The 60,948-nt window shown below is 46.7% G+C and overlaps 1 protein-coding gene across 4 annotated transcripts; it reads left to right on the plus strand.

The window, feature by feature from the left end:
• Nucleotides 1–32,675: 32,675 nt before the first annotated feature.
• On the plus strand, nt 32,676–42,886 carry GORAB (golgin, RAB6 interacting). 4 transcript variants are annotated; one of them, XM_049809328.1, is made up of 5 exons: nt 32,676–32,787; nt 33,668–34,028; nt 36,458–36,559; nt 38,347–38,487; nt 41,115–42,886. In XM_049809328.1, the coding sequence occupies exons 1-5, from the start codon at nt 32,724–32,726 to the stop codon at nt 41,584–41,586; spliced, it is 1,140 nt and encodes a 379-aa protein (XP_049665285.1). In that variant the 5' UTR covers nt 32,676–32,723; the 3' UTR covers nt 41,587–42,886. The 4 variants fall into 4 exon arrangements, with proteins under 4 accessions (XP_049665285.1, XP_049665286.1, XP_049665287.1 ...); XM_049809329.1 differs by having other exon boundaries at nt 33,668–34,016; XM_049809330.1 differs by lacking the exon at nt 41,115–42,886 and having other exon boundaries at nt 33,668–34,016; nt 38,347–38,491.
• The last annotated feature ends 18,062 nt before the right edge of the window (nt 42,887–60,948 follow it).

Genomic DNA, 60,948 nt, shown 5'->3' on the forward strand with positions numbered 1-60,948 from the left:
TTGACAGAAAAGAGCAAAAACTGCATTTGGCATTGAGAGAAAACCTGAGCAGGGCCAGGCCAAGAGGCTACTTAGGGAATGGAAGGGGAGAGTTGTGTTCCCCTCTGAAGGCTGGTGACCAAGTGAGGTCTTGGTGCCTGGACAGTCCTGAGCTGCCTTGGTGCTGGTGTGAGAAAGGGCTTCCTCCTCCTCTTCCTCCCCACTGAGCTGCTGCCTTGGGCAGGTGGGTGCATGGGGACCTGCCCTATCCATGGGTCTGGCCCTTCCCCAGGCAGAGTGAGCTGATGTTTTGGAGCGAAATGGGATTTGGGGGAAGATTTTTCCAGCAACAGTGGTTATTTTATTCCTTTTGCCTGAAGCTCTTGGCTGTGCCCTGGGAAGCCCAGGTAACTCTGCAAGACACAATATGCCCTGAATAACCCAGCATAGAGCAATGGTGCCAGAAAGCGGGAACTGGTCTTGCTGGTGCCAGGGCTGATGCTGTGGAGGGGTGTGAGGTTCTGCATGGAGGTGGTTCGTGGCCAAGCAGCGAGCAAAGGTCTTCTGTGCTGGGGTTGCGTTGTGAATGGGATGAAGGGAGAAACCAGCTCCTGGGACTGGTGTTTGCCCTGGGAGAGCTGGTGGCCATCAGCACTGGGGTCCCTGGACAGGCTTTAAGGATGTGTTGGGAAGCCCATGGTCGAGGGTTGGTCCCAAAATATTCCTAATTATATCAAAAGGGTTTCAGATGGAGATTCCCAACTAGGTTGGAGAGGAGCACCATCAGCCTTGTCCCCAGCGTGGTACCCACTGCTTGGTGTGTTGGGGAACTTTGGTCCGTCTTGCTGGACCATGGCACAATCCTCTTCATCAGCCCGAGGAGACCCTCTCTGCCTACTACCCTGCAAACCCCCACCCAAGAGGGGTGTCATGTTGTCTGCAGCCCCCAGAGCATGGGATGGATCTGCTCATGCTTTGGCCTTCAGCATCTGTGATTTATGCTCTGGGCAGGAGGCCTGTCACTGAGAGCACAGCTTGGCCACGATCCCTCAGCTGGGAGCAGACCGAGTGTCTCAGCCATGCCGAGTCTGACCTCAGGCTGACGGATGCCAGCTCCAGCGCTGTGTTTGTGAGACTTCGGTGCCGTGTTCCCCTAAATCCTCCTGAGTGTGGGGAGGGGGTGTGGGATGTGATGGGACAGCTGCTGTGAATTAGTCCCCTCTGCTAAATTGCCTCTGAGCCCTCCCCCTCCCCGAAAGGCAAGCTGCAAACCTCTCTGAGTTTATGATCTGTGAGTTCATGCAGCCTCCATTAATTTTATGAGTAGATTTTCCTATATCTACTCTCATATATCAGCCACGGGAGCAGGAGGTGGTGGCGGCGGGGGAACATGACGTAAGCCTACTCTGACACACATCCCTGCTGGGAGGGAGGGCATGCGAGCACCCAGCCTTGATGTGAACATCAGTCCTGCCTCCACCCATCTTCCCACCTTCTCCCACTGATGCAGGGAAGCTTTGGGGCTCCCCCGTGCAGAAGGGGACACTTCTGAAATCCCTGTGGAGGAAGAGCAGCTTGTTGCCTGAGGAGCCCTGGGAAGGGGCACTTGATGTTATGGGGTGAGGGTTACCTGCTCTGGTGTCCCATCCTGCAGGATGGGGGACTATGGAAACCACCATCCCTGGTCAAATCGAGGTGAGATGTGGGAAAAGACATAAATCACTCAGGAAAGCAATAAAGTTGGGAACCCAAAAAGGGCCCAAGACCCATAGCACAGATCACTGAGTGAAGCCTTCTCTGAGCAGGGCCAGCTTCTGATCAGCTAAAGTGGTGTGGCTTGTCCATGCTGCGTTAGTGTGGCTTTAAAAAGACTGAGGTATAGTGGGAAGCTGGGATGATGTGTTGAGTCTGGGGTGTCTGCAGGAGGTGTGAGCTGGGGCCCTGCTGTGGGAGCCAGATGGGTGGCACAGGCTGGTTTACCTTCCTTGGAAAAACTCAGGATCCTTCCCCAGTGGATAATGAGAAGGGGCTGGAAAAATGCCCCTTTTCTGCTTTAATTTGCCCAGCCTAGGCAGTGTAGGTGCCTCTGGCATGCAGGGAGTGTTAACCATCCCCAGAGCCCCCAGGGGAAATGGGCTGCATGGGCAGAATGAAAGAGGGATGTAAACCCCCAGACCTCCCTATAAACTTGCGGGGTAATTGGCAGCATTGCACTTGCTATGAAACCCAAGAAGGAGCTAAGTCCTCAAACAGGGGAGAGCTCTGGGAGGAGGGTGCAAGGGAGCCTGTTGGAAACCCTGGCTGTATTTCAGGCTTAGGTTCTCTTTTGCTTTCCCCTGGGGACCAGCTGCTTGTGTGGCTCCAGCCCAGGTGGGACTTGTTCCCCCTCCTGGGGAGGAGCAGCTGGGGATGCAGGTTTGGGGACCCCAATGTGGGTCCTGTGCCCTAGGAACTGCCAAAAAGTCCTCGTCTGAAGCTTTGATTCCTCAAATCACTCCATGTCTGAGCAGGCTAATCCACCAGTAAATGCAGTTTTAAGGTTTTTGGCAGCATGTGGTGCTTGCTGAGTTGTTGCATGGGGACTGTCTCACCACGGGGCTGCCAGGAGCTTGAGGTGGGCTGGGGCTGGGCTATGCAATGGGGCAGGTTATGGGGCTGCATCCACAGAGCTGGGAGAAGGTGCTTGGCTTTGCTCTGAGGTGGTTGCCCATGTCAGCTTCAAGGTGGTGGAGAGCCTTCTCCATGCCCCTGGAGCAGAGGGTGCGCAGCTGAGATGAGGTTGGCTCTGTCCCGGGGCTGCCAGAGACTTTTTTCCAGCAGTGCTTTGTTTCCACTGATTACCAGGGTCACTTTCAGTGACATTTTTTGATGATCTGGTCATTCTTTTTGAACAAAACCTGACCGTTTTTGTTCATCTTGCCAGCACTTTGTATCTGTTTCCCAGTTGGCAATGCTTGGGAATTTTTCAGCAACTTTATGTTGAAAGACTTTTGGGATTTTTTTTTTCCCAGGATCAATTTTGCAGTGGAAAAATCCCATTTTTCAGCTACCTCTGTGCATTGACTCTGACAGAGCACCCTCTCCCAAACCAACAGTAACCAAACCACAAAAATTGTTCTCAAAGAAGCAATCAAAAAGGAAAGAAAAAGGCACCGACCAGGATTTCTTTTTCTTTCTATATTCTGAGAAAGCATGTGAATTATCCTGCTTCCAATTCTTCCCAGAACATCGTAGTAATGTTACAAATTTAGTCATAAAGCTGCGGTTGAATTATAGTTATCATTGTAAAACAATAATAACTATGCAGATACTTATTATGGTGCATTAAGTTACAATGATAGTAAATCTGTCATAATAACCATGGCAACTCTCTTAGCCACGCAGTAGGGATCCTGCGATGTTATTGATAAAATCTGCTGAACTCTGCTGTCTTACCCTCCGCAGAGCCGCTGTACCGTTTTATTGGAAATGGTGATTAAATGATGCAAACCATATCTCCCCTGGCAGTCATTTGTTCTCTTCGTTTGTGTGAAGCCCCGAAGATGAAGCATTAAATGCTCTGTCACTTAACACATGGGACCAGTGATAATTGCGGACTCCGGGTGAGACTCGCCTCTCCGGGACAGCAGTTTGTAGGATGGGCTCAGGCCAAAAGGAATGGGGCAGGGGGTAGGTTTGGCTTGCCGAGTGCTTTTTGGGGGATGGCTGGTGTTTGGCTGGGCTGCGTGGGATTTCACGTCTCTGCTGCTTTGGGTGCTGGGCTGAGCTCTGGGGTCAGCTGCTGGCCCAGGGGTGGCCCTGTACCTGAAACCAGGGAAGTGCCCCCCAAAACAGCACGAGTGCGAGCACTTGGTGTGGAAGATGCTGAGCCTGGCTTCAGGCTGGAGATGGTTAAAGGCACTGGGCTGCCCGGGGCCAGAGCTGGGAGCGTGCTGGAGGCAGGTCGGCAGCGATGGGCTGACTCAGGCTGTGGTTGGGCTTGAGTGCCCGGCGCAGAGACTCGCATCGTGCGGCTGCTCCTCTGACATGTTTTATGGCCCTGTGTCATCTTACTCCCGGTCCTGTCCAGCCCCACCACTGCCAGAATAAGCCACAAGAAAGGCTGTTCTCATGAATTTCCCCGACTTGTTTTGAGGTGAGGGAAGATCACACTTTGGATGCCTCTGGGAGCCAAACCGCAGCAGCTCCTTCTTAGTTTCCATCGACCTCATGCGTGTGCAATCTCATACAAATGTGTGGGGCGATGTCAGGGTGGGCACTCGTTTGCCCAGGCAGGGATGTGCATGAAGGCACCAACTGCTTCCAGCACATCCCGGTCCCGTCTGGCCAGGCAGTGACAGCTCGGAGAGACCTACCTGCAGTCTCTCCCCCCTCTGGCCCCTGACAAAGCAGGGCTGCTTTTATCCTGGAACAGACTTTGGGTTTGTTAACCTGGTTTCCTAAGGATTGCGTGGACTGCTGCTTTTTGAGGCTTATTTCAGTTGAGCGTGGCAGAGGGCTGCAGTTGGCAGAGATGCGGGAGCCAGCAAGTTTCGGGTGGCAGGAGGCTGCCTTCATGCAGGGCAGGGGGCTCCTGAGCCCAGCTCAGCCATATTAGCCAGCGGAGAAGCCACACGACTGTGCTGGCCTCTGCTTGAGCTGTGTCATGGCTGGTTATAGGCTCAGACACGCGCCGGCACGCGTTGGCTGCTGCACCCGTGGGTGATGTGGGCTGCCTGGGGCCAAGCACCCAGGGGTGAGGGTGCACTGGGGAAGAGCTGGGCTGAGGCAGGCTCCGTCCCGTCCGCCTGCCGTGACGAGCTGGCTCTTGCTCCCTCGCCCCTGTCATCCTCCCTGCCAGCGCTGCCAAAAATGGGCATGTTTCTCCTTTTGTCATTTTTCCATTGTAATGTTTCATGCTGGTTTAGGAAAAAAGGCTAATAATTTATCACTGTAATAAGGATTTTCTGGCTGAAGAAAAGCCCATTAAGGTCTTGCTGAGTATAGGAACCCAAGTTTTGATGTGAGTGTTTATATTTTCTAATTACTCACAGATGACTCCAATTGTGTCAGTGTGCAGCCGGGTATTGGATTGTAAGTGCTAGCTGGTTTCTGCCCCATTGGTTTACTGGCTACTCCATGCAAGTCTGCCATGGTTGGGAAGAAAATCAGAGTTTGCTTGGAAAGGAGAGAAGATGCTGGGATGTGCCAGCCTTACTGAGCTGTGGTGGTCCTGCAGGATGCTTTGGGTGGTTTTGCTCTTTTTTAACTACCCTCTTTGCCCCAGGAAGGGACTGTGCAGGATCTGCTGCTGTCTGAGCGCAGCTTGTGTAGGTCAGTGAAGCTGCAATGAAATGAGGCAACCTCAGCTTGTGCCATGGAGAGAGCTGGCCCTTCCGAGTAATGCTTACTCTTTAAAATACAGCAATTAAAAAAAAATCCTTAAGGAAAATATTTTGTTCTTTTTTGGGGCCCAAGTATTCAACCAAACTCACCCTAGGCTTGCAAATAGTGCTGGTGAGGCATTTTCAGTATTTTAGTGATTTTATTTAAATACTAAGTTGGGGGAAATGTGTCTCGGTGTAAGACAGCTTTCTCCATCCTTACACTCGGGACTTTCCCAGCCCTATGGGAAATCTGTCTGGATCCCTGTATGTATAGGCAGAGCAAGTGCTCTCAGAACAAAGGTACTTTCAGGTCACTGGCTGGGAGTGGGAATAGCTCCCATGGGGCGTTGGGATGTTCTCCCCACTCAAGCATCATGCCTGCCTTAGCTCACGTGGCTGAGCATGGATTCAAGAAGTCAGTGTAAGGCATGTTGAGTGGAGGGAAGGGCTGGCAAAGGATGGTCCAGCAGGATGGAGGTTGAGTCCTTATTGCTCCTGTTCTGCAGCCGGTGACCATCGTGTCTTCTGAGTCACGCTGTTCTCTGCTCCCAAAGACCCTCTGCAAATTTTGCTTTTGACTGCTGGGATCTTTTCAATTTCGTCTAAGGATGTGTGGACAGATTTTATCTTTGTTCATTGCTGATTGGAAACTTATCAGTATAATTACACAAACATATGTTTTAGAGGTTGCGTATTAACACTATTAAATGGCAATCTGGTATTTACTCTAAGTTATATTAACTGTTACTGATTACTGTTACAACAAATGCTGACGTAATTATTGAATGAGGCCATTTTAAATTGCAAACTCCCTATATATGCCACTGTGCAATACTTCTCTATTACTGAACTGAGCAAAGGGGCTTCAAGTATCCAGACTCCTTGATGTATTTATGTGGCTAACGGCATGATGGATTTCATATGTTGCAAAAACTGAGCTCTCATTTAAAAATAATAACTGGGCTCTCCAGGTTGCCAGCTCTGCTCAGTGCCCTCTTTCCTCCTTACCTTGAGCATCAGGAAACCCCCAATAGCCAACACACTTTTCACAGTGCCTGAACTCAACCAATATTGTGTGGTTTTGGGGTTTTTTGTTTTGTTTTGCCCATGTCTGCAGACACCGTCTCAAAGGCTTTCAAGCTCTCAAGGCAGCTTTCTGCTGCATGGCAAGGGCACGGATAGATGTGCCATGGACAGGGGATATTCCCACAGAGCATGATGGCCTCATCCTGCTATTGCCATGGGACTTATATGGTTGGGATCATCCTTGAGGTGAAATATGCGAAAGTGGGGATTGTTGTGGTCTGGCACTTCTCTGTAGTGGTACACTTGGAGGAGCCCTGATGAGATGCTTCTTTCCATGAGGGCCGATGGGGTGGGAGGTCAGGGAAGCTGGAAAGGTTTGGTACGTCAGGAGAGCAGACATTTGGGAGCTTGTTAAATTGGGGAAGGGGGGAAAAATATTGGTTTTATAAAAAGGAACTCTAAATGACTCAGGATGCAATAAAAGCTCTGTTTCCAGCTGAGTAGATTGGGTTACACTTTGGGTTGCGGAGCTGGGGTGAAAAATAATCCTGTGCCTCTTGTTTGGATGTGTATGCTGGGATGTCTGTGCAGAGATGGGGCATGACCTTCTCCTGGGCTCACAAGGGCTTAGAGGGAGATGAGATCCAGGGGCTGGAGCTGGTCTCGGGATCTCTCCCTCTCCATCCACGTGCAGGATGGCAGCAGTGCAGCCTCCGATGGCTGCTTATTAAGGAATGTGCCTTTGATGATATAGGGCGCCTGGGAGCACTAAATAATGACTTATAATGGGCCATATAAAAATAAAGACTCATTTTGTTCTGTCCATGGCTCACAAATAGAAGTTGTCATCTCTCCAGCTCTCTGAAGGGGCTGGGAAGCCTTTGCTGTCTTAGTAGTATGAAACCTTGGGTTGCGGGATGGGAAATGAGGGGGGCTCAGGTCTTGTATGCTGGGCCTGCGAAGCCTTGAATCTCTGTTTTGAAAAACTTTCTCCCTTGCTGGCTCTCTTGGGGGAAGATGGGTCTCAAGAAAGCCTTCTGAATGCTGTGCTGAAGTCACCTAACAGGGACCTGTGGTGGCACAGCCATTGTGGGTAACTCGGTCACAGCTGCAGCAGCTGTATGGGACTGCTCTGCTGAGAAGCTTGGGAAAGCTGCTTCTCCCCATGGTTTTCCTGGCTGTGGCATAGAGCAGATGACTGAGGCAAGCAGCATCCATCCAGGCATCCTGTCCATTAGGACACCTTGCCCAAAAGTGATGTGGAGGGTAAGAAGTTGAGCTTGTGTGCAGTTTAACCACCTGACCCTGGAGCACTAAGGCTTTGCTTCTCTCCTGGAGACCTTCCCTGTAGGGCTGGCTTCTTTAGGTGGCATTGCTAACCAGCTTTGGGTGTCCTTGGCCAGCTGCGGGGGAAAGGGCTGCGTGGAGAGGCAGCTCAAGGAGCAGCCCTTGCCACCGTGGGAAGGCATCTCCGCTTCACATGTGGGTTTGGGAAATCCTCTCGGACCAAATGAACCCTGAAGGGGAAAAGGTCCAGCACAGCAGCATCCTTAGGATGTCCTCATCCTGGCCCAGGGAAGGAGCATCCAGCTTCTGCTACCCCTAAGGTTTGCCCTACCCAAGATGCATTAAAACCACTGCTTGTTGTGTGCATGTAAGTGCTGTAAACTCACAGCTCCCTGTGCTTATTGTGTGTTTCGAGTCTGCTTTCCCAAGAAAATGAGTCTCTTGCAAACAGCTTTCTGCCTGTTTTTTCCATTTTCCACCCCATAATTTGCTTCCAGATTTGACCCACCTGGCACAGGTTTAAGGTTTTGTTGAGCTTTGTGAAGAACAGGAGGTGGTGAGCAGAGGGATGCTGAGGATGTCCCCACCAAGGACACGCTGGCATGAGAGCTCGGTGTTCACCAAACACCAAAGCCTGGGAGTTTTTGCCCTGTGGTTTCTATCCCTGGGTGCTGTTGGCTGTTGGGGCTGGGAAGTGATGTTGAGCTGCTCTGCCTCGAGCAAAACGCAGCCCAAGGCATCCACATAAGCACAGGCAGGTGCTGTTTGCTTTCAGGATGAGAATAAAGTTAGTAAATCAAGGAGACTTTTTTGCCTTTAAGAAAAAGCTGCTTCCCTGCCTGCACCTTCCTCTCTGGAGAAGCATTAACGTGTGCAGAGTGGACCTGCAGAAGAGGACCTGCTGGCTCAGCTGTGGGATGCTGCAGGGTTAGGGCATCACCTGCCAGCCCTGAGGGCCTGCTAATCGAATATTTTTTTACATCTAATAGGAGCAAAGAAAGGCAAATAGCCCATGAGGAGAGTCACACAGCATATACTATTGGAATAACAGATGGAAATATTATGTTTTTCGAAGCATTCTTGCTGCAGAGCTGCTTCTTTGAAGTGTGTTTGAGCAGAACACACCGTGCCAAGAACAGGGGGAGAAATTATTCGTGTCAGCAGAGCTGGGAGCTCACATGTCCCAGATGCTGCAGAGCCCCAGCACACTGGGCCACTCACCCCTGCCAGGGAGGGGCAGAAGGAATGAGGGTCCAGCAGGACCTGTCCTCTGCAGGCAAATCTACCGGCTGTGCCCAGGTGAGATGGTGAATATAGGGCTTTCCAGAGATGTTATTCCCTGAGCTAAAGGCCTGTGCTCACTAGCAGCACTGCCTGATTACATTTGCACTTACACTTTTTTTCTCCCCCAATGATAAATGTTTTTTTGGGGAGGGGAAGGGAAGAGGTTTAAAGGATTGTGGGAACTTTCTCCAAAAAGCTCAAGAGCACGGCTTTTCCTTCCACCCGATGGTCTTATTCTTCGAATTAAAAGTTTCATATTCAGTCAACTTTGGGGAAATTAAGGAGGGAGTGGGGCACCCCCAGGGCCCTGCCTGGGGATGTGGCATTAAATAAGATGCTGAGAGGAAGAGGTGAAGGAAAAGGTGATGGAGGCGGGTTGCAAGCAACCAGCACCACTAAGGAAATGGGCAGAGAGCTCTTCAACTGGGGAAGTGCCCCATTGCCTGGCTCCCACCAGGGTGGCTCTGCAGGGCTGGGGGACACCCAGCACCAAGCGCCTGGGCCCAGAGCTGGGGGAGCCCCATGACTGCTGGGCACCAAGGGCATGGCTGTCTGCCTGGTTAGCAGAGAGAGGTTTGGGTTGGAAGAAGCTTCCCTCAAAACATGCAAGTAAGGAATAAAACAAGATCAGGCAGAGTGACAAGGCTTTTGGCTCTGTTTAAGGGGTCCCTTCAGGTGAATAAATACTGCTTTGATCTGCAGAAGCTTTTTCCAAGCCCTGGCTGTGGAGGAAGGTGGCTCTGGGTGCTGGGCTGGTCGGCTTTCTCCCAAGATGCTGGCAGAGAGCTCCAGCCCTGGGTGGTCCTGACCTCGAAGCAGGTGTCCTGGGAGACCTATTCTGTGAACACACCATCCTCCTGCTCACAGGTGGGTGCTGCAGTGTGTGCTTGGTGCCTGCTGTCCTGGGCATAGCTGGTACAAGAGCAGCTGTGTCCCCTGCATGAAGTCGTGAGGGAAATGGGGTCTCTGAGTGGGAGAGGAACAGGGCAGTCCCTTTTCTTGGGCATGTTGAACAGGCAAGCACTCATCTCCAGGCTGGTGGGAAGCAAGGGAAGCTGAAGTCCTGGGTGGGCTGTAACAGTCCTGCCTGCTACAAAGCCAACCCATGCTTGAAATGGGTTGGTACCCAGGCTCACTGGAGCAAGAAGAGTTTTGAGGTAAAAAACTTATTCAGCAGTTCAGTCCCCTGGGGTTGCAGGGTAAATGCAAAGAATTTCAAGGCAGAAGCAGCCCTGACACTTTGCAGCTTCTGCTATTCTGCCCTCCAGCCTATCTCTCCCTGCTGGGGAGGACAGTTGTGTGCTGGGTGCGGAGAAGCTGCATCACTCCGGCTTGTCCCCACCTCAGCCTGGTCAAGCAGGACATTTGCACTCCCCAGAAAAGTTTCTCTCCCTCTGAGCAGACAGCTGTGACTGTCCTTAGAGCTAACATGTGTTACGGGTAAGTAGAAATGTGTAGGTCCTGAAGGATGCCGTGCCTCCCAGGGATTAGCAGGAGAGGTTGGCTTTGCATTGCTGGGTTCCCTGAGTTGGTCTGGCTGTACAACATCAGGACAAGCATACATGGGTCCTCTCTGTCATCCAGCTTCAACATGTTTTCTCTTCACAGCATGGAGCTGTGCTAGCTGCTGGGGGCTGTCTTGTGACAGCAGGCTGCAATGCCATGCCGTACCTGTTTGATCTCATGGTGCAAAGACGTGTGTGTTATGAGCTTGTGATAAAGTTCCTGTGATAAAGCAGTGAAGAAGTGACAGCTCCAGACAGGCCCCTGCCTCAGCCCATGCTCTGGGATACAGATGTTGGCCGTGCCACTCTGCACACTGCCGGGGGATGATCCTGCCAGAGCTGTGCCGAGAAGAGCGTTTAGGACTTGCAGAGGCATCTGGAAATTTGGTTCCTTTCTGATGGAAAGTGAAGTTTGTGATGCTTTAGGACTCTGCCTGAAGGGAAGGAAGCAGGGCATGAGAGCTGCTTGCTGAGTTGCCCTGGCACAGCAGTCATGGGTCCTGGGTCCCCCTTGTCCTTCCACGGGTTAGACAGAGGAGCCCAGGAAGAGTCGGCAGGTTTCCATTTCTGGCCTGGCCTATGGTGCTTTTCAGCAAAGGCTCTCTACTTCAGTAAGGAGACTTTATTTGGATGAGGCTGCAGAGCGCGTGTTTGCTCAGGGCCTTCCCTTCCACCTCTGACTCACGATCCCCCTAAGGGATGGGGAAACTGAGGCACGGGGACTCACCAACATCCCTGCGTTGCCAGTGGACATGGAGCAAGGCCACCCGTGTCCTGTCCTTGGTTCAGTGCAGAGAAGCAGCTGGAAATTGCTCTGCTCCGAAGGAGCCCTGGTCTTCGGGCAGCCAGAGCTGTCTTTGCTTCCACTGGCCTAATGGCAGTTCCGCTCCTAATAAGTTAATCTGATGGGTTTTGTCATGAGCAAAACAAGAAATCACGTTTTTAATAATAAAAAAGGGTCCTGCATCTTGTTAACATCTGGAGTTCAATCATTTCTGTGCTCAAAACTGTGGAATGCTTCAGCACAATATAAATCTTGCCACTTGCTGTACATGGGCTCCAGATGGGGAGGGAGAGTTCATGTTCACTTGTAACCCATCTGGGTGCTGGCGGCTCTAAGCGGAGCCACCGCGGCACGCGGCTCCCCTGGTCCCACACTGGGGGATAGCAGTGAACCTCCCAAATGGGCTCTGGCACCGCATTCAGCGCCGGGTGTTTGCATTTGGCGTGGCAGGGTTGTATCGGGGCACTCCCATACCCACGGTGCCCGTCTGGAGAGGGCTGAGGTCTCTGCACTGCCTAAAAGCTTGTGATGCTGAAGGTTTCCCAGGACCGTGGGGTAATGGAGTCACAGCCCAACGTTCTCGTGGGACCAAAGCAAAGACCAGGTTGGGCATCTCCACTGGGTGATACACAAACTGCTCCCGGGAGCCAGCGGCAGGGCTGGACCTGTGTCCCCCATGATGGGCACCCACAGCCATCGGATGGGACAGCCTGTAGTTGGGGTGATGGGACCCTGAGCCCGCAGAGGCTTGTCTCGTCTGCGAGCATTGCCACTTTGTTTTTCACTCAGATCACTGATAAGTATATCTACCCTGGAGCAGAGCTGTGGAATGCCCAACTGTTGACCTAATGTCAGACTGAGAATGAAGCATTTATCTTTGCTCTGCTCCTTCGCCAGGCTATAATCCGGACCAGTTCCTTCCCTTTTGCACAGTGACTATTTAATTTCCTTAATAGTCTCTTGAGGTGGGCTTTTTTGAAAAGTTGAGTGTAGCCATCACACCATGAACGCTTTTAATGAAAGCAAGAGAATTTATTCTCTCTGGAAGTTTTCTTTAAATTTCACTAAAATACTTGAAAATTGCATTTTTTGGTTAAAACCAAGATTTTTGCAGCTCGAGGCCAAAACTTGATGTTTTCTCTAGGTTTTTTGACATTTCAGACAAGTCAGGCAAATTTCCACAAAAAGAGGTTTTCTCTGTGTGTATTTTTTTTAAAAAAGTTGCCTTTCACTGAAAAATGACCTGCTAAAAACTGTTTAGATGGAAATTTTTCAAGCAGCTGTAGTCAGGGCATTGATGTGAGAAAGGCAGTAGTAGAGCTGCAGGCAGGAATGGGAAATGTATGCTCGGAGGGTTGGGGAAGCTCTGTGCTGCTTGTGGTTTTGTCGGTGTTATAGGTGAAGCGCGGTGGTTGGCCTTCTCTGTGTTTTTAGGCACGTCTGGTCAAATAGCTCTGGGCAGAGTTCAGATGAGAGGAAGGAGGTAAGGGAGGCTGGAGGTGATCAGCGTTGGTCCACGGCTGCCCTGAAATGGCAGAGCTTTGTGGTCAGGGGGAGGATCTGGCCTCCCTAGTTTTAGGGGTGTCTAGAGCAGAGACGTCCTGTTGCATTAATAAAATGATGCTGCAGGGCTTGCACCACAGCCGAATTGGAGGTTGGGTTTTTCCCTTGCAGGTGGTTTTCTATGATAACATGAAGGTTTACAAGCTCTGACGTACAACACATGTGCCTAAATCTCCTCTTTTCAGAAAAGCCACCAGAAGTGCTTTTTCAAGGCACGTGTGCGCTTCAAGACCCTGTCCACAAAAGTATGTAAGCTCTTAATTTCCATTAAAAACCTTGTGTGCCTAAATACCTTCTGAGGGTCTGGGTTTTACCAGCTAGTATCTAGGTATTATCTGTTCCTTTAGGCATTTAGATATCTTTAAACTGCCTGGCCCTCAGTTCCCAGTGGCTTCAAAGGAGACTAGAGATGTGCCTGCTGGCTTTCCTAAATAGAGATGCTTTCCTGGATGAGGGCTAGATCAATGTTCTTGGTGTGGCTTTGATGGATGACCTACCGCTCTGACAACCTCCTTCCCCCAATTTCCATCACTGCCTTATTTATGGGGAAATACAGAGTCCAGGCATATGAAAATCATTTTTCATTTTTATCAGTTTGGCTGGAAAACTCAGTCTGCTCCTACGCAAGGGCTGATGTGAATTCAGCGCTGCTCACAGGCAACTCTTGGTCAAGAGGACAGCAGTGAAGTGAGGGTCTCGGGGCTGGATGGGTGCATGTATTCCATCCTGCTGGATGGGACCTCTGCTTTGTTTTTCAGGTGGTCTGGAGAGTGTTTTGGAATCTGCATGGGCTGAGATCACCCGTGGTTTTTAAGCAACGTGTTTTCCTGTGTCAAGCTAAATCTGCAGAGGAAGCTTTTGAGATGTGCTTTGAGGGGTGGAGCTGTTCTCACCTGGTTTGCTTTAATTAGCACTGACTGATGCCAGGGAGCTGCAAAGGAGGGTATGTGTGTCCCTGCCATGAGTGGAGGGAGGATGCCAGCACCTTGGTGTGAGCCTGGCAGAGATGTGGAGAGGTGTGAGGTGGCAGATATTGGTCGCTGACACAGCCAGACTGATATGCTCATTAAAACTTGGCCTTTGAAACTCTTTTTTTCCACCCCAGAAGGCTTGACTTGTGGCAAAATTAATGTTTCCACGTAAAATGCCTGTCCTCTTCTTATGGACAGGCAAAAACTCTTTTTGAAGAGCTCTAGTTTTAACTGGAAAACCAAAAAGAACCAAACTGGAAATGAAAATATTTGGGCTGGAAAACATTAGATTCCCAGAAATTTTTTAAAAAAATATATCAGGCCAAACTGTTTTGGTTTCAGTTCCCAGCTTTTTTTCCCTGGGAAATGATCTACCCCTCATTCCACAGAGGAAGAAACAGGCAGGCAAAAAAACATCCATGGCGATCTCTGCCAAGCTGATCTGGGGGGAATATTCCTTCCTGACCCTAAAATCATGGATCTGGTAGTCCCAAATGCTAGCAGGATGTTCACCCAACCACTGGGGTGGTTTCCCAGCTCCCCAGGACTCCCACCGAACCCCCTTAGCATCTTAGCTAGGACCCCTGGGAGGGAACGAGGAGAAGACGGGTTGGAAATCATCTCACTTGGATCAAAGCACTCCGGTGTCCATCAGGCTTAGGAAGCAGGCATCAAAGTTTTATTTACAGCTCCCCAGGTATGGGTTTGCTGTTGCTGACCAGGCTGTGGCTCCTCCATGCACCAGTAACCCAGTGAGGAGGAAGGGTCCCGGGCTCTTCCTCAGCTCTTGTAGCAGAGAGGCAGGCGGAGACTCTCGGTTTGCTTTTCCCCTTGTCTCTGGTTGAATATCTGTTGATGTTGTTTGCTAAACAAGAGCGCCAGTGGCAGAGGAATTAGAAGAAATCCCTTCTTAATTGGAAACAGTGAGTCTGTGTATTTTTTCAGTTGTCTATTTTGGGCCTTGTAAAATTAAAGTTATTAACTGTAATGCAGCGGTTTCCAGATTCCCACAGCCCTTTACAATAGCGGGGAAATTCATCCCAGGTCACTGGGAGCCTTTAATGAATACATTAAGGCTTATTATTAAAATAAAGTACTTGCAGCTTTATGGGAGACATCTGGCAAGGATGCTTGTCTCTCTGAAGGCAGCAAGGCTCCCCGAGTGTCCTCTCCCGGCGTGCACCGCGTCCGCCCCGGCAGAGGTTTTCAGGAGTGGTTCCCCGCACAAAGATTTTCCTGCAGGCGGGTCTGGGAGACAGAGGACCTTTGCTGGCTGTGGTGGAGAGTGGTTGTACCAGACCTGCCCCTGTGATTGCTCCACTGACGTTTCTAGAGCCCACCAGCCCCTCGCTGGTGCTGCAGGTACCGGTGTGAGCCCTGCCGGGGTGCTTGTGCTCAGCAGAGCAGTTGCACCGGGGTAAAGCTGCTCCATTCACCCGATAATGTGATGTGCAGGCAGAGCTGAGCTTCAGCTAACCCCAGGTAGGAGGAGAGAGGACCAGGCAGAGACGGCTGACTTTGGGTGCAGGCAGGTCAGCTTGGAGCCAGCTGTTGGCCAGCTGTGCTCGCCCAAAGCGCTGAGCTAGCAGGGTGCTGAATCTGATAAGCGGCTTCATGTCGCATCGTGTGAGCTCGCTGGTGTGGCTGCACCCATGCAACATCTCCACGCTGCATGGATAAAACATAAAGCAACTCCTCGGTGCTGCACGGAAAGCTGGGAGCCGAATACCCAGGGTTTAGTGCCATAAAGCGCCCCAGGCTCCCTGGCCAGCACTGATGGGAGCAGGTAACTTGCAGCTAGGGTGTTTGCGTGCTGATGAGAACAAACCGCAGCCAGCAAGGCTGTGAAGGGGTCTGGAACAGCGTGCGGTCTTATCGCTGCTTTATCTCTATCCAGGCTTGATCCTGGCAGAAAGCAGGGCCACGTGGCAGTAATTGTGTTAGGAAAACAAACTAATCTCTGAAGGGACAGAGAGCAGCTGTTGGGCTATCGGTGCTATTGGGAGAAATGGATGTGGCCCGCCAGCTCGCAGTGTGGGGCTGCGTCACTGCCGGGGCCAGGCAGGGGTGGAGGGGGCAGAAAGTGAATAAAAGTAAATTTGGGCTGCCAGGCGGGACTGAAGGAGTGTTTGTCGTGGTGTGATCTGCCCAATGTTACCTGCCCCGCTTTGCCAAGAAGGCCTTCGCTTGCCGAAAGGTTTGTGAAACGTGGTCTGGCAGATCAGGCACAGGAGTAGGGAGAGGTGGGTTTAACGTACTGGCTCAGCGAGAGCCGGGTTTAACCTCAGCAGATACCTTACCACCATCTGCCCTGATGTCTCCTCTGTGCTCCTTGTCTAGTTAGGCAGCAGGTTTGCAGAGCTTCCTCTTAATATGCTTCATACAAGTCTTGCTCTGTGCCCCAGGCGCCCCAAAACCTGCTGCTGACCACAGCCGAGCCGTGGGTTGCTTGCCCATCCTAGGGTTGGGCTTGCCCTCCCTCCCCACCCCACTCCCACCTCTTCAGCTGGGTCTGGTGGCTCCAGACAGGGTCTCACTGGCGGGGCATCACCGTGGGGTGGAGGGGCCAGACCCCAAAGGTGTGCAGGGGTGATGGAAGAGGCTCTTGGAAATGCGTGCGGAGATGGGGCTGCAGCAGGAGGAGCCTTCCTGTGCAGCCCCTCCCCAAATTTGTAAGGGAGAGGAAACATGCAATGGTCAGGCTGGTGTAGAGCTGGTTACCTCCTGCACAGCCAGTTGCAAGGAGTTAATTACAGTGATCCTATAACTGTTGTGCTTGGCCCTCCCCACACCTCTCCTCTGTGCCTGGGTCTCCAGCCCAGGAGCTCAGGCACTGCTGTGTGGTAAAACAGTACCACAAGATGGGGATGCCCCCCAAATCCTGAGCATCTTTGGGGTGATGTAAGTGGGGGAGGAAAGCAAATGGCAGAGGTAGGTCAGCCCCACAGGGTACACATGAGCCTCCCCTCCCCAACAAGCTGAGTCAAGCCCCTGGCTTCGAATAACCCCAAACTTTGGGAAGGTTAAAATCCAGCTCTGAAGTGTCTGGCTCCAGCCCAACACAAACATTATTGTTGTTTCTGGATTATGTAGTTTAACAGAAAAGAAAATCCTATCATTAAGTAATGCCAATAAGATACACACTTGTCTTGTATTTAGTCTGTCCTATGAACTCTACTAAGGCTCCAATCGAGACGGACTTTAAAAAAAAAAAAAAAAAAAGCCCAGAATTACGCAGCTCCCAAACATTTTCCTGAAAATAAATTTTTGCCATGTTCCTCCCCAGCAGTTAATTAAGACTTCTATTAAATGCTGACAGGCACTTGATAATGTTATATATTGCAGCAGGCTCTGTTTGTGGTGTTATAATTATGGCAGTAAAACAGTTTCCATTATAGCCCTTCTCATAAGCTAATAACTTTTGAAAACATTCACTTTTCAGGTTGAAATTTTTGCATGCCTGGACCTTACCCAGTGGAGAATTTTTTTGGAAGCTCTGAGCAAAATCCATCTAGTCCTTTTTGAGCTATGGAATAGAAGGGGAGAAAAAAATGAACATTTTTTTCAGTGGGAATATAGGTAGGGAAAAAAGGTAATGACATAATTTTTCTAAATAGATGGGTAGCAAGAGCATGTGATACCTGATGCTTGCTTTGGAAATTGATATGTTAGGCTTTGCGGAGTGCCTGGGGCATGTCCCATCAAAAAAAAATCCTATCTCTGACTTAAAAGTCTCAATGAAGCCAATGGCAGAGCCTCAAGAGAATCTGGTTGTCACCCATGAGAAGTGACTCTTGGTTGCAGGTTAAAAATAGTGGTCGGTAATTAATAACTCTTTCCTTCTGGCAGCATTTCTGAGGTACTGACAGTATTTCTCATCTCTCGTGGGGATGAAGAGTCAGTCCTGAAAAATTTTGTGAACTAAAAAACCAAAGGATAAGTTCTTTTTAGGTCAATGAAAATATTTTTCTTTGATAATTTCAAGCTTCCTGTTTTGATAGGTTTTTTCCTACAAGTGGCCTAATTCTGAAGAGAAAAGACCTTTTCAACTAAAACCCTGGGATGTGTCACTGAAGGAAATGTAAAAGCCAAACATTTGGACAATTTGGAGACACGTGTCAGGTTTTTTTTTTCAAGTTGAAACAACCGTTTGAACCACACTTGCCTGCGAAAAGTTAAATGGGCATTTTCCCACCAGCCACCGTCCCCTTCCCAAGCCCATTGCACTGGGAGTTTCCCAGCTGTCCCATGTTAGATGCTGGATAAGATGCAGTGATGGAGCAAATGAGATGGAACTGCATTGGCAGGAGTATTGTGGCTCTGAAATTTGTCCTCCTCCCCAGCCACCCCCATTGGGGTCCCTCAGGAGGGATTTCGAAGGCAGGTGGGTCCCCAGAAGATGTTGAAGATACAGATGAACCTCTACTGCAACTTTCAAAAGCATCTAGGATGATTAACAGTCTACCTCCTGATGGGGCCTTTAACCACACTGGAAAGCGGGATTTAGGCTCTTAAATTGTTTCTGTGCTTTTGAAAAAACACTTGTAGTCCTTGTCGGGATGGGTTCTTGTCAGCTGGTGGCAGTGATCAAGGAAGGACATGTGGGAGCGGGGTCAGATGGGAGTCTGGCTAGAGAAAGATGCCTTTGCAGCATCATGTCACTTGGTGTGCTGGGCTGTTTTTCAGGCAGAGCTAGAAGAAAAGGTGTCCTGGAGAAGGATGTGGAGGATGAATGGAGGCACAGACCTGCCTACGAGGAGGGCTTTATCCCTGAGACGTGGCAGATGCGCTTTGGCAATGCTAATAGTGATGAAGCAGAAGTAAATCAGCCACTCTCAACCCCTCTGTTTCCAGAAGTGGATCAAGGGGACATCTGGCACTAAAACCAGCAGTTACACTTTTTTTCCTTCCTCTCTAAAATGGGGCATTGACTGCTAAGCTTGGTTGCATGCTTATATATGGCTTCACGTTCCCCAGTGATGACTGCAGGGAGTTTCCAAAGACCAGCTGAGTTTTCTGCAGTTGTTCTCCTGCCGCAGAAGAGATGACCACTTAGGACTGTCTGCATGGCAGCTGGAGGTGTAGCCTGTGCTGCCGCATATAAGATGGCTTTTCCCTCCACTGTGCCCCTGCGTGGGGGTGTGGAGGGACTGGTGTCCTCCCCAATGCACTGTGCACGGCCCCTGGCTGGCCTGGCTGCTTTCCTTGGCATGGCAGAAGCTCGCTTGGCTCTGGCAAAAAGCTGTGTCTTGATACTGATGTAATCGAAATCCAAATATTGCTGAAGGAAGCTTATCTCCAAACATGCCCAGCTCTGGAGCCAGCATCCCCAGCACAAGCCTGCTGCCTGAGACAGCGCCAAGAGGGTTGTGTGGATGGCGTTGAATAAGTCAGCTCAAAACAATGGCTTGTAGGCATGCTGCTGAGACCTAAAAAGGAGATGAGGGCTGGAAAAGTCTGCCTTGGCTGTCAGACCCAAGGGTCTTCACTGACCTGGACCCTTGGTCTTTAGGTTTTGCTCCCTGAGGCTTTCCCAGAGAGCTGCCCTGTCAAGGTAGGGGGTAGCAAGAGGGATGTGTGCCCCAAGTGCTACCCAAATACCCTCTCTGGGGTGGCTCCAGCAACTCCAAGGAGCCCCAAAGGCAGAGGCAAAGGAAATCTTGCTCTGGGTAGCAGGCTTAATGTGTGCCCTTGCTAAGGACTGGAAACAAGGAGGGATGTAGGCTGCTAGGTAAGATTCAGACCAAATGCGCGTACCAGAAAGAAAAGACAAAAATGCTCCGTTGATTAAAAAAACCCCAAACCTTTGAAATGCTCAGAACTGTTGCCCGTGGTGTTGAGTTGGGCAAAACCAGCGTGAGCAAAGAGGGATCTGCAGGTAGGAAATGATATCAGTGCTGCTCTTGTTGAGGAAGAGGTTTAGTCCATGGAATGAAATTTTTAGAAGACTGGTGAACACTGCAAACATATTGAGTAAAAACTACTGCAGGCATAGGATGGTGGAAAGGAGCTGCAAAAGGAAGAATGTCAGAAATGTTACATTAGGTTCAATCAAAGGTTTCTGGTGTCCATCCACAGGCCGCAGCAGCTCCTTGGGGATGGAGCATATGGGATGAAGCATGTCTGCTGTGATGTTTAGAGCCAAGGGTTGCACCTGGCCTGTAATTTTCAGATAGGTCCCAACAGATCAGCCTTCCTCAAGTGTGAATCCATTCCTTCTTCATCCCTCCAAGCCATCCTCTCCTGTCAGATACAACAGGACCCTGTGTCTGTAGGAAGCAGCCTGTGGTTTTCGTGCTGCTGGCAGTGGCACAATGCTAATTTTCAGCTGCTTACCTCAAATTCCCAACGGAAGTGGAGGAAACTTCAACCGGTGCTGTTCTTGGTGGGTCCACGTTGCCAGTCTCAGTGCACGCAAAGGGGGTTTGTCACCAGGTGCTTCCCCCTGCGGTGGCATCAGGGCGTGGGGAGCCAGGCTGCTTGCAAAGACCTCACCGGTTATCTCTTGAGTAATGTACTGGTGCTGCACCGTGTGGTTGGGTTCGGACTTCCCTCCTCTCCAACTAACCTGCTCTCTCCACTCCAATTGCTTTTCCAGAGTGCGGCAGTAATCGAATGTGCAGAGGTAGCGGTGCATGGATCTGTGTCTGAGCCCCGCTCGCCTTCAGGAACCTGACGTGCTTTCGGGGGAGGGAAGAGGAGAATTGGGGGGGAAGGCTTTTACCCCCTTTTAAAAAGTAGGAACATGGGATGTGCATTAGGCTTTCTTCTCCGGAGAGTATTTCTGCGTTTCGCCTCTCACAGCTGTCCCTCGACGCACGCACACCCCGCACCCCTCCCCAGGCATTCCTGCACAAACCCCTTTTGTTCACTGCCCTCAGCCAATATACAGGCAGCAACAGCAGCCCAGATGTTCCCTATCAAACTCAGAGCCATGCCAACAAACTTTGGCACACATGAAAGTGTGCTGAGGAATGGGCCTCCGCAAATACCATTTATTTTTTTCCCCCCACCCTCCCATTCCTGCAAGTATTTTTAAATGTTAATGGCTTCCACGCTGCGACAGCCAGTGGGGGGCTGCCAAGCCAGGCTCCGGGGGCGTCTGGCAAATTAGCGGTTCAGGTATCCCCGGCGCCTTGTCGGGGCTGTGCTAACCTCGAGCCCCTACCCTGTGTTTTCCCCGATGGCTTTCCAAGGACAGGGCTGAGCTGGTGGTGTTTTCCCATGGGCGATGCTGTTTGGAGGCAGCAACTTGCAGCCCAGCCCGCGGGGGGAATGCAGACGATGCTTTGGGGAGATTTGCTGTAAATCTGTTTTCTCCTAGCACTGTCAGGGCTGGTTTGTGATGACCTAGAAAAGCATAGTTAAAGATGCTGTGTGGGCTGAGTGGCCCCTGTAGGCTTGGCTTTGTCACAAACCCAGTGCTTGGTAGGTGTGTGGAAGAGTGAGTTGGGTTTTTGGCTGGTGTGGATGGAGTTTTTCATCATCTCTTTCTCAACATCTTCCCTGCAGGCGATTCCCGCTGCCATCATTCAGCTGTGAGCCCTGGGTCATGGTGCAGATGGGGCAGACTGGGAACCGAAGAACAGCGTGGCCAGGACTCAGGACTACAAACCAGAATCAGGATGGCTTTGGCCATGAGCAGGTGGGTGAGCGCACAAGTGAAAACCTTCCTCTGTCCATACGAGCAACAAATCTACTTCTGCTGCACAATCTTGAGGCTGCGCATGTATGTGTTTCAATGGAAGAGCTCCCTGTCGCCCCGTGGTGTATAAATGTGGTTAAAAGCTGCTGCGGGCAGGAGCTGCCACCTCTACACGCTCCTGTGCAGGTTTAGCTCTGGCCCTCATTGCAGGTATTTCTCCTCCCATCTCAAATGACAGAGCCATGTCCCACCTCTCCAGCTCCACCACTGAACCTCACGCAGTCTGTGCCAGATTTGGTGCCCACTGCCCTGACTGGGGAGAGATGGGCTCAGGCAGGAGATGGCAAACGCTGCCCCTCACCCAAGCTTGCTGAAGCAAGCAAAGGTCACTTCTGCTAGAAGATCCATTCTCGTGTAATTTAAACAAAAGCAGCCCATTTGTTTCAGCACCAGGACTCTTCAAAGAGAGCCTGAACCCCCTTTTTTCCATCCACTATAATGGCAGCAATGTATTTTTTTCACTTCTCTCTCACATTGTAAAGACCGAAGCGTTTTTGCTCAAATTCAAAAAAAAAAAAAAAATTCCCATCTGGATGAAGACCAGACCTTATGAAGTTTCCACAGAGGGTGGTGAACCTCTCTCCCCAGCAGTGGGCTTATCTGAGATCATCTCCTCAAGGAGCGTGCCAAGATTTCCATACTGGAAAAAGACCCTTCTCAGAGGGTTTTGCACAAGAAGGGATGGCACGAGCCATTGCACGGTGAATTTAGCTAAGAGAGGAGGAGGCAGCAGACAAGGTCCCAGGGGAGGGAGAACAGCTACGTTTCCAGCCCGGGGTTGAACGGACATGAAGCAATGATTGTGGAGAGGTTCAGAGGAACAACCAGATGTGCATGCGATAGCCAGGACTGCGGAAGGGAGAGAAAATGGGTTTGCACAATCCAAGTGCAGGAGTCAGTTTTGGCTACAAAGACGTGCCCTGATGGGCAGCAACAACAGCTGCTGTGGAGGGCCCTGACTGGGTGAACTGGGCAGCATACTGGACTGGATGAGGGCAGGGGCTGTTTTCAGAGACACCCTCCCACACCAGGGTTGTGCCTCTGGCAGTGGTGACAGTGACCCTCAACAGACAAAGTCAGCTGCACCGTCTGTATCCTTGTCCTGGCCATGGACCTTGGAAAATAAATGTAACCTTGGACAAAAGGTTAAGATAAAGAGGTAGCAGAAGAAAAATGGTCTGAGCTGATGAAAGCCCCCTCCTTGGGGGGAGAGAGAAGAGGGAAAAGAGGTTGTGGTTATATTTTTACAAAGGATTTGTAGGGGCTATTTCTAGAAAGTGGGAGAAATTGAGCAACATCCCCTGGTCCCCTTCATTAAGGAGGGAAGGCAGCACACTGAATTTGCCATTAAAATAGTAATAATAATAAAAAAACGCCATAGCCCCTAAATTATCCTATTTAAAAATAAAATAAAATAAAAAAATAAAAGGTAGTTGCCATTTCACATGTGGTCTGGTTTAAATCCTGGGAGCAATGTGGCCCCTGAGATCTAACCTGTTGGAGTAGATCCCTGCTGTGTTCAAAGGCAATGGTGAACCCTTGAATTTGCTTTCAAACTTGGGCTGGGGTTGCTAAGGTTTTGAAGCCCTGAGCAAGTTTGGGAAGATCTCTTTTCATGACCAAGCAGTCTGTGGGAAAAATATATTGGTAGATTTGCATGAAGGGAACAGTTTGGGATGTGAGGCAAGTCTCTCCAGATGCTTGCTGGATTGTTTTGTGGCTTATGCAGAAAGTCTGCAATCTTTGCGGCTTTATATAAAACCTGGAGGACAAAGGTCCTCTCTGTAAGCGCAGACACAGTCAGATTCCCCCAAAGGAGGCTGATTTCAACAGTTGATCTTCATTTAACACTCCCAAGCCAGATGAAAAATTGCAGACTGAATCTGACCATGTGTACTTACGAGGGTTTTCTAGTTGCTGGTGCACAGGTGTTGCTACAGGGAGGATGCAGACATACCCTGATATATGCTGGCTAAATAATCCTGCTTTTCTGAGCTGGACAGTCCGTGCTGGATTAAAATGTACTGCTGGCTTGTTCTCAAAACTCAGGGTATTTGTTTGTCCTCTTCGGTTCATCTTCAGTTTCTCTGTGAGCGCATTGCTACACTGAGCACGCGGACAGGGATTGCAGAGCCTTTTCTCCTGCAAGGAGAGGAATCTGGAAACAATTACAAGCTGCTCGTGCTTAATCACTCGGGTAAATCTTAAATGCCTGTCTTAATATTTTGCAGGACTGAAGATGGCATCTGAATGTTTGTGGTACGCAGGTTACACGGCAGAGCACACAGACTTTGAGAGTTTTGCTCTGTGCACGTTTCAGGGTTGGCTGGTCCTGAGGACCCCACAGCTTCTCTGAAATTCAGGTACAATTTCAAAGAAAACCTAAAATGCAAGGGAAAAAAACCCCACCAAATATTTGCTTGATATTTGTGCAAATTGTTAGCTCAGTCATGTTCTTATGAACCTTTGCTGAACTGAACTGGAAGAGAGTATTAAATTAGTTTAAAAAAAACAAAATACAAAAAAAACCCAACCAAAAAACCAACTAAGTCCCCTGTGAAAATGAAGGCAACGAAAATAACTCACAAATCTGGGCTGAAGTCAGTCAATGACAAGACAAAACAATAGAAGTTCTTTCTTTCTTTAAATATTGAAATGTTTCACTTCAGCATTTTCAGGCTGAAGCAGTTTGCTTTATTGAAGATCATTTAGTTTGAAGCCTTCTTCCCCCCCCCCACCCCCCCCCCCGTTCATTTTCAAATGGACTAAATTTAAAAGGAAGAGAGTTGTGGGTTTTAGTTCTTTTATTTTTTTGAAAACTAGTCAGTCTCCAAGCAAATGAGAACATTTTGTTACTGGTCAAGCAAAACGGTTTTGGTTGACCAAAATGAAATGACCTTTTCTCATTATATTAAGTCTTTCCTCTTCAGCTCAGCTCCAAAACCAGAATTTTCCACCAGTAGAAGAAACCAGTCATCCTTTTTTTTCACCTTACTGCTGCAGCAGTAAAGGTCTACTTTTGGTTGGCCCTGTTTTAATCAGAGCTTGCTTTACTAACCTATCCATTTATTGCAGGCTGAGATCTGTGTGATATCAGTGTTTGTAGCCAGGGTGTGGTACAGATTGCTCTCCAACTATCTCGAATACCTCATCAAAGCGCTGCTAAGCCTCTTTGGCCATCGGCCTGCTTATTTACAGTCTTTATAGCTACAGCTCAAACCCTGTGAGTGACACTGACGCTTGGAAATCTTCATTAGTACGTGGCCCTAGTAAGCCTTGTGGGTGTCAGTTGGGTGTGCGGTCATGACAGTATTGAAAAAAACTAAAGAAAACACTCTCCTCCCAGAGAAAATGCTGAAAAATATCTTCTACACAAACATTGTGAAAGGCAGCTACTAACCGACGGGTGACTTTCCAAAGCCATGAAAGGAAGTTGCCTACTAAGGCCTCAGTGAGACCCAAGCGCTCTGCAACTCAGCAGTCTTTTGAAAACCTCCTCCCAGACCCACCCTCGGTGAGTAACAGTTCACTAAGAACACCTATAAACACATGGGGTTTCACATCTCTTTTTGTGCTTGCTGCAGAGAGAAAGCATCAACATTTTGTGAACTTTATTTCAGGAAAGACGCAACATTTCATCTTAAAGACTTCCAAATCCTAGCATGCTTTATCTGTGGGGTGGCAAGTGGCCGAGGCTGCACGTGGAAGCAGAAGACCATCCCTCAAAGCTCAGTGAGTGCTCAAGAGCTGGCTGGGCGCAGGACACGGTGCACCACAGGTAGCGTTCATTCAAGGTGATGCTGGAGTGCTGCACACAAAATTGGCCATGCTATCTCAAGAGCACTGGTTTATGGTGCTGAGGATAACCTGGCTGACTTGAGCTCCCCTAATCTCTTGTCGTGGCTGCAGCGCAGTTACCAGGCAGCTGAGGGGACAGTGAGGTCGTAACCCTGCACATCTGTCTGTTGTAGCTTAAGTGTTTGCAGGATGGGCAGGTGAAGCAAGCTAGTGCGTGTCCTGAAGAGCCTGCAGCTTGCTGGTCTCCAGATGGGTTCCTTTGCTGTGGGAGGTGCTTGGTCGTTCTTCCTTAATATTTGTGTTACAGACACGTCCAAAGACCCTGAATGAGGAGGAGGAGGCAGTGGTGCTCTGGACAAGACTCCATGGAGAAATGTCCGATATCTTACTGCAAGGATACAGAAAAAGTAAGGGGATGGCTTGTTTTGCAAATAGGCAGGTGTTGTCACACATCCTCTTTTGGCACTGAATATGTGACCTGACCTGGTTGTCCCTTCAGCCACCTGGGCTGAAAACAAGCTAAAACAGTGTAAACTAATTCAGCCCTATGTCTTCATCATGAGTGGCAGCATTTCTGGGGGATGCCACAGGATGGGAGCAGGGTCCCATGTCACTCCTTGAGGGTCACCAGCATTTCACTTGCATAAGGGAGTTGTCTCATCTCAACTTGCTGAGTTGCAGCAGTGTTGAGCTGGGAAAGGTGAGAGGACAGCATCCTCCAGCACATGGCTTGCATAGCTGGAAAGAGACGCATGAACTGGCCCTAGCACACGTTGGACTCAGCTGTCACATTGGAGGTATTTGGCACGTTATGGTAATAAAGTGATTTTCACATCATATAATACTCTACTGCAAATACATATTACAAGCACTGCTGGCTCTTGGGTTTGGCAACCATCTGTCCTTCTGTCTTGCCATGAAAAGATGATGATTTCCCACACAGACATTTGCAGAGGTGGCAGGACCTACACAGTTGGCTGGCACCAAAAGTGGTACAGCTGGTGGTGCAGATGTGCATGCCCATGAGAAGGGTGATGGGGCCATGACAGCAGTGGAAAGAGGTGGGACTGGTGTGGGAAGCATCACAGTCACAGGAACAAGACTGGAAGAGGTGTCCAGTTCTCAGCTGGGAGCCAGCACACCCTGATGGGATGTGCATTATCTCAAATGGGCCAACCAAAATGATTTAGCAAAGCAAGGTCAAAAATGTTGCACAGCAGCCTGCAAGCCTGCACCCGTGGGGTGTCTGTGGGTCCCCATCTCCTCTAGAATCTGTGTGGGGATCCAGACACCCGAAATCAACAAAAACTCATCTTGGCCATCTCATTGTCCCAGAGCTGCATTGACCTTCCCTCTGCCTTGTCCAACAGATGTTTATTGTTAAAAATACCTGGTGATGGAGCCTCTGTGGGGGTCTTAAGTCAATTCTCTCCATGTTTTGCTGCCCTAACTGCTGGGAAGCCACTATGTATCTGAGCCTGCGTCTCACTTTCTTCTTCACCTATCCAACATGGATGCTGAAAACATAACCCTTGCCTCTTCACAGCTGCGTTTTATATATTTAAAGACTATTATCATGTCTTCTCCCATACACTTCTCTCCCATCCAGACTAAACAACTGCAGTTCATTCACTTGAGCATGTAACAACAATAAGTTTGTTTGATGAAAATTCAATTTGTTTAGCGCAGTGGTTCTAATCACTCATGTTATGCCAAAGATAACAAACATTTAGCAAATTTCTCTTCAAATCTCTAGCTTTATCAACTGTTTTGACAGTTAGATTATAATTTTTACGCAAATGGTTAGAAGTAAAGCAATTGCTTTCTAATTTTTCTATATAAATGTTTGAATTACAAGTTTTACATTGAGCAATGCAATTAAAAGCACTATAGAACTGTCATGAAATATTTAACTTGGGTTTTAAAAAGTATTCTTTAAAAGATATTTTAAAACTATTTAGAAACTATCTTTTTAAAGTCATTAGCTGCAAAAATAATTCTTAAGCTATATGAAAATATATGTCAATAATTGCTCATTTCCACCTGTTTTATTGCTCAGCCCTGGTTTTGCCATCCAAAGTGGTAAATTTATAATCTTCAGGATATTTCTGGTCAGGATTTATTTTATTTTATTTTACCAGCTTTTTTCTTAAGGTGCCTTTTTTAGCCAGCTTTTAATCCTGTTGAGATTTTTTTTCATGCAAATGTTTTAAGATGAGGAATTACTAAGGAATATTTTTGTCTGTATGGAAAATCTGTCTTAAATAGTCTCAGTGAGGAAAGAAAGACAGACCCCCAAAATATCAGTAAGAATTTTAATTTTTTTAAAAAAGAAAACATTCATACTGCATGCTGAGCTTCCTTTCAGTTCAGATTTTATTTTCTGAAAGCTGAGCTTAAGGAAAATGCTCAAAAGTTGAAACAAGAAAACATGGGGTGGGGGCCTTAAAAGCTGAGATGTTTTGAGGCTCAGTTTCAAAGCAAACATATCACTGTAATGAGAAGTGTCCTGGAAAAACACGCCTCTCTCTCCACCCAGCTCTGCTTGTCACCAGCCCTGCTCAGGATGCATAGAGGAACGAGTTTAGCCCCTGCACGGTGTGGAGCCTCTGTGCCTGCGGGACCAAGTCTCCCCCCAATTTGGCTGCTGACAGCCCTGGGCACCCTTGGAAGAAAAAAAGCAGTGTCTGCAGGTCTTGATGGGCAATTTGCAGCCCACTGGAGTCCATGGCAAAAATCATACTGATTTCTGTAGCCCTGCATTGTCTTTTCATATGCCATGCCCTGGCCCTATTGAGATGTTTTGCTTTGGTCCAGCCCCACTGGTGCCATAGACAGCCCTACAGCATCCTGCAAGGAAAGAAGAGATATCTGCTAGGAGCCCTGCTAGGACATGTCCCCTCTTTTGCTGGGATTTGAGAAGTAAAATTTGGACCTTTGAAAGTAAAACAGCTGTGGCTTCAAACCAGGCCTTAGCCCAGGGGTCAAGAGATTACCCTGAAGGTCTCTGTGAAAGGTAACTCAGAGGAAGCAAGGTCACAGCCTTAAACTTGCTGCATAAGAGTCTGTCTCTTCACTGGAAAATGTATAAAGATCCACAGATCAAAAGATGTTGAAAAACATTGGTTTGTATGGTTTAAAAAGCAGGTTTCCAATGTTGGTTTTTTCACTTGGTAGCTCTTTAGATAAGTGGATCTTTTGTTTCCCTCTAAGAAATTCTTACAAACCAAAAGACTGCCTTGGTCCCAGAAATGACAGTGCTGACTTAACCCCACTAACTGGCTGGTTAAGGGGAACAGAAACTGGGGAGACAGAATAATACTGTATTTTTTAATTCCGTTTTCTCACCTCACTCCAGAATGAGAATAATTCATTTTTCAGTGGAAACACTATTTCCATTAGATATACCTGCATTTTTGTACAAATCCTCACGCCAGCCCATTGCAGTATGGATGGTAACTGCAGGACAACGCTAGGGCTGTGTTGTCCCGGTGTTAGAGGGGTTTGAATCGCTGGCTACGGTTTTGCATCCGGAATAAAGCAGCCAAGGGGCAGAGTAAAACACACAGCACTCACTGTTAACCTCCTCCAGAGCTGTAACACCGTTATATATCTTGTTGCACTCAGAGCCCCAGCTTGCTGTGGGCTGAGCTCTGGGTTCCAAATGCAGCTATGGCCTTGAGCACCTGGTTAGGAGAAGGCTGGTGCTGAGCCAGGCATCCTGGCACTTCCCTGGCTCTGCCCAGTATGGCCCTATTAAAGAACAGGGCGTTAGCACATGGTTGAGGTTAAAGACATGCTCGTATGCTGTTTTGGATCTGGGCCTGGGGGCCAGGCTCAGCCAAGCTAATTTCCACCTTGGTTTCTGTGTCTGGTGTTTCCTAATGGACAACTCTCAACCTTCAGGGTATTTAACCAGTAAAAAACCCCCACTGCACAGAGACCAGTATCGATACAAGGCTTGAGGCAGAATCTAATTCACCACCCACTGAAAAATGGGCAAAACTAGATTGCCTTTAATGGGCTGTAGAGAAGTTTTAGCTCCGTACACGGGTATTTGCAGCCTCAACACCTGAAGTGCCCTCTTGCTTTCAGTGCCATGCTGAGAAATTAAATTACTCATCTCAGGCTTGGAAGCTGCCTGGACAGTTCAGCAGAGGATTCAGTGAAAGAAACTTTCATAGCATAGATGTCAAAATCATCCTTTAAAGGACAAATTAAACCATGAGTTATTCTCAAAAGGCAGGACTTGATCCTTGCTCACACAGTGCCATGGCTCATGTGGACATGGTCGTTCTTCCTAAGCTAGCCTGTGTTATGCTCTGGTACAAGATGGGATAGTATTAATGTGCATACAGTTTGATAGATTTTTTTCATTAGAAAGAGAAATAAATGGATTTAGGAATTTTCGCCTCTGTTTCTTTCAGGATGGTTTTTCCCTGGGTCTCTTGAATTATATGTCAAAGTCCTTGGGAGCTTATGACAGGGTCTGAAACACAAGCAGAAGTGGAACTGTCCTTCCCTATACACGTCTTTCCCTGTCTCACATTAGGGCTCAGTCTTTAACTGGGAGAGTGTTCTTTTGTGTGTTGCTGTGACAGTGCAGAGAGTGGTGAGCAGAATCAGGTTAAAAACATACATCTAAGTCAGGGAGTCCCTTGCTGGAAGAGCTTATTTGGCTCTTAAAAGCCCCAAAAGTTTTCAGTAAGAACTAAACCGATGCAAATTGAAGTTATGTCCTGGTACAAATTGTATCTGTCCTGGGTTGAAATGTCATCTGAGGTCTGACCCTGAGGTCTGACCTGGAGAGTCCAATTTGCTAGCCATTGATGACACTTCCACACTGATTTGGGAATTGCACAAGAAAGGATGTTTTTGTGATCTGTTGGTCCTTCCTGCTTCTAGAGCCAGCAGACTCCAGGTCAATTAGACCAATAGAAAATGGATGCAGCAGTCATGGAGGTCTCCAGGCCTGCTAGCAAGACAGCAGCTCTTGAAGCACAAAAAGATACAGGACTCAAATCCGTCCCCAGATGTAAAAGAAAGGTTTGCATTGTTGCTTGGGATAGGGTTCCAGGGGATGGAAAAGGTTTCTATTTTCTCTTCATCTGGCCTTGTCCAGCCTGTGTTGTAGCAACGTTTGCTTGGAAAACACTTTATTCCTAGGTGGCAAATATTCAGTGCCATGTTATGCTCACAGGACTTCAATCAGCCACAGAACACAGCTAGCCTCCGTTTTCTAAATCTGCTGTTGGTAAATGCCCCGTGAAATGACTTCACTGCGTTATAATTGTTCCTGGAGAAAACTGGCCCAACGGCTGGTAATTAAACCTTTGGCTGATGGAAACTGTTAAAATGGATTGCTGCTTTGCCTATAGCGTTATAGTTAACAACTCCAAAGTCTTTATACTTTTTCTGTAAAACACGTGGAAGTTTTATGCCTGGAATATCTGAGGCAATAAAGTGAATATGGTGCTTCATTTTTGTTTGTAGCATTAAAACTTGGAAGAGAAGAACGAACTAAGGTTCAAGAATGAGATCTGGCATTTGTACTTCATAAAGCACATTCGGTTCATATCTGTGGGTTCAGTACTGCCCATTACAGTGATTTAGATACCAGGGCAGATTTAGATTCCCAAATCCTGTACAGGCATCCAAAAGTGAGTTAGGTGCCTACACCTTTTTGTGGGGCTGGCCAATGCTGATTCATTGTAAAATTCAAGCTGACACCTGGTTCTGCTGTCTGGACTCCCTGGAGTTTGAGAGCATTTGAGTCAAGGTTGGATTATGGTTCTCATTCAGATCTCTTCTGTGGCTGGTCAGGTTTCCTGGAGGAAGCCATAATCCCGTCTGGGCATCCTTTCGCATCCCTCAGCCCCCAGACTCACCCAGGAAGGACCTCCCAGTCAGCGCCGACAGAATCAAGATAACCACGCTCCCCTTCTCTTCTGCTGGATGCCCGTGATGCTTCCACTCGGTATCAAGGCCTACAGCTAAGCAGCGGGTGAAAAACCGTAGCACTTCTGTTCCTTGAAGGTACTCAGCCAAATCCGATCAGAAACACTTAACGCCTGCCAGTGAGTGGCAGTTCAGGACCGCTTCTCCTCTGACCGGGGCTGGTATTTATGGGACGCGTTAGTCACGCAGGAGCTGTTAAAAGTGCTGCTGCGATAAATTGCAAAGTCATACGTGGTCATCGAGTTATGAGTTTGCTCTGGGAGACAGCAATACTTCAGAGCTTGCCTAATCCCTTACAGATTGGAAACGGGGAGGGATGTGGTTAGGCACTGAAAACGTCCCCGTTTTATTGCCAATGATGTATTATTTAAGCCTCCAGTCCCCTGGACTGCTTCAGCTAAGCCTGGGGCTCGTGCCCTTGTGTTCCGGCCGGCTTTCTCCCGGTGGGAGGTAAGCTCGTCTGCAAGACCCCTGATAGGCTTAAAGCAGCCACAAGAGTTTGGGCTGGATGGAAAAAACCGCTTGTTTTCATGGCTACTGAGAGAATATTGCTGTATGTTGCAGGATCTTTTCAGTTTATACCTAAGGACTGAAGTATGCGTGTGCATCCTTGCACATAATAGCCAAAGCAGACCTTCAGAAACATCAGTATGGGCAAAATACTACTTTTCCTTGCTGATTTCCCCACTGTTAACTTATTAAACCTCATCAGCACCTAGCTGTGCACATGTCCCTGCCTCATAGCTCCCTTACTACACGGGTCCCAAACACATGCTCTGTACGCCCTGCAAACACAGCTCCAGATGCGCTGGAGCAGGCATCTCGCCTTCTCTTCTACCTACCTAATGACAAACTGTAAATGACCAAGGAGTCGTGGTGATGTTCCTTCAAGCTTGCTTTATTTGGGAGCGGCTCCTCTTCTTCATTTACGCCTAATTAGCTGGGACTGGCTGAGCTCTTTACGGCATTAACATTCTTAGGAGCACCTGGGATGCGCCCCATACAGCACACCGCGCACGGCACGGCTGCCCACGCCGTGTGCCGACCCCGCGGCAGCCCTGCTGCACGGCCAGCCTTCCCTGCAGCCCCTCTGCCGCGCCAGGAGCACCGCGGACGTGACTGCCCGGCGGACCCACCGACGGGGCGCTGGGCCTGTCCACCCGCTGAGGAGCCTTGGTGCGGCCCGGCAGCCGGAGGCGGCCCGCGGCCTCCGCGCCCTGTCCCCTCCGGAGCCCGGCGAGCCCCCCGCCAAGGGCCGGCCCCGCTCTCTCCTGCTCAAGACCCGCTCCCCCCGCCCGCGGCCTACCCCTCCCCGTCTCCTCCGGGCGCCATCTTCCCCGCCCCGCCGCCGCGTTGCCGTGGAGACGCGAGGCCCCCCGGCGCGGCCGGCCGGGGCTGTCCGCGGCGTTTGCCTGCGGCGAGCGGGCGGCGGTGGCGGGGCAGCCTCGGGCCCTGCCTGCCGCGGCGCCCCGTCAGCGGAAGGAGGAAGGAAGCGCCATGGCCGAGGCCTGGGCTGGCTTCTCGCAGGAGGAGCTGCGGCGCCTGCGGGGCCAGCGCCCAGGTACGGACCGCGACCGGGCTCTGGCGGGGGCCGGGGCTCGGGACCGGGCCGGCCGCAGCGCCCGCCCCGGTTGGCGGGGGGGCAGCGGGCCCGGGAGCGGCGCGGAGGAGCCTCCGGGCCCTCGGCACCCCGTCAGCCCCCGCAGCCGCTCCTGCATCCCTTCGTCCCCTCAGCCTCCCCGCGCCCTCAGCCCCCTGCGTCCGCACCTCTGTCCATCCCCTCAGCTCATCCGATCCATCCCCGTATCAAACACGTCAGCTTCTCCAGGAAGCCCCTCGTTTCCCCCAGCCAGTCCCTCGGCCCCTCCCGTCCAGGCCCCATCTCTCACTACTCCCCTCAGTCTCCCACCCAGCCCATCTGTCTCTCCACCCGCAGCTTCTTTGTCACATTTCCAGACTCTCCGGCCCCTTGTTCTGCAGCCACATCTGCCTGTCTGCTAGCCCAGTCGTGTTTCCAGCCTCCTCTTTGCCCATCTGTCACCATGTTCTTGCCCATTCTTCACTTTACAAACCCCCAGTTTTCCCACCAGGCTGCCCGGCACCCTTTTTTAGCCCTAGATCGCTCTCTCTATGAGTCCCTCAAGAGTTGCCTCACTCCTATCTATGGCTTCTCCTTTAGTCCCACAGTCCAGGCCCCTTATTCCTCCCTGTCCTCATTTCGGATGCTCACATCCTTCAAAACTCCCGATTCTTAGGCTAACAAAACATTCCCAGGTTCCTGGTTTCCCCCCCCCCCATTGCTTTCCCTTGACACCCTGACGTGTCTTTTCCTTATGTTGGTTTTGTACCAATTTGCTTGCCCGGAAAAGCTAATTCACAGAGTCTGTCTTTGATCTTAAGATTTGGTTTTAATCCTGTTTCTCCCTCTCGCCCATTGATAGATTTGTATGAACCCTTGGAGCAGCAGCATCGCCCCCACACTGTGAACAAGAGTCGGAAGCAATTGCAACGAGAAAAAGCCCTCCAGCAGCAATGTCAGAAGCTGGGACTGCAGGGTGGAGCAGCCTCTGTTCCTCCTGAACAGTTGCTTTCTGTACCAAAACACAAGCCTTGTCATCCTCAGCAGCCTATGCCACCGCCTCATCCTCCTTCAGCAGGAGATGAAAAGCAAAATGACAACCGAGACCAGCAGAAGGAAGTGACACCGGTAGATCCCTGTAATGGCAGTGACAATGGCCAGACCCGCCCTGCAAAGCCAAACTCCAAAGTGGAGAAAAAGAAAGTGGAATTGTTAGTAAGTCGGTAAAATCACAGGATGGGTTTTATTATTTTGTATTGATTCATTCTTTGGTTGTGAAGTAAAGTGAACTTTTCTGTATCTAATAGGAAGGTTTGAGAGATCATGTTTGCTTCCTCTGCATTGAACCTTTGTTCTTCATCTCTAGTTGGGTTCAACCTGATTCAGGACCAAATTCTGTAGTGTAATCCATGCAGATACATACCGTGCTGTCTTCAGATAATTTCCTATGGCAGTGGGACTGTACATCATAAAGCGCCCAAGACGCAGGACTGTCTTAATGGTTTATGAAGACTTAATCTCACCATACGGCTGTGCAGACAAGTCAGCAGCCACAACAAAAAGTCCTTTTTTGGAGTAGATACGCTGTGATTTGTGTAACTTTGTGTTCCCCTTTACAATATTGCTGCAGATTTGTTAATGCCAAAAGTGTTGGTAAGGAGATAAAACTTGAGGTTTAAGCAGTTCTCTAGCTTTATGATTCAAGATGATACTAATCTCGAGGCTCTCACCCTGTGCATCAGCACACAGTGGGGTGCCTGTCTCCCTCAGAAGCATCAAACATACATGTGAGAGGGAGAAAGGAAAAAGTAGTGAACTTGGCTCCCTGGGAGTCTGATTGAATGTGGCAATTACTTAGTTCATCATTCAGAATTCAGATAGTAGCCTATAAAAGAAAGCTGCTGTCTAAATGCTAGAGAGGGCAGGCATTTCCAATATGAGAAATTGCTTGTTTTTACCTCTTCACTTTTGTTTTCCCATCTGTATCCAAGTGCTAATTTTCTTTATTTTTTCCTCAGCGGGCAAAGCAAAGTGTGAGGGGCAAAAAGATTAATTCTTTTTCTAGGGCATATAGTTTATTTTTAAAATGCTTTAACAGTGCTGCTCCAGCCTTGAGTTCCTATGCAGGTCCAAACTTTTCTGCCCAATATAACCAACAAACACTAGCTGGCCACCAGACTTCCATGCATCATTTATGTTCCCCCAGAACAGGGATCAGCAGCTTTCCAAGTGTGGTGTGCCAGACCCTACCTCTGGTTAGATCTCTCTGGTTAGATCTGTCAGAGGGGACTGAAGGTGTTTCCCGCTGGAGAGGCAGGACTGTGGCAGTCAGCAGCACTTGTGTGTGGGAGCACCCTGTGGCTTCACTCGAATTCAAAACTCAAAAGGATCTGGGAGTTTTTGTTTTGCAGAGATGTGCCTTGAGAGGCTGCGGCTGCTGGCCGTGCTGCCTGCCATTTACCTGCCTAGCTCCTAGCTGGGATCACCTACCTGCAGATAGCTGTCCCTTCACCAGAATAGCAGCACTTTGAAAAGCAGTGCCAAATTCCTCCTGTGGGTGCAGCTCACCACTAGTACTGGCTGTTCAGCTCCTTCCTGGTGGTGAAAAGTACAGACAGTATTTGACTGGGGAGAAGATAGCTCAAGGTTTACAGAGAAGTTTTTCACTCTGGGGGGAGGAAATGACATTTAGCTGCAACAACCACCTCCTGAATCTGCTGAACTCATCTCAGCCTGTGCACTTGAATTTAAATCTTATTAAAAATATTTCTCTATATGATGTTTTAGGAATAGGGTGATGAGGAGAAGTCTGAAGATATATTCTTGTGCAGAAGTGGTTGTTAAGATTAACATGGCTGAGTTACTTGGGTATTTTTAAGCTAAGCTATTTTTAAGCTGAGACTTCTTCAGAGAGGGCATGAAGAATACAACAGAGTGGAAAAGCAGCAGAACAGGTTTTTTTTACTCCTTAATCTTGCCCAGTTGTGTTGACGGAGGTTGTCCCCTCTCACCTGAGACTTTGCCTTCCATCCTCTGGGGCTGGTTGTATCTCTTAGTAGATGTAGCCCAGGAAATGGTACCTGTATAACTCCTTCCTAGTGGGGAAAGTGAATTCTTGTTCTTCCTTGTGGCTCATTTTCATTGTAACTTTTACCAGTCTTTCATTTGTATCAGTTTAATTATTTGGGGGCTGTATTGTAAAGCAGACCTGTGAAAGGATCCGTTTTATGGAAAAAACGTTTCCAAAAAAGAGGCTGTGTTGGCAGACTGAACAGATGGGGACTTGTAGCAGCCAGTAAGAAACTTGAAACTGCTTCTACCTAGTGGGGAAGCACATCCTTTAAATGAAAAATTCCATACATTTCTGAAAAAGTGCTGTATGCTCTTTCTTCCAGCAAAGTGGAATTAACCAGCAGCTTACTTGTTTATGAAGATTTTTTGTTCTGATCAGCAGATTTCATCTGGAAATGTTTTATTGGTCTGAATGACTTTTTGCAGATGATTCTTCTTTCCTCAGAACTGAAGCCTTTTTATTGTTCCTTTGACACTTTTAGTTTGTTCCAGGAAATATGATGGTGAATATTTGTGTCATTTGGGGTACAAGGAGAGAGATGAACCTTCTATTAATTTTGATCTTTTTGTCAATGAGCAGGCAGGAAAAATCACGATGGGAAATCCTCCAGCAAGAGCAGCGGCTGATAGAAGAGAAGAATAAACGCAAGAAGGCACTCCTGGCCAAAGCTATTGCTGAGAGGTAAGGGGCTATGCTGCGGCCTGGACTGAGGCTGAGGAAGGGATTACTTTTCATCTGCAACCAGTTGCCCATCTTCTATTTAAATCTCACTTTTTCCTCCTCTCTGTGCTCTGTATGTACTGCTCCACAAGTGAGCAGCTGTGATCGACATTTCCCTTTGATGAGAAGTGCTGGCTAAGAAGTTGCGACTGAGCTTTTCACACTTCCAAAGCTGCATCTCTGTGTGCAGATGGAAAACTTATTACACAGTTCAAGAATTAGCTGAAGTCCTTGTGCCTGTTAGTGAGGGCATGTTTGGAAGTTGGGGTGCTTGGATGCTTATCCCTGTTGTGTTCCTGATTTGTTTTGACTGGACTTAAGGAAAGTTTATTTGATTCCAAACCTATGAAGGGAAATTATAGCTACTTCTGTTTGGGGTTTTGACTCTTACTAGTATGTGAAAGTGTTGAAAAGAGAAGATGATCAACTTTAAGTTTAAGAAGGTACTGTTTTACCACTGGCTGATTAGAAATTATAAAAATTCACAGGTTCTCACAGATGTTATCTCTCGCTCTTCAGGTGACCAGACTTTAAGGCATTGTACAGTGTTGTCCACCAAGGTAGTTTAAGACTACGGGGAAGGCAAGGTTTGTAGGAAAGGATGTTGGAGCAGCTGATGACACTAGATCAAGTAAGGAGATGCAAAGCTTTCATGGTCACAGTGCTCTCCCAGACATGTATTATGGTCTGCCCATCAAAGCTCTTGAGTAGCACAGGTGAACATAGCCGGTACTGTGCAGAACGTTCTCTTTGAGGTTCTGAAGATTTCGTTTTGCTTTGCCTGGCAGAGATAAAACACAAGTAGATTTGGTCTGAGTCACTGTAGGACAGCAAACGTGGGTGTGACCACCAGGCTGGGTTCTTCCTCCTGGAAGCAGAGGGGAGAGAGGAGGACTTGGAAGGTGATAGCTAGGGAGTTATGTCTGACGTTCGAAGGCCTTCTTCAGGCTCTAAGCAATACTACAGGAGTCTTTCTCTCCACCTGCTTTAGGTGGTCTAATGAGAGATGGTGTCACTGCCTACACACCTAGTGTTGCTATAAAGTACCTGCTTTGGGGTGTAAAGCAGTGGCTGAAAAGCATGGCTTTGCTGGTGGGGGTGAATGACAGTAAAGTGACCTGGTGTAAAAGCTTGTTGAAGGTTGCTTGGGAGTGAAATCCATCAACACTTGCTGCCCTTAGCAACATTTAGTTTTCAGAACTAAGGAATGAATAGGCTGAGTTGAAAAAGGTTACATAAGGCTTGATTGAAATCCTTTGTGTTTGATGTAAAAGTTTCCATTGACTTCATTGGGATTTGGCTAGGCCTTTGGGGAATAATTTTACAAAATGGAAATCAAGCTTAGGTTAGGTGACTTTTTGGCCCCTACTAACTGGGCTTCTTTGAAAGGGGATATTTGCAGGGCTAAATACCCTTCCCCCTCTTGCTCCCCCCCAAGCCATTTCCTGTTTCCTTACACTGAGAACTACTTAGATACAGCAGCTTCTTGTGTGTTTCCACAGTGAAGAAACACAATCCATTTTAGGCACTTTGATTATAGTCATTACGTAATTTTGCCGTAGTCTTTTAATAGCAGGCATTTTAGATCCCTGTGGATATTAAAAAAGATCAAAAGTCTTAAATCATAAAGGAGAAACCTTCTGAATAGCTCTTAAGGAAGTTAGTTGCTCTGCAAATGAAATGGGGCCCACTATGTCAAGAAGAGAGGCTTGAAAAGAAAAAGAAAAAAAAGCATCTTCCTTTTGCAGATCCAAAAGAACTCAAGCTGAAACAGTGAAACTAAAACGGATTCAGAAAGAGTTACAAGCTCTGGATGACATGGTATCTGCTGACATTGGCATCCTGCGGAACCGCATTGATCAGGCCAGCTTGGACTACTCCTATGCCCGGTAAGCGACAGACAGGGAGGAGGGAATAGCCAGCCCTGCCTGAATGGAGGGAGAAAATGCTGCTTCCTGTCACTGAAGCTGTAATGGAGTTAATGTCATTGTAATAATGTATAGTTAAAGCGGTGACAGTCTGGGGGGGACTTTCAAATCTTGAGGTAAAAGCATGCTTTTTATTTCCTAATTTTTCCCTTGGAATCTGGAAACTGAAGTAGGTTTTCTGACTGCAGACTGCGCTTCCAGCTTTGTGCTGTCACGAGACATACTTGCTGCTTTAACTGTGCAGTTGTCCGTAAGCCCTGCTTTATTGTTTCAAGGTTGTTTATTTCTTCTCAGGGGGAAAGAGTTTTTTTAAAAGTCCTAAAATGAAAGTCCTTTTCAGGGAAACTTGCTTGTTGATGACAGCTCTGGTCTTGTTGGAATCAGTGGGACCAATTAAGCTTAAAACATATAATACTGCTGAAGTGCTTTTGGAACTGGGACCAAAAATTGAAGGAAAGAGGAAGCTTTCACCCTTCACAATGTGCCTTTAATCACTCTGGTTCTGATGAGTTCCTTAAATGCAAGAAATTAATCGGAACACCCTATTAGCTGTGGGTAAACCACAACATCAGTAGATAAACATCAGCACGTTTATGTAGCCGTTTAATAAAATGGAACTGTTCGGTTGCGGTTTTTGGTTCACGATTCAATGTGTTAAATGTGTATTTCTCCTTATGACTTCTGCTATACGTTGACCACAGGCCAATAAACATGGTAATTAGTCTTTAAAAAAATAGCAGTGGTAGCTAAAAAATAAGGATTTCTTTTGTGTAGTTATCATTTGAAATATTTAAGATTAACTGTAGTTTCAGTAGCTGAGTGTATATGAATACAGAATTTCATATCCTCAAGAGGAAAAACATTTCAATGTATTTTAGGTTTAAGTCTGGTTTCTAAAACCAGTAAATGCTCCTGGGAATTTCCTTAACAAAATTTTGAAATAATGTGCCTATTTGAAATGGTTAATGGCACAAGTGTTAATAACACAAGCAGCTCTGACATTTGGAAAGTAGTTTTTAATTGAAGATAACAAAAGGGGATGCTGGTAGGACAAAGGGGATAAACTTTACAAAATACTTAATGACTTCCATGAACTTAGTAAGTCTTTCTGAGGGAGGGATTTGGAAATGTGAGTTAGATACTTCCAGTGTTGTAGTTTTTATGCATTACGAGCCAAAACTGATTAAGTGGTGCCTTTTTAAGTATTTTTTTTAGTTCTTGTCTTATGTTTTAGGGCTAAAACACAAATAATTTCAGTGGGTCAAAAAGTGAGATATTAAATAGACCTGAGCACATACATAGTTAGGGGCATTTGACAATTGCTGTGGAATGGAATTTTTGTAAATATGTTGTGAAGAATATGTGTGAATTCAGCCCAAATGTTTAACTGTGCAGAATTTTTCAGCATAGCATTAGTTCTTCCATTTCAGATACCTGACCCAAGGAAATCTTGACTTTCTAGTGAGGGAAACTTAAGCAGGCATCTTCTGCCCACTGCAGACACAGCCTTTACAGCTGGGTCAAAGTTTTGTGATTATATAAAAGAACATATTTTGCAAGGCTTTTCTATGTCTTATTTCTTCCTGTTTCCCTAAGCAAAGGATCTCTCCTTTCTGTTGCTTTGTTTTACCAGATATTTGAATCTGGTTTTATAAAACAGCTGGATTCTTTATTCAACCACCTTACTAATACTAGTTTTATGAATGCTCTGTAAGGTACATCGCATAGTCATTCTGCAAAAGCTTTTGCATGTTTCCTTTCCTGGTGAGCAAGATTGCATCTATCTTTCTATTAATTAAATCAGAATTAATATACAGATTCACTGAATGTAGTGGAAGATGCATCACTAATGTGGAGACCAACCATTAAAGTGCTAGATATCCCAGATGTGTTAACCTCAATAAATATTTGGAATATTTCCTTTTTGCTATATTTGTCATGACAGGAAGTGCAAATTGGCAGGAGGTGTGTGTCGGGGGGATGCTTACAATAAAATTCTACATCTGTTGCCACGCAGAAGTTGTGATCACTATTGATGTCATATGCTGTGTCAATCTGTGCTGCTCATGATTTTCTGAACATATATATGGGTGGCCGGAAGAGTACACTTCTAGACAAGATCCGAATGTAAATGTGTGTAGCACCATTGTAGCATCTCTATCTGTCGAGTGGATGGTTGGATTAGAAAAAAACATGAAACTGTTTTGCAGTGTTCCAGTTCACTAGATAGGTGTTCACTAGAAGCATGAAACCACTACAATTTCTGATGGTTTCTTTCTGCTGCTAGTGATACATATCTTAAAACAGGCAGTAAAAATGCGTGTTCATGATTCAATCTGTAGATTTCAGATGAGCATATGAACTCTTGGAATACAGCAGCAGTGGAGGCTAGTGTGTCAAGAGGAAAAGATTTGATCAATTCACACTTATTTTCTTCCCTCTTACTAATGTATCAGCATGTCGTGAATAGCTGGTGTAATGCATGGCAGAGCACATTGCATTTCAGGGATGCTTAAAGTATCTGTCCATGTGTCAGATTGTAAAGTACTTTGAGAATTAACCCACTAGAAATGATGATGATTTTGCAGGAAGCGGTATGATAAGGCTGAGTCGGAATATGTGGCAGCCAAGCTGGACCTCCAACACAAGACGGAGATTAAGGAGCACCTCACGGAGCACCTGTGCACGATCATACAGCAGAATGAGCTCCGCAAGGCCAGGAAGCTGGAGGAATTAATGCAGCAGCTGGAAGTGGAGGCAGATGAGGAAAATCTGGAACTTGAGATAGAGGTGGAGCGGATGCTGCAGCAGCAGGAGGCAGAAGCAGGGAGACAAGCCAGCCAGTCACACAGTCATGCTGGGACAGCTAAGGAAAACCCCACTCCCAGTGTTACAGCACGGGAGAGTGAGCATGCTAACCATGCTGTTGGTTCTCCTGCTATTTCTGAACAGTTGGTTCAGTCTCAAAACTCTGGTACCAAATCCCCCTCCAATATGGACAGCCAAACTCAAGCAGTAAATGTGACTCCAGGAAACTCCCCAGCTTGTTCTGGTACATGACTACTATATTCAGATAAGCCAGCCGGTTATGGATGATATACTCTCTGCAGGCTTGCGTGCTGTATGTTATATCTGGGCTTCTGCAGTGCCAGTAATATGCACGTCATTTCTCTTTTCCTTTAATATTGTTTTCAAATGTTAAAGGCTCTTTTTTCACAAGACTCCCATTTGGGGTTCACCATCTGTCATCACCATTCTGGTTTAAGTTCATGTTCTAATGCCCAGCTCTTCATGAGGCTTTGTACCTTCCTGAAACAGTGTACTTGGATGCGAACAGCGGGGTTTTTCCAAAGGCTTTCAGCATATTGATATCACAGATACCTGTTCCAAGCAGCGTGCAAGAGAGAGGTATCTACAGGAGAAAACATCACAACTTGGTCTGCTTCTGAACACATTCTGTCCCCTGACAACTGCAATGGGATGTTTGTCTTCCTTTGCATCCATAAGGGATTAGTTTTCAACAGTTGTTAGTCCTGTGAAACCCAAGTGCTGACTTTAATTGTCTTCGTAGCTGATACTCTTTCCTGTACCTGATTTAAAGGAAATTCACATATTGAGGCAAATTGCAAAGTCAGTTGTAGTATTTCCTATTTATCACTTTGCCTATTTCTTTCAGGTAATGCTAGATCACACAAAGCTATACATTGATAATGTTATTATCTATGAAATCACAGCAGATATGATTTAATAAAAATGATGGGTTACAGTTTAAAACATTGCAGTATATATGACATAGAAGTAGAAACACACAAAAGAGAGTGTGTAACAATTAAAGCTGTTCCATTACAAACATTTTTCTCTGTCGTAGTTGCCTCAAAGTTCCAATAATTAGCCAGGGATCTTGTAACAAATAATCCCCACAGTATATTGGAAGTGAGCCCATTTTCATAAAATATTCAATGCATTTTCTTGCCTGAAGACTGGGTTTGTACCCCACAAGAAGTTCAGCTGGTTTTCTCTGTTGCTGTTGAAAGGCTTTAAAAAGCTATTCCAGGTGGAGAAAGTCTCAGGAATTAAAATTAAGGACATAGGAAAACCTCCCATAGACCAATTGCAGCTGCAAACCGTGGGGACTGCATTCATAGTTAAGCGCTTTGTAACAGAGGAAGGCTGCTTCCATTGTGGAAATGGTTTCTGTAATACCTGACCTGAACATGTCAGTCAGAGTTTATGAATGAGTTACTGAAATGATGCCATCAAGTATATAAATGGGACACTGATTGTCTTTATGGCTTTAATAGTGGAAAAACGTGTCACTACATTTCATTTTTATTCTATTAATAAATCGATGCATCTTCTACGCAGTGTGTTTACTTTCAGTTGTGATATCTGATACTATTACATGTATCCAAGACTGGTTTTCCACAGGAGGTGATAAATGACAGAATCAGATATATCCTGGCAACTTTCTGCTGTGTGAAAGTAAAACCTCAAAAAAGGCTGTTCCCAAATACAAAAATGTATGAAGTAAGGACATGGCAGGATACAGCTTGGCAGAAATCTTTTCAGCTAAGTGTGGCCCAAGGCAGCAGTGGAAAATCTCTACTGGTGCCTCCCATACACAGGAGAAAGAGGGATAAATCTGTTCCTAGAGAAGCCGGTCATAATCAGAGCTGATTGAAGTTAGAAAACTCCAAAGTAACATTTGAGGTATGTATGAAGCGTTGCTCTGTTGTTGCTGATGCACTGCATTCCTTGTTATTTTGCTGGAAGACCTGGCCTAAAAGCTGAAGATTTGATTGTATTGTGAGAAAATTCTGACTGACTTCCTTTGCTCTGTCTGCAGTTGCAGAACAGCTTGTAGCAACCTGATTATGGTTTTCAAAACTGGATACCAGTAAGTGTAATAATAATTTAATTCTACCATTCTTGTTTCCATCTTCTGCAGCTGTCCCCAGTTGCTCCTCAAGAGATTCTAAGTCCTAGTGGATAGGTCTGTTCCTCATTACAGTTCTATTCAGCTCATCAGGGGACATACAGAAGAGCATCTGACAGAAGAGTTGAATTGTAATGGTATTTACAGAAAGCACATGCATACCATTTTGCATAGAATTTGTCGTTCTCTAGTAGGCTAAAATGTGGTTAAGATAGTCCTACTAATTGCACCTTTTTGTCACAGGTAAGATTATTGTTTGAACTCCTCAAACCAAAAAAGGCAAAAAATCCTAAGTCCAAAGATCTTTTTGACAACTACTTAAGAATATGAGTTGCCTAGAAGGGAGTAAGTTTGTATCCAACAAAATTACTTAAAAGCTGAAAAATTCTCATGTGCCATCCTGATAGTACTGGTGCTGTTTCTGCCTGACAGGGAAGATGTTAGAGTCAGCAGTTTCTGTTCTCTTATAAGTGCTTCATCGAAGTTCTGGCCAGTTCTGTCTTTAACGTCTGAGCTTGCAAAATGAAGTGAACTGGCTGGAAGCCACATGAAACAGCCATATGAAATAACAATAGGCAGCCTAGCATTTAGTTGCTCTCACTAGGCAGGGAGCTCAAGAGTTAAATTGTTTGATCTGAGTTATGAAGCCTTTCTCTGACGTGTGATATAAACCACTACCATGGTGTCAGTTCCACTTTGGAAGTTCGCAAATGTTTTGATGGGTGCCAGTGTGCCGGTTTAACAGTCCCCCTATGCCGGAGCCAAGCAGTCCAGTCGTAATTGTAACAACATGTGTGCTGGTCAGAAATGCCAGGATACGATTTTGGTGCAACAAAAGAGTTGGGTTTTTTCCTTGTTTTTCCTTGAAGGAAAGAGAACAGTTGGAATTGAAGCTCTTCAAGCAAAAGCCACTTCTACCTTTGTAGTTGCTGATGCATCTTACGTTTGACTCTGCTGTCACTGGAGTGCAGTGAAGGCAGGTGTGCTGTCCACTCAGCTAGCATGTCGTATCTCTTCAGAAAAATGGAAAAATTAGAGGTTCAGCATAGATCAGGAATGAGTGGGCAGATTTTTAAGTGAGAGCCTCTTACGGGTAGAGGTAGAAGTCTGAATGTGAAGCATGCTGGGGTTGGACACCCATGGCAGTGAAAGTAGAGTAATGCATGATATCTGACAGTTACACTGCAGGGCTCATCACAGGGGACTTGCATTTTCCTGTGGCAATGTAGCTGTTTCTGTGTTGGGCCACTGCATTGCCATTATGGGAAGAAGTGGAAAACACCGATACATACCACTGTGTGAATATTACAAAGCACAATATAATTGCCCATGTTGCAGTTTGGCCAGGATGTCAGGATTAACACTCCCTCCTCTGTCAAGAAATGTTTAAATGAGCACAGATGGTCATGGCTCAGCCTGGGGTTCCCATGGATGTCTAGTGTGTGGTGTAAAACACTTGGACAATCCCCAATCTGATTGTATATCCAGCCAGATGAAGTTGGGCGCTCAAGAGGTTTCAGCTTAGGGTAGCTGTCTGGGGAGAGACTCAAGTTCTCTGTTAGCCATTCTTCTTCCTAATATCTTCTGCAATGCAGTGGAGTCTTCCCTTTGAGCCTAAACTGAATGAGGAAAAACTAGTAAGAGTGAAAAGTAGCAACTGGCCTAGTGGTTGGGGGTACTGTGTTTCCTGACTAGCTGTATTAAGAACATGCTAGAAAGGATTGCTTATGGGCCAGTTACCCTATCCTGGGGAAGTTCTGCAGCCAAAGAGGCAGAGCACTATCGAATTGCCTCCCATGCTGGGATTTCCTCCATTCTGCATTTTCTGCTTAGGACAGTAGGATCTATAGACTTTCTGTTCCTAACACACTTTTGTCAAGGTTCAAACTTGGATCAAAATCCCTGTGATATGGATTGTCCCTGCCTGAGGCCTGGTACTTTACCAGATGCCCCTTGTGTGGGATCTTTGAGCATTTGTGAGTCCTGGACTGAGTTTGGTACTTCTGCGTGGTTCTGTGTAGACATAGTGTCTTGAGTCTCTATGCTCCGCTCCTGAGCTTGCCATAGCTGTGTATAAGGGTTCATGCAGTTGCTGAGAGCTAGATAAAATTTTTCTGCAGGCCATATCCAACCCAGAAATTGTATGTTCAACACTTTGGTATTATATCACGATCCCTCTTCTAATTCTGTGGATATAAGCAGGTGTGGTGCACAAGGGACAAAGGGTTTTGCCAGTGGCAATGCAAACGGTGTAGAGATGTGGGCTGGTATTATAGAAAACACATGCTTGTTAAGTGCCCTATTTAGGCTTGTCTGCATGGTCCTATTAAAGCGAGTGTTGGCTCCTTTGATGGGGCACGAGACTGGTTTCCTTCATCATTTCCCCTGATTTATGTCCCAGCAGCAAACCTGTATGTCAGTGGGGAAGGACCAAGTAACGAGAGAAGTTAGCCAAGCCTCACCCCATCGGCGTGATAGGACATCAGATCCTTCAAATCCTTGCCTTTGGCAGCCTGTTAGTTACAGGGTTTAAATCATGCCTTTTAAGATGCAGGTAGAGACACTAAAAAGCTTTGGCCTTTCTGAATTAGGGCCTGGATTGTGTAGTTAGAGTCATTTTCTCAATTAGCTAAACATAAATCAGTATAACGAGGCGCTTGGGAGCACTGGGCAGGTTTAGTACCTTGTCTCTCCTGCCTCTGTCCATACCACTCCCACCTGCTTGTTTGGCTGATCAGCCAGTGATTTTATTTTTCCACGCTGCTAGAGTTGAGCAGTGGGTTTTAATGTCTGAACTGGTTTTCACACCTGGCACATGTGTGTGAGAGGTGAGAACTAGGAGAAATTGCTCTTACGCAGTAAGTAAAAGCAGCCCTCATGTGTGGCAGAGATCTGACAGTCTCAGCACTCCATGCCACACCATCCTTCAGAGGATGGGAACAGTGTCCTATTGAATAGGCAGTGGTGGGTGGTGGCATGAGTGCAGAAAGTCTAGCAGCAGCAGGGATGTCAATCGGTGTGATATCTAGGACTGCAAAGCGTGTGTAGGGCCAGGAGCTCCGTTTGTACTCTAGAGCTGGGTAGCAAACACATGACTCCCTTTTCCAGGGCTACACCATATAATGGCTGTGCTGTTTCCTGGACGCTGCTGGATAATTGAGATGGGAAAGGTTGCCCTGCAAGCCCAGTTCAGCCCAGACCTCTGGGGGAGCACTGGGATCCATTTGAGCAGGCGGTGAGAGAAGGAAGTTCCTTGCAGCAAAGAATGAAACCCCAAGAGCTGGAAGAACCCATTTTATGCCTTGTGATGCCACTGAAGTGGATATAAAGGATCCAATGTGAAAGCTGCACTGCTAGGAACACCTCTTCAGTCTCTTCCATTTTGCAGAATGGGGGAGGATGTGGCAAGATAGCTGAATGAAGGAACAGAGTCACTGTTCACCCAGACCATGCAGGGACAGAAGCTGTGGCCCTTCCTGGGTCTGGTTCCAAGGGTTGGAGCTGAGTAAGACAAAAACACTGAAACCAACCTTAATTGCTTTGTGAGTAATAAAAGTGAAACATGGGTCATAAATAAATCCCTGAATGATGGGCCTCTTTAACTTTCCCCATGCACAGTTTCTTGCTTTTCCCTGAAGCAGTTGGTAGTGCTGGTGATGTATCTGAACATATGATCATCTGGTGTGATCCTCTCATGTTCTTGTTATCAGTGCTGAATCTGACTCTCCAAATGTCTCTCTGACGTTTCTTTTCTCTGCGGTGCACAGTAATGGGTCTTTGTTCAGTTTGCAGGTGTTACCTGATGATACAGGGCCAAATTAAGCCCAAGATCTCAGTCTGCTTGTTTGTTGGGAAGGCATTGCTCTGAACTCACTGTGGCTCGGGAACTCTTAAACAAATACCACAATGGGTTGATAATGGAACAGCAGCAGTCAAGGTCTTGCTGACAGGCAACAGGAGAAGCTCCAAATGCATAACTGCTGACCTGATGTTGCTTCTGCACTAGTACATAAATGTCATGAAGGAGACCCCATTGAGTTATTTCCCATACGCAGCTTCCTTCTTCAAAGAGTCAGTAAAGGATCTAGTAGAACAAAGGACAGAGTCACTCCGTGAACTTCAAGCTTAGCAATGTCATAAAGGCATCTTGCTAGCAATCGATTTCAAGTGAGGCCCTAGCTGCACCGCAGTCATAAGGTCCAGCAGCAACAGAAATACAAACCCTTCGGCTACCTACCGTGTAGCTAAAGGGCATCTGACCTTCTTGACCATTGCCTCCACATGGCTGTGGACCACCGTGTCACCAGGAGTGCTGAAGGGATGGAGAGCCCTGGGAGTCATTTCTAGGCAGCAGATTAGAGCAACTGACTGTTGGTGTGACCCCTTCACTAAAGGATGGAGCTTAGTATCCTGCAGATGGTGTCTCAGCAAGCCATGTTATCTTCCTTCCTTCCTTTCTCCATGTAGAAGGGTAACCTTTTGCACTACCACAGCTTTAGGAGGTCATAAGCCATCAGCCCAGCAAGGGTGCCCCACTAGAAGTGTTTGTTGACTGTGTATGATATGACTGAAGAGTCACAAATTGGCTATCCCTCAGATTGTTAGTTTGGGCAACAAACTCTATAAACTTACTGGAGACCCATGCTGTGAGCCAGTGCTGAAATCTGTGCTGAGTATACCCACTATGCAACATGAGCTAGGTAGAGTGAAACAGCTGTGTCTCTGCAGGCTCAAGTCACTTTTCCTGTTCCAGTGTAGACGGATGCTCTGTCCCCAGGAAGAGTTAATGCAATTCAGATATCATCTTCTTCAAAGTTTCCCAATTTGGGTCTGGATTAGGTTTATGACTATCACCCAAAACCCTGCATCATGTTTTAAGTAGTTCTGTAGCTGTTTAGGTGATGACTCTTGTTGCTGATTGTGCATATTTCATTGTCTGGAGTGCTGATGGTGTCCTAGAGGTTGTGTCTCTGGCTTCGCTATCATGTGAGCTGCAGCTGGTCCCACATTTTGGTGGTTAGCTTCATGGCAGAGAAGATAATACTGTTTGGCGTGAGGATGTGCTCATAAAGACCCAGGTCCATTCCAGTATTTTTCTAACATGCTTCTCTGGTCCTCCAAGAAGAACATCTTGCAGCTGTTTTAAAAAGTCATGCCTGGTTCTCTGCAGGATTTTCGTCCTGCTTCCAGATCTTTTTTTTCCCCTGTCTGCTAAAATACCAATTGTTTTCTTTTCTGCGTTCCTCAAATCAAAATATTTAGTGATGGACTTTTCACCATGACATCCCACTGTATCCCCTAACTACTGTGGAGTGTTCATCAGTCTCATTGACATTAACCAGTTCTGCAGGAAAACAGCGCTGCCAAGCAGGCAGGCTCCTGCTCCTGGACTTGCTCAGCATATCTGGTATTGTCAGTGACGGTCCCTCTGTGAGTCTCTTGGGGGTGATGCTCTCACTGGCAGAACCTGAGAAGCTATCAGAAAATACTTTCCGTGGCCTGGCAGTTGCACTTGTACACGCATGATGCTCCCTTTTGGCTTTGACATCCATAAAGCTAGATCTGCTTTTCAAAGGGGGGGAATCACGTTTTGCTTTTCAAGGCCTAGTCCATCTCCTCTGCCCCAGCTGACCACAACACTGGAGTCATTCATTACTCAAACCCTCCCAAGTCACCAATAAGTTTTCTCCTTCTGTCCTTCAACCAGTTTCCCTTCCTCCTTCTAGCAGCTGCTGAGAAACTTCATGGACCCATCTGTCCTCCAGGCTAGGCAAATAACCAGGGCTCCTCAGAGCCATCAGGCTGAGCAGAAGATGGGTGAGCACAGGGTGGTACTGGAAGTGCTTTGATTCATGGAATTAATAGGATTAAACTCACAGCCAGTTTCAGAAGCCCAGGTCCCTGCTGGTCTTCCCACTTCTCACAGGCTTTGGGGTTATCGATGTTCACCATTACACCCTAAACGCTTGCACTCAGAAATCTTTGCTTTTACCTACTATGTCTGCGACCCCAGAGGTGGCTGTTTTGAGTTGGTCATCTCTGGAGAGGTGGCAGATGATAACCCATCTGGGCATTCCTGGAGAGAGCCAGAGGGAGACTTCCTGATGGGGGCGAGGCCTGGGGAAGGCATTTGGGATGGCTGCCATCCACAAACACATCAAAGGTGCGAATGGCTTTTATCAAGAGGCAGTAAAACTTTAATCCAAAGCCCACTTTAATGTATTTGCCACATATTTAAAAGGGAACTGATTTCAGAAATGCTTTCGAGAGTTTTAAAAATTCTCCTGGACCTGTGTCTTACAACTCTCTCCACTCTGGAAACCTGATGCTTTTGTTTCTGGAATCCCAGATGTTCGGGACTCATGACTGAGGAGGGAATGAGAAATAAACCCATTTCTAAACCTTTTCTGAAATATGTGCTCAAATAGCTTTTTTCCTAGCTTTAAGCCTCTGCTAAACTCTGAATTTTTTTAATCACAGACCACGCTTACAAGTACCACCTCCTCAGTCAGGAAGCGAGACATCTTCCCATTCAGTTGTCAAAAATCCCTTATTTCCAGCTCAGTAAGGCTGCAAGACACTGGCCTTTTGACCTGCTGGGGTGCTTGCCTCTAGTCTGGAGCTTTAGCTGGTCCTATTTTGCTGGAAGAAATCTACCTTTAGTGTGGAAAACAGGAGCAATTCCCTGGCAAGATCAGAGGAACTGTAGCCTTTCTCATTTTCTTTCTTTTTTTCTTTTTCTGCGGGAGAGTTTAAACATCACTGCTTTCATTTGGAAAGGGCGAGTGACTTTCCCATGCCGTAATACCCAGCAAGTGTTGAGAGAATGTGGTTACATAAAACCATATTTTTAATACAACCGACAGACTGTCTTGAGAGCTAAGTGTTTTTTGACAGTTTTTATGCACCTGTTAATTCAAAGCTCTTAACATGTGCCAGTTAAAAAGAGCCAGGCACTAAAACATCCACCCTGTGGACGGCAGGGGCTCAGCTGCACACCAGAGCACAGGGAATCCGTGCAAGGTAGAAATTTGGCTTCTCTTCCAGGACCGACTGGTACATGACTAATTCAACTCAGAGCTTTTGTTTCCCAGTCCTGCTTGGCCTTGAAGATTCCTGCTTCTGCTTTGGACCTGAAGAACAGCTGATGTTTCTTTGGGTTTCTTCTGTTTGCTTTTCCCAGCTATGGTAGATATCAGAAAGAAAAGATGTTAAACATCCCATCAGGGCTATGTCCTTAAAAGAGATTCGCTGACAATACCTCCCCAGTCTCCTCTGCTAAATTTGTGCCTTCTTGTTTTCTGGATAGTGGGGTTGCTTCTTATAATCAGTACTGAGACAGGCATTGGCAAAGCCCAGATGGAAACCTGCCGCACAATCCTCCAGCGTGTCTGCTGGAGCCACAGAGGCCACTCCATGCTCAGAGGGGGTAGGTGGTCTGTTAAGACACAGCCTTGCTGTCAGTAACATAAAGTAAGGCTGGGAAGTCCTCCTCCTCTTCTCTAAAATTTTCCTTCTTCTCCACCCCTTCAGTATTACCAAACTCTGAATTTAGAGATTTTCTCAGGGTCATTTTAAACCTCTCACAGCCAGATCTTCCCTCTTCCTTCTCAGACTTTCTCCCCACGTCCTATCTGCTTACATCCCATCTCCACAGAGTTTTGGCTGGCTGTCCACACTGTGGGTCACCTGGTGGCCTCATCCCTATGGAGAAAAGCTTGAAAACTCAGCATCATCTAATATAAAGGCTCAACAAAACAGAAGGCAGATACAACAAATACAAGAAAGCTTTAGAATTTTAAACACTTGCAGGTGCTGCCACAGGAGTTTCTGTGGTAGAAATGACCAGCTAACCCTGAAATGAGAGGCCGCTTGTTTTTTTGTGCAAGGCCTAGGCACTCGTGACTGTGCATTTGGGATGTGTTTCTGTGTAAGGTGGGGTTAGCATGCCACTGCCACTTTCCTGCTGTATAAACTTAGTCAGTCAAGCCCTTACCTGATAATTGCACTGCCTTCAGGAGGTGGGGCTGTGGCATCTCTAGATCTTGATCTCAAGGCCAAGAGGCATGGTGACAGTCTCTAGTGTTAAGCCCAGAGCTTTAGGCTCTGGAGAATTGGGGCACAGCAGAGAGGTGTGTGAAGGCCAAGGACAATTGTCCTGTAGGGTTGGAGATATGGGCTGGAGAGGAAGGGGAAATGGCCCTGGCTTCATCTGCATGCCAGGCTTGTTGGGGTGTTTAAGGTCAGCTGTGGCATCCATTCTGAAGTGGAGGTGAATCCAACACTGCTATCCTAGCTGGGTTACAAGCAGGCAGCAGGTTTGCCTGTGGCAATGCAGGTACCAGGAGTTGACCCTGACCCCAGCTGAAGGGGAAGGTGCCCTCAGAGGACACAGGAGCATATATTTGGAGGACAAGAGTGCTTCGGTACATCCTGCATGTTGAGCCCCAGCTGAGGAGATCACTGCAAGGTGGTCAGTAGAGCTGATGGGACATGAAGAGCATGTGTGATGTCTACAGCCGAAGATGGGAGAAAGCCCTGCTAGGGCCTAGCCTTGGGCACAGAAGGTGTGCTGGATTTGTGTGCTATATGATGTGGAGCCTCAGGTTAGTGGGGACCTGCCTCAAATTACAGCTCCACTAGCCTGGACAGTTGATGGTGAGTGGGCTCTATTGCCAAGAGCAGATCAAGGGCTGCTCAGAGTCGATGGCTGGGAATCTTCTGCTGTGTGGTTTTCTGTAGTGGTGCTGAACATCAATGTTCTTTCTTGCATCTCTACTAAGAGGCATAAATCCCTTTCCCTACAGGCTCTGTTTGTAGGCCTGATTGCTTGAGAGTGGCGAAACTCATCATGAATAACTTGTCAGGATGGTTTTAGTATCTCTGAATGCTACACGTGAGCTTGAACTGACGTGAGGGGGTTTTTAAGCAGGAAACACTAGATGAGGGCTTGCCAGGGCAATAGATGGGGCTAGGATTCCATATCATTAACACTCAGTCTGTGTATTGCAAAATCACCTGGCAGGACAAATATGATCCAGATCAGGTGTGTGCACACTGTTGCTTTGTGTCGAATTAGCTAGAACATGCTATATAGTGTTTATATTGGCTTCATGTTTTACATTGGCTGCAGGAAGACATATGATACCCCATCTGGCATGAATTCTGTTGGACTAAAGTTACCCCATAACAATTCAGAGGATAAATTTGACTAGGCAGAGTGGTATACACTGCATCAGTGTTTTGCTGCATCTGGTCACAGCAGTTTTAATCCAGTCCTGGGTACCCTGAAACAAGACTTTCTGTCTCGGTACTACTTAACTGTGCAGGTATGTGATGCTCATGGGGATGTTTCCCTGAAGAAATGTAAGCTCTGCTCTTGCTGAAAGGTTGTATTAGTGTTATTTCTTAGATTGGTACTTCAATAGCTGCTGTGTGTGGACTTGACCCGTAGACTATGTCTTTTCAGGGTGCACCTTCCAAGCAAGATTAAGGTGCAGGTAGGGTGACCTCCTGTTCTGGAATGACAGAACTGGAAAGGATCTCAAGATGTCCTCTAACTCATAGCCGCAACCAAGTCCACCCTGTCTGTCCTGACAGATAATTGTCCAATAGTTTCTGCACCCTGCAGTGATGGAGCATCTGTCTCTCAGCAGTAGAAGTTTACCCCAAGGTCTAACTGGAAACTCCACTGCTGCAGTTTAAACCTGGGTCTTCTTGCCCCCTTAACTGTGTTTGAGGAGAATGGTTTTTCCTCTTCCCAAGGCACAGCCCTTTCTCTGTGTTACCCTTTAAAGCATTTGCACAGCAGGCTCTGCAGTGAGACAGGGAGTGAAGTATGCATGGTGGGAAGCATCCAAAACTTGCTCAGATCTGCACTGAGTTTCCAACACTAATCGAGCCATCTGTGACTCATCTTCATGCTTGTGCGTCAGCTCATGTAGATATCCTCAGAGCAAGCAAAGCACTGGATCACTGCATGCTCGCATGGACAACGGCACTAGGTTTTGTGGTGGTTGTCCTCATGAGGGCACAGAGCTATGATGCAAGGTAAGTTCATAAAAGAAAGTATGGTGGTTGTTTAGTGCTATATTCAGACTCTGAAACACGCTCAATCTGCAACTACAAGAAAATGATAAGAGTCATAATCCTTGCTAAGAGCCTAACTACTTTTGAAAACAAGTTGTCTCTCTTTCCATCTGATTTAAATTTGAGAGAACCGCTCCATGTCCCAAAGCTGAATGATTTTATCGCCTCTTCACCAGCCAGAGTACGTGATGACAGATTTTTTGATCAAATTAAAGAATAACTTTTCTGAGAGATCTCCCAGTTTTCACCCATCTGAGAAGCCCTGATGTTTCCTTAGAATCCCCATGCCCTTTTGCTGCAAAGGTGGTTTGCTCTGAGCGCAAAACAGCTCTCTAGAGCTGGAGAGCAAAGGGAGGCCGCAACACAGCTTCCAGATCAAGCTTGGAAGTAGGAGCTTCTTTCATTAAGCTCAAAGAAGATGTGTAACTTTATTTTTTTTAAAGAGTGCTAACTGCATTCAGTTAGAAGCACTGTCCATGGGGTAAAATGTGTAAACCTCATTTAGGATGCTAAAACAGTTATATTAATTGTATTGCTTAAAAATGTGCAGAGTAAAATAAAATGAGCCTTTTTTCCGGTGTGCTCTTCTTTGGAGAACTTTCTGAAAAGCCCTTCCTTGGATTGGTGATAGTGCACCGTCTTATAGCCAAAAAGTGCTTGGCAGAAGGGTAATGCGGATGTGACCTTAAACATCAGAAGGCAGCAAAGTACTTGAATGCTGATGCACTTTTCCCAGCTGCTGCTGACAAAATTAATTTCCAGGGCGGATGCAATAGCTGATCTATCTTGGACAAAGGTTTTCCTTTCCATAGCCACGTGCACTAATGAAAACAGCAATTTCCAGTGATGCTTCCTGCCCAAGAGTAGATCTGTTGTGGACTTCACATCCCCTCACTTAAGGTATCTCCAAGTCCAAACTGGACAGCTTGGTTCCCTCTAAAATCAAGCGGCATGTTGTTCAGAGTATGGCTTGTCCTAAGGATCTCGCATTAGAATTTCTCACCGTTGGCTACAGAGGGGGCCTTGATGAGTGACTCGGATCCGGAAGGGACTTCAGCACAATAGGAATTTCTTGGTTTAGAAGGAAATAGAGTAGCCAGAGCTGCAGGGAGAGCTGTCCTGATCTACTCCTTAGGGTTTCTGGCCAGCCATGTCCTGGGGTGAATGATGGCGACCTGGGTGAATAAAGGATGCTTTGTACTGTGGTCAAATTCAGGTACCTGGGGGAAGGGACCAGGGAATGAAGCAATTCTGTTTGTTTTGAACCAAGACAGTCTTTAAAAAAGGAAAAAAAAAGAAAAAAAAAAAAAGATAAAATAAACCAGAAATATTGAGTCAACCTAGGACACGGTGTTTGATCTGAAACACAATGTTCCATTTTACAGTTTAATTTAAATTTTTTTCTAAAGTCAGGTTTTTCAATAAAACCTCCAAAAGGCTCATTTCAGAAACACCTACATGAAGTCAACCTCTTTGCTTTGAAAACACTTTGGAATGAAATGTTTTGAAGTTTTAAAAAGAGCCTCCTGTATTAGGCTTGTTGGTTTTGTTTGTTTTTTTGGCAAAAGGTGCTTGTCAAATTCAGCCCAACTTTGTGAATGGTTTATGTCCCTCCAAAATTAAACTCTGGTCAAAGTTACTGTTCACTGCACAAATTCACCCGCTGTATCTGTGAATCCGCCGAGGGCAAAACGGAGTCTCTGATTCAACCCGGAGCTGTTCCACCTCCTTGGAACCAGGGAGGAGAACCCAGGGCGTTTTCATAAAGGAAGCGATTCAGCTCTCAGTAATCAAAACCCAGGTCCTGCTTCCTTTCCAAGGGCATCTGGAGTCTCCTTGCTGCAAGTGGCCAAAATTCCCATTGTCTCCATGAGGAGTTAAAGCACATCCTGCCACCAAATGAAGAAAATAGAAGAGCATGGGAAGAAATGGTCCAAACCCCTTTTACTTATCTGCTTCCAAGAAAAAGTGTGAGCACGAGACATGAGGTTTCTTTTCAGGCACTTTCTAGTGACTCGGATGATCCAACGAAACAAATGAGAGCAGCCAGGAGAGTGCTCTGCTCTAAAAGGGCAGAGAAATATTTGCCAATGCAGCAGCTCTGCAAATGTGTGAGGCTGTTAAGCTCCTAATCCCATGTCTTATTTTTATGAATTTTCACACTAGTGGGATATAATGAACGTTGAGCCCAAAGACATTAATTACTCGGGTCCTTTTTTTGAGAGGAATTTCGATGGAGTGTAACGTTTTAAATTACAAGGTGTGAAATAAACTCTACAAAACTTACAGCTTTAGTGGAGGAACTCCAAAATCAAATAAAAATGCAAAACCGCTGATGAAGTCCAATTTACTGTAAAATGCCCTGGATCATGGTGTTCCAGTAATTTTTTTTTCCCTACATACTTTGGTTAAAATAATTTATATCCGCTGCAGTGTTTATGTACCTTAAGCTTTATTTATTAAAGGATATGTATATTTCAAGCCCGGTTTTAATGAGACATGCTGAAATCTGTAAGGTACAGTGCGACTTTTGTTCTAATCAGCACTAAATCTCTTCTCTTTACTTTTTCTGTGTTGAAAACATTCATGTTGGACGGAAAGAGCCGTGTGTGTGTGCGCGTGTATATAAATTTCAGATATGTATAAATATATATGTAAAGTAATAAGCAAAATTTATTTCTCTTTTTCTATTGTCAGGGCAAATACTCCATCATTGTTCAGTCTGAGCACTTAAAATCACGGATGGATTTTATCCTTATTCTTAGAACGGGACAATTACTTCTTTTTTTAGGCAAATTATTTATTTGCCAAAAATTGTGCTTTAGGTTGCTTGAAAATGTTCGTGAATTCACATCATCTCAACGAACTGTTCTGGCGAAGAAAGAAAAAGAAATCCAAGCATTTTGGCTTTGTTTTCTAGTGAAATGTTTTGAGATTTCATTTTGAAACAACACCCGTAAACTAAAGTTAACATCAACTAAAAAATACTCTGGAAGCTTAGAAAATTCTTAAAATTGGGAATTAAATGGGGCCTTAGGGATGTTCCTTGGGGGAGTTGCTTTGAAACTTTCTTCCTGTGTTTTTATTCTTGCAAGGAATTAGAAAATATTTTTGCTCAGATAGATGAATTTGAAAAATATAATGTTTATGCCCATTTCAGTATAGCATTAGGAGTAAGCTCTAAAAATTCTATTAGGTTTTAGGAACTTAATCAAACATAAGCCGTATTTTCAAGACCTTGTAGAAAGCCTGGCTTTCATTGACACTTCAGGACAAGATAAAAGGTATTTAACTGCTTAACCTTTACTGATAGTACTGGAATATAGATATGAAGCTGGTCATGCAAATGTCCCTTGTAGTGCCTAAACCGCTATTGAAAATGGTACATAGATTCCTAATCACTTTAAATGTAGTACGTAGCACGGGTATCGTGGGCAGGAAAGTGACTCTCTTTCCTTACAAAACAGTTTTTGATGAAAATGAAAAAGTCCACTTCTGCCAATTTTTGCTTCAATTTAATGAAAAAAGGAAATAGAAAAATCTTCAGTTTAAAGATGCCCATCAGAAAGAGGGCAAAATAAAATCTCTTCTGTTTTTAGAGAAATGGAAAATGGAAAGTTTCTGGTAAAAATCAGCTTTGCTAGGCTTTTGCCCAAATATCTGCGTTTCAGAGGCTATCTGTAAAGTAGAGAAGGTTTCAGGTCTGGTGAACTTGATTTCCTCCCCGTGCTTTCCTCTGCACATAAAGCCACTTATTTTTCTGATGAAGTTAAAGACACAAGTTCACAGCAGAGCGAAGTGAAGTCTGGGGCAGAGGGGGGAGATTTTTCTCTGTTTCATGGAAAATGTTTGCTTTAGAAGTGAATGCATTTCTCGAAAGTGAACTCCAAAGCCCAGAAATGGCTGACCAACGAATTTAAAGGGAGAAACACTCAGAGTTGGTGAGCAGAGTAATAAAGTACAGGTTTGTTCTGTAACAAATTCCAGTGCTTGCGAGACTTTTTTGGACATATGGAAGTCCATTTAGGAGGAAAATTGGTTGCAGCCGCTGATTCAGAACCTATTGGAATCAGTGGAAACATTTCCATTGTCTTCTGTCCTGAAGAAATGCTGGTTTTGTCCTTCCTTCTATCCCTAGCCTGCGCTCACTCTCTGGGCCATATGGATTTCATCTCCCTCAAAGACATGTAAGAGAAGAGGGTTTGGCTGTTTAACGGCATGATGTAGCTATGTGGACAGGAATGGCTGATTTCTACTTGATTGGCTACAAATCAGGTAACCAACGCCTTGCTTTCGAGCGGCTGGCTTCGGAGCAGTTATCTGGGTGCATCTGGCTCTCCTATCGCAGAGCCGAACGTGGCTTTAATCACATCAACACACTAATCGTGCCCCTCAAGAAGAGCTTGGAGGAATGAGGGTCTGTGTTTTGACAACCGTCAGATTTCTTTATTGCTGACCATAATTGCTGGGCTGTCCCTGGGAAAGCGCACTGGGTAATTGCTTATCTGGATAGTAACCCCCTTCAGCTATTTCAGCTCAGAGACTTTTCTAGTATTAAACCCAGATCCAGGCTACCTGCAGAGAGGGTGGGTGAGCCAAACCCACCAAGAACTGATTTTAAAGGATCAACTCCTGTTTCTTTTTCTGCAAGGGAGGCTCCCAAAAACTGGAGCACAGAAGGGGATGGATGCTCACAAGCACTCCCTGTTCTCATAGGGTATCGCCTCCAGACATACTTGTGGTCATCACTGCTATCTGCCTCCTACCACTGAGACCAGGACAAGTCCCCACAGAAGGTGTGATGGCCTGCAGAGCAAGAAATGTTGAAGAATTTCAGCCTCTAGAAGAAAACATTGATATTTTTGGACTGGAGCTAGGTTTGAGAGAGAGGATGAGATCAGATGTGAGATGCAGGACAGAGGTGGTTTTCTGCCTTCAAACAACACCCATTTTACTGGAACTGGTCTGAACGAGGCTCCTGCCGGGCATACGGAATGTGTCAGCAAGCAGCTGAGCAGGGCTCCCGGAGCAGGGCTGACACATGGGTGTGACAGACTTCTTGCTGGCAGCGCAAGCAGAAACCTGGGGTTTGCATTTTCTGGAGGAAATTACGACAAATCCATGAGCACACACAGCAGGATGAGAATGGAGGGCTGGAGCTCAGCTCCCCCTGCTACCTTGGACCTGCTGTGTGGCCCAGACAAGTCCCTTCCCTTCACTGTCCCTCGTTCCCTTTCGTTCACGTCTGCCTTGCCCCTCTGATGCTCCACGTCCTTTGGAGTGAGAATTGCCTTACGCAGAGGCACCCGTCTCCGCCTCCTGTTTGTAATGACGATCTCAGTGCTACCGTCATCTCTAGCATAAGTGGACATGCCAACAAGGAAATCTTCCCTGAAACCAATTCTGGGTATCAGCTGGCTTTGGTCCCCTCTTCTCTCCACTGAACTGCAAGTTTCGTGGCAATCTTCTCTGGGTATTCTGGACAATGAATGTGTTTCTTGCCATGTAATTAAATTATCCACTTTAGAAAGAAAAAGATGTGGTTTTGTTCCCATTACAAAAACAAACAAACAAGGACTGATATTTATTACAGGCCAAGGCTACTCAACAAGTGTTTTCTGGAACTCTAATAAATTGCTGAAGAAAGTTTACAGCTGAGCCCTAAAGATGGTTTAGTTTTCCAAGTGGCTGGGATGTATTTATTTCCCATTTTCTTAACCCGCAGCATGGTGAACAGCTTAACGTGCTCTTTCCAGGGTTCAGACAGTGTCAACCCAAACCCATGCTCTTCACCCCGAAACAGTTAACCGCTTTTTAATTAAAACCATGCCAATTATTCATTTTCAAGTTTTGCATTTATTTTTCCCCATTTGCACAGCCTGCTATTTGGTTTTGCTTCCACTTCATTAAAACAGCTTCCAAAAAAAAAAAAAAAACCAACCCCAAAACCCAAACCTAAAAACCCCAGCCACACACCCAAACCAAACAACAGAAGTATCTGGCAAGGAGCCTTTCATCCAAATGGCATTTTGGGTGTCTAGGGCATATCTGTGAAGCAAAGGGCCAGGCAGGTTAGTGATGATCATGCTTTGTGGCAGGTTGGTGATGATCATGCTTTGTGGCATCTGGAGAAAGCCTTGTCCTTTGAACAGCGGGCAAAAAGAAGAGGTGGGCTTGACTTTTAGAAAGCAAGCAGCAATGCGGAAAACCTGAGGACATCAGTTTCAAGATTGCAGGAGAAGGACGACCGGTGACCCTCAGTGAACAGGTCAGGGCACCCATGTGCAGTTGCTGTGGGGTCTCCGTCGTGTTGCGTTGCCCGTGCAATGAGTAGTTCAACAGCTCAGCAGCCAGGCCCAGGGACTCCCATCCTGCAACAGTTTAAACGTGCTTCTCACTTTAAGCACATTATTTGTGCATGAAGATGAGTGTGGACAGATGTCCCCGTGGGAGCAAGGCACTTAAATACAAGTTGGTTGTTAAGCACATGCTTAAGTATTTGGCTGGATTAGCAGACTGGTATTGAAGTGTTTGCTTTTTGAGAGAGCCCCCAAAACATTAGAAAGTTGACTTTTTTTCAGTTCATTACTGGGCCTGCCAATGACATCATTCGTTTGCAAGATGAGAAAAAGTGTTTAAACGAGATTAAAAAAAAAAATTAAACAAGATGCAATTTTAATGACCACTTACAAAGGAGATTTATAGACGTGCATAAAGCTGCTTTCCATGGGAGAGGGACTAAGCTTTTAACAGTTACCTTCCTTTGGATTTTTTTTCCCTCTTGCAATATAATACCCACAAATATTTGTGAGTTGTGACTGCTCCGAAGGGTTAGTCCTCTTCCAGAAAGGGGGGGGGGGGGGGGGGGGGGGAAGACGAAAACAGTGGTGCCAATTTGTCTGCCCAGACTCTGATTATGGGAGGTTTTTTTTTTTTTTCTTTCCTGCACGGGAGAGAAGCTGGTGGGACGCTTTCTCTCTCCGGGGTTAGGGATATCTGATATCTAGCCCAAGAGCAGTCCAGCAGACTGAACTTTCATCTCCAGCAGTGAGGGATTTAAAACAAAAAAAAAAACAACAACCAAACCTTGTGGATAAACTTCTCAGCTAAATTTGCAGGAGCTCTTGGAGTTTCTGCTGGGGAAATTAGGGCTATTTGAACGTCTGATTGTAAAGAGCAGAGATCTCTATAATGTGTATGGAGAAGGGAAGGGAATGAGGAGATCATTCGGAGGAATGGAGGTGGTTTCAATACATCTATTTATTTATTTGCATGCCCTGGGCCCTGCCCTCCTCCCGCCTAGCCTGCTATCCAGTGACCCTCGGTGCTGATTAAAGTTCCCTGGTGACCTCTGAGTGCTTTTGTTACCCTGCCTGGTAATAAAACCCCGGTTAAAC

The sequence above is a fragment of the Accipiter gentilis genome, chromosome 8, assembly GCF_929443795.1.
Source record: "Accipiter gentilis chromosome 8, bAccGen1.1, whole genome shotgun sequence".
In the NCBI taxonomy this organism is placed as follows: Eukaryota; Metazoa; Chordata; class Aves; order Accipitriformes; family Accipitridae; genus Astur; species Astur gentilis.

What these genes read in the sequence shown, in the direction of transcription:
- GORAB (XM_049809328.1), top strand. Translation starts at nt 32,724, where the DNA reads ATGGCCGAGGCCTGGGCTGGCTTCTCGCAGGAGGAGCTGCGGCGCCTG. An exon ending in GTGGAATTGTTAGTAAGTCG is followed by an intron (nt 34,029 to 36,457) that starts GTAAAATCACAG and finishes GTCAATGAGCAG; the next exon opens with GCAGGAAAAATCACGATGGG. An exon ending in GCCAAAGCTATTGCTGAGAG is followed by an intron (nt 36,560 to 38,346) that starts GTAAGGGGCTAT and finishes TTCCTTTTGCAG; the next exon opens with ATCCAAAAGAACTCAAGCTG.